This window comes from Engystomops pustulosus, chromosome 2 (genome assembly GCF_040894005.1).
Source record: "Engystomops pustulosus chromosome 2, aEngPut4.maternal, whole genome shotgun sequence".
Lineage (NCBI taxonomy): Eukaryota > Metazoa > Chordata > Amphibia > Anura > Leptodactylidae > Engystomops > Engystomops pustulosus.
Window position 1 is genome coordinate 204,891,819 of NC_092412.1, and position 72,089 is coordinate 204,963,907.

Consider the following 72,089-nt stretch of genomic DNA (forward strand, 5'->3'; position numbering starts at 1 on the left):
GCCGTAGAAGGGCCCATTGACTATTGGCTACAGAAGGGCACTGTGAATATTGGCTTCAGAAGTGTTCCGTGACTATTGGCTACAGAGGGCCCTGGGATAAATGGCTACTGAGGGGCCCTGTGACTATTGGCTACAGAAGGGTCTTATGACTATTGGCTACAAAGGGACAGTATGACTAATGGCTACAAATTAGCCATGTGACTATTTGCTACAGAAGGGCCATAGGGCTATTGGCTACAGAAGGTTCTGTTTTTGTATCTATGTTGTAAGATTGGTTCTGGAACTGTCTCTATGTAATATGTTATGCTGTCTTTTTTTTTTGCAGCACGTCTAGTTATATTACTGTTTAATGCACTGAACATTCTAAATCTATAGACCATTTGGGAGGCCACAATTTCCCTAGAGCCGAGGGCCAATGATAGTGCTAGACTTATGCATGCAATGCTATGTAGTAAGATAAGATTAGAAATTTATGTACTGGGAGGGGGTTGTGGCATGGGGTAGTAAACAATTTTCCTGTCAGAAGCCCTGAAATTTTTAGTGGCAGCCCTTCTTGCAGCCACTTTTACACTGGAAAAGAAGAAATGAGAAAGGTATTACTTACATTTTTTATAAAACTACCTTCCCCAACAAGCAGGGCCGGATTAAAGTTGGGGCTCATGGGGCTTGAGCCCCGGGAACCCCACCACTTTCACTTTTTAAGGGGCCCCCATCAGTTTCCGACAGTCAGCAACTCAGCTCAGCTGAGTCGCTGAATCTCCTTGTGTGCAATGCGCAGCGGCACCGGGGCCATCCGCAACAAACATAGGGGTCAAGGATGACAGCTGTGTCAGTGAGACACAGCTGCCTTCGCTGGGGGAGATTGCCAAGATCGCCATTTTCTACAGGAGACTTGCGGCTAAAGTTTACAGGGGGCTGGTGGCTGTATACTACAGGGGTCTGGCAGGCTATATACTACAGGGGCCCGGTAGGCTATATACTACAGGGGCCCGGTAGGCTATATACTACAGGGGCCCGGTAGGCTATATACTACAGGGGCCCGGTAGGCTATATACTACAGGGGCCCGGTAGGCTATATACTACAGGGGCCCGGTAGGCTATATACTACAGGGGCCCGGTAGGCTATATACTACAGGGGCCCGGTAGGCTATATACTACAGGGGCCCGGCAGGCTATATATCACAGGGGGCGGCAGGCTACATACTACAGTGGGCTGGCAGGCAACATACTACAGGGGACTGGCAGGCTATATGCCTCCAAAAACATTGTTGGAAGGGCCCCCACCAGTTTGCGCCCAGGGGCCCCCGCCACCCGTAATCTGGACCTGCCCACAAGTGCCTATAAATTCCTGGATCCCAGACTACAGATTGTAGATTTTTCTTGTATTTTCTTTTCATGATTGTCCAAGTTCTTTTAACAGCATTTGAGGACTTTCCTTACAAAAGACCAATGGCCATAATAGGCAGCAATAATCTTGAGACAACTCAATGATGTACATAGGTTGTGACATCATCAATTGTCAGTAGTGGATACAGTTCTACGTTTTTTTGTATTGTGATGCTATATTTATTTTATTTTATTTTCTGTACTATAAATGAGTTGACTACTGCATGGAATGCATTTGTAGAATTAGTGTCAGCCAGGGGCAGTGGCGTAACTAGGAGAAGCAGAGCCCCATAGCAGGCTTCTGCATGGGGCCCCCCTCGTCACTTAAGAAATATACATATTTGTATACTCACACATGCAAGTTACAATCACACATTTATACACACATATAGAGCACATATACATCACATATATGTTATACTGTACAATGTGCAGCATAATATGTATATAATGGTGCACTGACACTGTGGGCCCCATAGCGTCTGCTATGGCTGCAACCACTGTAGTTACACCCCTTGAAAATTGCAGAATAGTATTTATGAAATATAGATGAAAACATTCCCTGTGTGATATCACACGACCATGGACCATTTTTTTAACAGGAAGTTGGACAACCTCTTTGATATCCCTACACATCACAATTGTTGGGCAGGTTTCAGAAGATGTACATCAGTTTAACAAATATGGTCACACAGCCCCCTAAATCCACAAATATGTAATGTATAACTGTAGGATTGATGCATATGTGTAGGTGCTATTGTGTATTCTTTATTCTTTATAATTTTTTATTGCAAGTCTTTTTCATAGCAGTAAGTAAAATACAATAATTCAAATGGTAAGCACCTGCTTAGCATTTGGAGAGTACAAAGAGAAATTGTAATATTACCACATGTAGAAAGTAAACTCTGGTTAGCAGCTGATCATTTGATCCACTGGAGCAGTTTAGGAAATTTTCTGCAGCTAAGCCCAAACCTGACCACAAGGTTTAATAGAGCACTAAAAAGACATATGGCAATATACTGTAATTATATATAGAAAAAGGAAGGTTCAATTACACATGGATATTAGTCTATTAGGTTATGTATTTAGCCTTTTGATAACGGAATTTGCTTTTTTCACCATGAAAGGCAGTACACCCATATTATACTGAATATATTGGACTAAAGATGGTTGGCAACAAACATATTCTTTAAATGTAAAAAGACACAAAATTCTTGCTTGTTAGGTACAATACAGGCATTCCCCGGGTTACCTACAAGATAGGTTCTTTGTACTTAAGTTGAATTTGTATGTAAGTGGGAAGGTGTATGTTTAATAGTTGTAACTGCAGACCAATTTTTTTTGCCCCTATGACAATTGGCTTTTCAAAATGTTGTGCTGTCATAGGAACAAGGATTATCAATAAAGCTTTATTACAGACACCTTACAGCAGATCATTGCAGCTTGGGACTAAAGTAAAGCATCCAGAGGTCACAATGGGCAAAGAGATTTGTCTGTAACTAGGGGTCATCTGGTCGGCAGTCCCCGGGTTATGTACAAGATAGATTCTGTAGGTTTGTTCTTAAGTTAAATTTATATGGAAGTCAGGACTGTATATTTTGTAATTGTAGCCCCAGCCAAAATTTTTTGGCCTCTGTGACAATTGGATTTTAAAAATGTTGGATTTCCATCAGAACAAGGATTAAAAATAAAGTTTAATTGCAAGTACATTTGATAACTGTTACAAATGGTTTTTGTAGCCCAGTACAGTAGATTACTAACATCCAGATGTCCGTTTGTAACTGGGGGTCTTCAGTAAGTCGGGTGTTCTTAAGTAAGGGACCACCTATAGTTATATTGCCATTCCCACGTAGATGGGAGCTAATGATGGAGACCTAGTTTGGTACTCCAATTTGGACATGTATTAAAAATCTGAGCTTGACAAAACCCGGTAAAACCTGAATTTTGACCGGTCCTATCATAAATAATATTGAGATAGTTAAAATAGGCTATCCATAGGTATCTTTCTTCACTAAATATGCATTGGAAGTTGCTGCGGCTGACATATAATGTGTTGTGGTCTGTGAAATTTTTCAGACAGAATTTCACACATGCACACATAACATTATATAGGTCAAGTATTGTTTTATAACTCCTCTTTTCACTTTGGTGCAATGGAAATTTCAATGTATGACATATATACAATCATGTAGCATACCATATCCATATGTTACAAGACTCATTTTATCAAATTTAAAAAGGACCATTCACCACTTCCATCAACTCTAACTATTTTCATCCTTTAATAAGTGCTGCTCCACTGATTTTGACATAATGGGAATTTTCTCTGTAGTCTTTACCATTTCTGAACAATTTATGTCAACATTTTTGATACTCTGGTGTCAGATTCTTCAGCTCAGGTCAAACCTTGGAGAGAAGTTAAGAACCACATTAGAATATTGGGTTTTAAAACTGTAATAAATCAGAGGACATTACTAAATTGATACAATCAATATACTATTATGTTTTGTTGAGGAAAGAGGCCCTGTAAGAGGAGAGGCAATAAGCTTGTGAGTCAGAGGAGCAAAGATCACTGGATTCCAGAATTGTAATTTCTGATATTCCCTGTCATAAATAATGCTAGTTTCACAAACAGTCCTGTTACAGATTGGAATACTTCAACTCATGCCATAACCATATCTATCTATATCAGTGGAGATATATTTATACTTCTCTTAAACTCTGCAGCATGCACACTGGTAAAATGTCCCTGTAAAAAAATACAGGCACAAAAAAAGGCATTTACATTTACAGTATGCTCTGACAGAGAGGAGCAGACAAGATCAAACATGAGCATCTAAGAGCGAGAATGCAGAAGGAGACATTTCTAAGAGAGACATCTAAAAACATAACCCTTAGAGGACACGACTTCGATAATATTCAATTGTCCATTATTATTAGATGAGGGCTAACAGATTCTACATTAATTCTACAATTCTACATTAAAATCTTTACATTTCCTACAAGTATATACCACTGTATAGCATTACAGCATTAGTCGTGGGCCTGCAAGGCGGCTGAAGTTGTTGGAGCACAGGTTCTGTGCCCTGTAAACAAACAGGGACATGGCACCAAGGGAAAGTGGTGCGGGAAACCGGGAACATCGGAAAAGGTAAGTAGAAGTTTATTTTTTTGTACAGTGCCCCTGTTCCTTCCAGCCCACCTCAAAATTTTATTATACTTTCAGAAAACCTCTTTCCGCTCAATTGTGGATCTTGCACTGACCACCATACTAGTGTCATACCCACAAATCTAGTATCCTCTCCTAGGAATTGGTTATCTACACCTTTTTTATTCTGACATATTTCCCCCATCAGATTCCACATTATTACCTACAAGTGAGAATTATATAGACATATATTTAGATTTAGAAACAGACCATGGTGTCATCAAAACCAAGCACAAGCCAAATAACATATTCTGCACTTGTCACTTGTAATCACCTTTACGCCTGTTATACAAAACGCTATAATACATATGAATTTGAACATGCTGACAAGTAGTAACAAGGATGTGTGATTATGTAAATTTACATCCAAAAGGGGGAGAAGGTATAACAGACTGCCCATGTATGGCTTGGGGAATGGCATGTTCATCTTCAATCAATGCAGTGTGCAGAGGAGATAAGTGCCCTGGCTTTATTGCACATGGCCATCTTGACTTCACCTTTGTAAGATAGGGTACATGCAGGAATTAAATCTTATGTATAATATTAATTACAAAGACAATTTAAAAAGCAAGATACATTACAAAAATGTACCACGGACAACTAAATGCCGAAAAAAACCTTACTGACAGACCTCTTTTCAAGATTATTTGAAATGCATGCATATGGTTTATATAATGTATCACGCCATGCAATCTACCTTTACACTAAGAAGAAGAACTTGACAGATCTTGACAATTCTATATAAACCCATTTCCAAAGCACTTCTTTTGTGTATAAATTGCAAATACTTGAGAGAAGGTTACTATAATTATAAAATTGTCCAGAAAGCATGTGAATACACGGATCCATGCATAAGAATCTGTTATCGTGTATTTTACTGTATAATCATGTTAAAGATTGAAATTCTGTATTACCTAATTTGGGAAAAAGCTGCTTTGCTGTGTGCTGACAGATGACTGAGTTCATGAAGGCATTACAAGATCTAACCCATCCTGTGTCCTACTCTAGTCTGTTATACGGCCAACACCAGATACCAAGCTTCATGCTTCCCTGTTGTCTTTTTGACCCTGGACTTTGTATATAAAATGGCGGCTGATGGCTGGTTCATACAGCAGTATTTTTATTTATTAAATTATTTTATTTTTATTCTGTTCCCTTATAAAGAATGGCTGGACCATTATACAAGCGCTTATATATATCTTGTGTCACCCCTGTCATGCAAATTAACCCAACCTAAATAAAGACTTTGTTAAAAACTACCATATTTAATAGAGTATAAGCCGAGTTTTCAGCACAAAAATGTGCTGGAAAAACTAAATTCGAGTCTGTAAACTCTAATACTCAAGCCTATAAAAAAAATTTAACACTCACCTTCCCCCCAGGCTATTTACTTGGGGAGCAGAAAGCAAGCTATATACTGGGGGGCAGGAGTCAGGCTATATACTGAGGGCTGGCTGACTAGCTATAAATTTGGGGTAGGAGGAAGGCTACATACTGCGGGCTGTCTATACTGGGGGCAAGGGCCTGGCAGCTATATACTGGGGAGCAGGGGGTTAGGGGATTGACAGGCTATATTCTGGGGGGGGCAGGGGGTTGGCGAGCTACATACTGGGTGGATGCTGTGACCAATAATTTTCCCACCCTAGGTTTATACTCAAGTCAATAGGTTTCCCCACTTCTTTGTGTTAAAATTAGGTACTTTGGATTATACTTGGGTTGGCTTAAACTTGAGTATATACATGTTATATATGTTTAAAAAGCATTGCTGTCATCCCTCAGTTTGTAGCTTGAATGCAACTTACCTAATGTGAATTCATAATACAAAGTCAATCATGCATAATAAATTCTACTTGCATTGCCCTACCTCCTGATTCCTGATTTAAATGCTATGATATTCTTATTTTCAGCCTCTATGAAGGATGCAGAGGAGTAGTAGAAGCAGGAGTCCATGAAGGATGGAGAGGAGTAGCAGTCCATGGAGGCTGCTATGATTTCATGTGATCAGATACATACATGGTGGATAGTTTGCTAATGTGAGGATTCTAAAGGACCTGTTATGATGTCACCCTGTCCACATGACATGCTGAGAAGAGACATTGGATATGGTGAGGAGTAAATGGGAAGGAGCAGCTAAGCAGGACAAGAAATCTCCCATGCTAGGGAATATTAATAAAGTTGATTTATGAGGATGTAAGTGAATCAATTTTTAGCTAAAAGAAGGATGTCAGTTAATTAATAGGACTCTATAGAAACCTTCCACTTGCTGTATATGAGAAAATGTGGTGACAGGTTTTCTTCACGGTGTAGAGGAGCACAGTTGAATAAACAGGAATAGTCATTTAATGGCTTCTCCAGCTGTTTCATGGGACAGCAACCTTAAAGAAAATGTACCATATGATTCATAGCTTATAAAGCAACATCATTGACTGACTTCACTTTGCACCCTGATAGAGGTGCAAGATGTGTGTTATTGCCTGTACAGCCGAAACTTTGAGGGGTTCTGGTTATGGCCCATGGAAAACTTACAGCTCAGTAATTCCTTTAAGGGTTTGCAGCTGTAATTTTCTAAATAGCCACCACAATATTTACAGTCCAGTCATTCTGGGAAGTGATCTGGAATAACTCAATATAGGACCTTTTTTGACAGCCTGGTACTGGCTTGGTTCCTGATATATTTAATACATACTTTATACTAAGTACCAAGCATGTTAAAGCTGTACTAGCAAGACTTCACAGCTCTGATAATGCTATGACAAGTAGCTACATAAAACCTGTAATGGAAAAACCTGAACCAATTCCAACTGAAACAAAATGGATCAAGCTGGAACCATGCAGCTGCAAAGTGCTTATTATGCATAGATTTTCTTGAGATAGCCAATCCTACATGAGGATACAAATGGGATGCGGACCAAGACAGAGGCAGCAGATGACCATGATTACAGATCTTGGTATCTACAGTTTTAGTTTTTCAGCCATCAAGCATGGAAGCATCTTCAGTTAGTATACCGAGTAGATAAAAACCTCATATATAAACTCTGACTCTGACATATTGGAACCACAACTCAATATTCTCACCATTAACCCCTTAACACTCTGCGCCGTAGCTCTACGGCGCAGAGGTACAGGGAGTGTATGAAGAGGGCTCACGGGCTGAGTCCTCTTCATACAAGGGTGGGGTTGTTGCATATTGCAGCAAACCCCCACCGCTAATAACCGCGGTTGGTGCTTGCACCGATCGCAGCTATTAACCCTTTCATTGCCGCCGGCAAAGTCGTCGGCGGCATTTAAAAGACAGCGTCGCCATCTTTATTACGATCGCTGCGCCCCCATACGTCATCGGGGGCCGGCGATCGGTTGCCATGGTAGCCTCGGGTCTTCGTTTGACCCGAAGCTATCTGGCTTCTGCAGATTCGTTACATGAATGAGCTGCAAAAATGCCATATATTGCAATACAGAAGTATTGCAGTATATGGTAGGAACGATCTGACCATCTAGGGTTAATGTACCCTAGATGGTCTAAGAATTAGTGAAAAAAGAAAAAAAAAAAGTTTAAAAAATAAAAAAATGTATAAAATATTAAAAATCACCCCCCCTTTCGCTAGAACTGATATAAAACATAATAAACAGTAAAAATCACAGACACATAAGGTATCGCCGCGTCCTAAAAGGCCCGATCTATCAAAATATAAAACCATGCCACGTTCAAAGGCACTCAAATCACCTTTCTTCCCCATACTGATGCTCGGTTAAGTGTTAACGAGCAGTTGGACAGGTGTACCTAATAAAGTGGCCGGTGAGTGTATATACACACACACATATTCATATATACAGACACATATACATACATACACACATACGCATCTACATACATATACACATACATATACACACACACATATATATATATATATATATATATATATACACATTTATATACATATATATTTACCTTTCTTTTATGGTCTTGGTGCCTTGGTAAGTCTTACCATGTCCTGCGGCGGCAGCGGGGCGGCTTCAGGCCGGGAGCGAGGGTTAGGGGTGGGAAGAGTCGGGACCATGGGAAGGGGGCGGAGCCGGGAGACAGCAGCAAGGGTTTGGGGGGGGGGGAGTTGAGAGCAGGACCGTGGAAGCGGGGTCGGAGCCAGGTGCTTAGGTTGAGGGGAGTCGGGGCGGAGGGTCGGTCAGAGCTGAGAGCAGCGGGGAGAACGGTGGGGAGAGTGGCGGAGTGTGGGGGGCGGGAGCAGAGATATGTGGGGAGCGGAGGCATGCAGGGGCAGGAGTGTCGGCCAGCAGCCAGAAGCACAGAGCTGGACAGAGCACTGGAGGCACGGTGTCGGCGGCAGCAGGGGGCGGGCGCACAGTGCCAGCGGGGAGCATGGTCCCGGATGGAGGGCTGCAATGCGGTCCCATCCGTCGGCAGTGGTTGCCAGGTGCTGCCAGCGGCGGGGAACTCGTGCCGGCCAGTGGGGAGTGGGAGCACAGTGCCGCCCCCTCGGCACCGCTTGAGGCGGGATGCTCAACTAGCCTCATGGCAGGTGTGAGCCTGCTAACAGTGCACATCTTCCATAGTACACAGCTGAACCGTCAGCTCAGATAAGAAAGTTGATTAGAGGTGACAGTAGAAGGAAAGAACTGGAATGGTTCATCTTCCTGCTGTCTACTCTGTACACTCTGTATGTTTGTGTATATATGCTTTATGTCTGTATATAATACTGTATGTGTGTGTAATGTTTATGTGATGTGTATATGTTTAATGGGGGAAATTTATTAAAACGTGGCAAAAAATTGTAAAGGGCTTTTGAAAAGGCCTTTTTCCTGCCACTCACAAATAGTGGTTTAAACATAGAACCAGGATAAGCCAAATATATGATCCATGATTTTATTTTTAAATGATCTCAAAATAGTTACTAGGTCACTCCACTCCCCTCTGGTGTATGTGCTTTTGTGATGATTTTACTCTACTTGCCATTATTTTTTGATTATTGAAAAAAAAAAAAACCAGAGAGATTTATTAAAGGGCCAACGCCACTTTTATAAATCTGCAAAGCAGCAGAGATCCAAAGGCAGTCATAGAAGAGCTGCCTAATGATAAATCTCCCTCTATATATGTGTGCATATGTGATGTGTATTTGATGTTTATATATTGTGGTTGTGGGCAAGCAGTATATGTACTATGTGGGTATAAGTTGCATACATACTGTATGTATAAGTGTATGTATCTCTGTGCATGTTTGTATAATGTGTGTTTTCTAATTGTACAAATATTTATATTTTTTAAGGGCGTAGGGGGGTCCCATTCAAAAGTCTGCTATGGGGTTCAGGCTCTCCTAATTATGCGCCTGATGTTCACATGCAGTATATAGCTGTATCCATTTCCTCACTGTGCAGTTCTATTACAGTATAAGAGTAGTGGGTTATAAAGGTGTAGGCTCAGAAGATTGTGCCACCACTACTAAGTCCTCTCGGATTTAAAAAATTGTATATGCAGTAATAAGACCAGCAGCCAGGACCATTGCAGGCTGAAGAAGTTCCGCAGCAGATGAAGATTACAATGACGAGTTGAAAACCTCTGCTCCATAATGTGATATGTCTGACGATAAGATGTCACTTTATATATGACATATGATAACATGTCTAATAGATTTTTTTGAAAACTCAGTGGCCAGTTTCACGGCATTAGTTAAATAAGAACGAAATGTGTAAATCTTATTTGTATAAGACATGTAGCAAACAACTCGCAAATCAGATTACTTCTTGTAAGTAACATGGATCTGTTGTAATGCATATGTTAGGATTTGCTGTTTGCTTATACCTACTGCTATGGGCTCAGTGTGTTTGCACTAGGATTGTCTCTTTGCTTTGGGGAATTTCTCTGTCAGCCAGTCTTCCCCTACATCATCTGAGAAGTTTAGGCAACCTCCTGATAGCATCCCCAGGCTTCCCCTGACTCTGCACCAGGTCCTGTCTGGACATAGAGCCGCCCACCAGACTGCACAGGCTGCACACCCCTCCTTGAACACTCTCCACAAAAGAAGGAGGGAGCAGGCAATGAGTCCTTAGTCTAAGGTTCATGCTTCCAGCCTTGCCTGTTCCCTATCTTGGATCACTGCTCAATATTTCTAAATGGATGATGCTCTGTGATTCCAAAATGAAATTCTGCTTCAGACTTCCCTCTCCTTAAAGTGCCAGACTTGACTAATATTTGGAATATTCTGCATCAGTTTCTGTAACTATTCAATGGATTTGTGTATGAATTTATACTTATCATATGTGTGTGCTCCCTCCAACTGGATACAGTAATAACATTAGACAAAGCACAAAGGATTAAACACACTAAATCACAAGGAGAGAAAAGTAGTGCAGAAGTTTCCTCCTAACCTTCCAGTTACTGGTTCTATTATCAGGAGGATGGACTGTGACAGACTAGTGTGACAGTACTGCAATATTGCCACCAGACAGGTATGTGGACCCCCAATATTAATAATATTACTTAATTTACTTACATTATGTTTTATTTTAGCAGTGATATGACGCCGCTAATAAACTAATGTTATATGAGTAATATTGTTTATTGAAATGTTTCTTTTACTTTTACCTAAGTACTAGTTTTATAATCATTTTATTAAATATTATTATTATTATTACTATTGTTAGAATTATGAATAAATTAGAAACAGAAATGAAAATGCAGTAAGATATGAAGATAGTTCCAGCACCTAATAACTATGGTGGTGGTCAATATTTGTGCACAGAATATAAATTTGTTATGGAAGATGAATCTGTATAATCTGTATAATCTGGTATAGTGTAGGTATTGAGCTATAGTTGAGATGATAATTATTAAGAAGTGATTAAGAATGGCCACAGTGCAGCCTAGGTGTAGCTGTACCTGCAAATGTGCATGAACTCTAGTAGAGATTTTGAAAATTGCGCCAAATTGCTCGATACATGTCTAACCTCAGAGATTAATGGCAGGTAATACATAGTGTTGCATGCGTTCTCCATAAATGAATGGAATAAGATGGATTTACACCAAACTTGGGGTTAGTGTATACATTGAGTACATTTGCAGATATACAGACATATCTAAGGCTTTTATTAGACGCGTGTATACAAAGAATCTATTCAGTTTGTCTGAATATGTCAGTCTACCTTTGCCTCCATGTAGATATACAGCAGGGCATGTGTTTCACATAATCCAGCCGGTCTAGACTTAGGAACAATGGATCAATGTGATAGTTACTTGGTGCTACAGTAGGTGCTTGGCATCCATAGTGACTGCTATGACATTCGTACATACAGTATATTTGTGCCTCAGAAGTGAAGCCTAACATCGATGAAGTCTTTACATGCCTGACACACCTCCTGGGGGAACACGGTTACTAGAGAAGCTCTAAAAGGAAAAAAAGGTGCATAAATTATAGTAAATCTACTACACGCCATAACTATAGCAACTCGGATACATCATAGCACTGGAACGGGAAAATGACTGTGTGACAATGTATCATCTTAACTACTGTATTATTATCTTATTCTGTATGAGAAAGAATGCCAGACATGTATATTAGGAGAGAAAAAGCAGATACACAGATTTATGAATGGAAACTTCCATAGACTAAAACAAATCTCTCTTTCCATTTCATTCCTTTTTCCTATGAGAGGCAGCCTCGTTCACAAAGGTCAGTGAAAGGGTTAACTGTATTCATTAGAGCTCAGTGAAGTAGCAGAGTTTGCTAATGGGAATCATGTGTCAGTGAGGGAGATGGCAGGCAGGGGGCAGGTGTGTCCCTACTTCAGCCAGAAAGAGGGATAGGATAATAAAATGGGATAGTAGGAGGAAAAACTTCCTCTGCTGCTCATGTAGCTGGTTAAGTCATCAGCATATCAATGTGTTGCTGTATTTTACTGAGTTGGAAGACTTCAGGAAACTCTTGCCAAGTAATTCCGCCTCCTGCTGTATTAAATCAAACGCCTCCTGAATGTGTCAGGACAGGGGTGACAGTACCTATAGGCAAGGTGACCAGACCTCCCATTCTTGAAGCTGCCTGTGCAAGGTCTCCCTGTGTGGCTGCAATCGCAGTTTTACAACAAGTTTAAGAATGATATCACATTTCTAAATCCGTATTTCTTTATAAAAAGTAATGTTAGGTTAAATTGAAGTTAAGTGATATTCCAAAAATTACCTCCCCCACCCCTTATGAGTCATGAGATATGTATAAAATTAAAATTTTTCTAAAAAAGCGAGCAGATGCCTCAGCACTGTCAAGGTGCTGTCACCCGTTATGCTTTGATTCCGGAACCAAAGCGCACAGTGTCGTGCCACGGCCGATCGTATATGCGTTTGTATGCAAACGGATGCGATCAGCAATCAGCACCCTGTGTGTTATATCATCTAAATGCAAGATACCGGGTGCTGATTACCATCCGCATGCGTACGCATATAAAACGCATATGTAATAAGCCATGGCAAGCCACCATGCACTTTGATTCCATCTGTAAATGGAATCAAAGTGCTAACACCCTTAGTTTTAGGTCTGTTGTTAAGCAGTCCGCTAAAAACGCATCAGTTTTTGACAGGTCTTTCCAATTATCTTAATTTAAACTGGTCAAAACGTATGCGTTTTTTAAAAAAACCCATTCAATGATTTCTGTCAATGTTGCTCTCAATTGTTTATTTGACAGCACAAGGAATAAACACATTTGATAGACTTGATATGTCAAAAACACAGAAATAGTGCTGATTTTTCCATTCTTGCCATATTGAGACCAGAAAGGAATCTTTACCTTCATTGGGCTAGCTGACATAAGCCTTTTAGGATTTATTTTTTGTCATCTTCTGGATCAACAATGTTTTATGGGTTGGACTTGATAGATCAGCCTTTTTTCCATTATTTTTCCTTATTTACAACAAAATATACCTTATCTCTTCGTAGTCCCCACTCCTATATTGTCTCACAATCACGGATGTAAAACACTACATCATGATTGATATTTAAGAAGATCGAGGAAAGCTTACACATTCAAGCTGAAAAAATGTTTGAATTCAAATTTGATCTATGTGAAAGACTGCTAAAAAATAGAGGCAGGTGAAAATGGACATTGGAACACACTTGGAAAAAAAGCCTCTTCGATGCAGTAAAAGAGCATATTTTTTCATGATAAAACACAGGAAGTGTTGAGTGGACCCAAACCTCAAAGATGGGGTCAATTCTGAACTTTACAGGTTTGAATCCCTGAACCAGGACCTGTACTTAAGAAGCTCAGGTTCAGGTCTGGGTTCTGCTAAACTAACTCCCCTTCACGCAATAAAACCTATGATTGGCGGAACAAAGAGCCCCCAGTCTATAACACCCATGATGATCCCCCTTAAAATGCCGGCACCATGCACACTGCTAGGATTTAAAGTCAATATTGATTGAGGGTGATACTGGTGGGGCTTTGGGTACAAAACCTGGACCCAAACTTTTCTCGGATACACTCATTGCTAAACACAGGCAATTTTGCCACCACCAATTTTACCAGTGCAATCTAATAAAATGAACCATAGAAGTTATACACTCACCGGCCACTTTATTAGGTACACCTGTCCAACTGCTCGTTAACACTTAATTTCTAATCAGCCGATCACATGGCGGCAACTCAGTGCATTTAGGCATGTAGACATGGTCAAGACAATCTCCTGCAGTTCAAACCGAGCATCAGTATGGGGAAGAAAGGTGATTTGAGTGCCTTTGAACGTGGCATGGTTGTTGGTGCCAGAAGGGCTGGTCTGAGTATTTCAGAAACTGCTGATCTACTGGGATTTTCACGCACAACCATCTCTAGGGTTTACAGAGAATGGTCCAAAAAAGAAAAAACATCCAGTGAGCAGCAGTTCTGTGGGCAGAAATGCCTTGTTGATTCCAGAGGTCAGAGGACAATGGGCAGACTGGTTCGAGCTGATAGAAAGGCAACAGTGACTCAAATCGCCACCCATTACAACCAAGGTAGGCAGAAGAGCATCTCTGAACGCACAGTACGTCGAACTTTGAGGCAGATGGGCTACAGCAGCAGAAGACCACACCGGGTGCTACTCCTTTCAGCTGGTCTGATGAGTCTCGATTTCTGCTGTGACATTCGGATGGTAGGGTCAGAATTTGGCGTCAACAACATGAAAGCATGGATCCATCCTGCCTTGTATCAACGGTTCAGGCTGGTGGTGGTGGTGTCATGGTGTGGGGAATATTTTCTTGGCACTCTTTGGGCCCCTTGGTAAGAATTGAGCATTGTTGCAACGCCACAGCCTATCTGAGTATTGTTGCTGACCATGTCCATCCCTTTATGACCACAATGTACCCAACATCTGATGGCTACTTTCAGCAGGATAATGCGCCATGTCATAAAGCTGGAATCATCTCAGACTGGTTTCTTGAACATGACAATGAGTTTACTGTACTCAAATGGCCTCCACAGTCACCAGATCTCAGTCCAATAGAGCATCTTTGGGATGAGGTGGAACGGGAGATTCGCATCATGGATGTGCAGCCGACAAATCTGCAGCAACTGTGTGATGCCATCATGTCAATATGGACCAAAATCTCTGAGGAATGCTTCCAGCACCTTGTTGAATCTATGCCACGAAGAATTGAGGCAGTTCTGAAGGCAAAAGGGGGTCCAACCCGTTACTAGCATGGTGTACCTAATAAAGTGGCCGGTGAGTGTATATGTAGATAATATATGAAAAATAGGTAGTGAGATATAGGGAGTCCCTCCAGAAGTGAAAGTTATTTTGCACTCCATTTAAGGACTTGTCTCATGGAGAGAGACCCTTTCTATATCCACTATAGAAATCATAGGAAAGGATGACCCCCTCTCTATGATCTAGAGTGAAGAACCTCTATAAAAATTGTCCCCACTCCATCCATACTTTGCAGTGACGGTCATTTATTTGAGGGATAATCATTTATCTTTGCCTATTCCTTATGAGTCAACCCACTGCCTACTCATGGTGAAAAAGAAGGACTCTTTAGGTTCAGGTTAGATGACACCTGTAATTGCTTTCCAATGTCCATCCAATGAGGTCCTTCCTGTGGTATGTTTATATTTCAACCACTTTTCTGACACCTGGGAACTCTTTTTCTTGATACAGAAAGGAATATGAAATGTTATACAATGTATTTAGTGAAGTGAAGAAATGTGGACAGATTGACAACTAGCGAAACATTTCATATGATCGTCTGTAGGGATTCATGCAACCCCCCACCACCCAAAGTGCGGAGCATAAGAATTCCTTTCACTTGCCTTAAAAAAGGCTGAAATCATTGAATTTTATCCTAAGTTTGGCTTGGTGTGAGCTGTCCTTGACTGGTCTTCAGTGAAATAAAGATGTTATTGACTGGATGGAGCAATGATCCCTGACATAAGCTCCATTACTGCTGAACCTTCCCATAATGAATGAAGAAAACAGCATGGGGGGTCATCCTGATGAGTCAGACAGTGGCAGGCACTAATTCTTCATGAAACGCCATTGCCAAACTTGGAAAAATAATAATATACTAATCAGTTCCACACCAACCCAAATCTGTTCTGTATTACTCCAATAAATAGAGATGAGAAGGTCCCTGGTAGCCCGAAAGATGTACAAATGTCACTGGTGCTTTAAAAGTGTACATTTTTTTAATGTAAAAAGGTATCAAAAAGTTGCACTGAGTTTTTTTTTTTTAATTTTCACTGTTGAAAAGTCTTACAGGACTATTTCCGCCTTTTCATTCATCTATAGTAAACACAGAACTAGTACAGTAGAATGTCGTGCAAAGCCAGATTTCTGAATTGCGAAAAGTAAAAAGTCTCATAACTACTCTATTCCCTTGCGCTGTATGTGCTGGGACTTATGCATTTTGGGCTTTTTTTTAAAAAAAAAATCCCATACAGCAATAAGAGCAAATGAACATTTATTAAAGGGCCAAAGCCACTTTAATGAATCTCATGGAGAGCAGAGCTCCAAAGACATAGAACTGTAGCAAGAAGTTTGCCTAATTATAAATTAGGCAAACCCCCGTTGGGGTTATTTATCATTTGTTTTCCTCTGCTTTTTTATTGTCACTTTACCCTTGATTGTTCTATACTTTGGATTGAATTTTTACTTATTGTTACTGGGTATTTTCTGATCACTGGACACATTAAGGGGGGTTTATGTACTCTGTGGGGGCCCTATTCCATCTAAGGCCACTTGTTTTTCCCCTTGCTTTGATTCTCCTATCCTATATGGCAGTGGTGGCGAACCTATGGCACGGGTGCCAGAGGTGGCACTCAGAGCCCTTTCTGTGGGCACCCAGGCCTTCAGCCCAACACAGATTTTGCCAGCTAGGACTCAAGGCTTTCTCCTGTTATACAATACAGCCCAGGACGTGCCATGCTCAGCACTATTTTAAAGTGACGTCCTTGGCTGCCAGGACTACAGGAGGAGCGGGAAGGTGTGGATAGAGATGGATTGTCATTGGAGCTCCTGCTCTGGGCCCCCTGATTCTTCCTCTTCAGGGGACCCAAGAGGGAAGCTACAATCCAAATTTCTTCATCATCTATCAATTGTATTGGTGAACTCAGGACGTCAATACGATTAAAACCTGTCATACAGCAGGGATCAATAAGTTACTGCTTAACTTGTCATGCTGGCACTTTGCAACATATAAGTGGGTTTTGGTTGTAGCTTGGGCACTCTGTCTCCAAAAGGTTTGCCATCACTGCTATATGGTATACATTTGTATAACATATTTTTGTGCATTGGCATTATAATAAAGTATATTTTTAGTGACATTTTTAGCTCTTTTGTTCTATATTTTGATCTCCAAAAATAAACCTAGAACAGCTGCAAGGAGCTGGTCTAATGATAAGTAACTTTTACTATGTATAGTAAATTGGATTTGGTGGCATAAAAAATTTGCCACAATACACATTGCATGATATTTTTTAATGAAACTTCAGACTGTTGCTTAGTCAGACCAAATGTTTTTGTCCCATCTTTATTTTTATAAACTAGACTAAACAAACATTCAAAAACACAAGAACCCCAAACCCAACAGAGATCATATCCAAAACAGATCAATACAGGCAGTCCCAGGGTAACATACAAGATAGGGTCCGGAGGTTTGTTCTTAAGTTGAATTTGTATGTAAGTCGAAACTGTATATTTTATAATTGAAGTTCTAGACAAATTTTTTCTTTTGTCCCAGTGACAATTGGAGTTCCAAAATTTTTGCTGTAATTTGGCCAAGTATTGTCAATAAAGCTTTATTATAGACACTTTACAGCTGATCATTGCAGTCTGGGACTATATTAAAGCATCCAGAGAGCTTTACCAGAGGTCACAGTGGGCAGAGGGGTCCGTCTGTAACTAGGGGTCGTCTGTAGGTCGGGTGTCCTTAAGTAGGGGACCACCTGTATGTCCATTGTCCATTGTCCACAGCGATCCTCAATATACACATATCAATAAAGATCAGGTGCATGGGAGGGTAACAGAGTATTCCACAGGCTCCCAAAAATTCTGGGCACCCCAGAATTAAAATGGACTCCACGATGCAATGAAGGCCAGCCTAGGCTTCCTATGTAAAATCATATGAGACCAAGCCAGTAGCTAAGCCAGAGTCTATCCATGGAAACCTAATTTTTTTCTTTCAATTTCTTCGAGGCCCCACGTTTGTGAAAGATCTCTTTCTCCAACAGGATTAACCAATGGCGTTATCAATAAATTCTGACCTGGTCGCACAGACCTGGTCCAGCCAGTGTTGGGCTATAAGTTAACTGTTTTGTCTGCCTCTGTGGTTGGTAGGTCCTCCACATATCCCAACACAAATCCCATCTTAGCTCAATGTTGCACATACTGTATTTTAACACCAACACAACACTTCCAGAATGTTTACGACCTTACCAATACATATTAAAGAAGATCTCTTAAGCTGACTGTATGTGACTTATTTTAGACATACACCTATTACTTTTTGTAATGCAATCTTTCATTTACATTAGGGCTATTTGACACTATCCTTGCAATATATTGATATATGCTTCCCAGCTAACAGCAGTTCGGTAGTGTAACTTGTACAGTATCAGCACTGCTGTTTAGTAGGGAAGAAGGGACTCCATGCATCGTATATCAATATGATGCAAGGAAAGTACTCTGCACATTGTTCTGATCAAGGATAGTGTGAAACATCTCTTACAAAGTCTAGATCTTCAATTTAAAAAAAATCACCTACTTTCTCTTCCTTCCTATAGATCCTAGCTTGGATTTCACTGTTATTCTCCCCATCTCTATTTCCCTTACTATATGTCAGGAAGACTGATCTGTGAGCTTCTAACTTCTCATTGTGTTACAGGAACCTGTCTAATTTTAGGCTGCCCACAGAGGTGAACCTAGAATCCTATGGACTACATGGCTCTCAATGTGACTTGCAAAATTTGAAATGAGAGTTGTGATTGGTTACTATGGGCAGAAAATACAGTTTCAAATATCTCCCCCATGGTAAACTTGCGTAAAATATTAACATCAATAACTGGGGTCCAACTATGACAATGGCAACCACTGGATACATTCTCTATGTTCTAACATTAGGGTCTATTTACACATTACTGGCATATTGGATATTTTCCATTTGAAGAAACTGTACAAAACACCTCAAATTGACCCAATTATGTAAAAAGACCCATAATCCGCAAAGATGCGGTGTGAAATGACAGAGGTTAGCGGAAATAATATTGTCAGCCTCAGCATAGTGTATGGGATTTAAACAATTCCCATTCACAACATGTGTTAAAATACACAGTATGCAAATTATGCAAATCCATATTTGGGTACCAGATCCATACAGCTTGTCATACACATGTACATAAACAATCTCCATGTCTGCTGTCTCTCAGATGCTGAGTTTACCACTTATACGTTCATTAGGAAGTCAAATATGCAGCAGCAAGTTTTTTATAAAAGTGCTAAAAGCTGTGACATAGCGACACTGGCTGAAGCCATCACAGTTGGTTTAACCTGTCATTGACCACACACCATGAATAGACAGCAAACGGCCTTTGGGCTTCATTTCAGTCCTGTCACCGCGTTCTTGACAGTGCACAACATTACAGCTGCACAAATAATCGTAGCTGAAGAAGGGGATGTCTGGATGTGACAGCTGAAGACCTATAGAGGGCGCTGGAGCAGTTTAGCTATTGGATCTGTTTACTATCTATTCTCAGAATGACTCAGCTTAGGTGCAGTATACAAGGGACGACAAGGATAGGTGGCATGTGTCAAAACCATCATTTTACACACTCATCTCGATACCCTGGAAAAGCTTGTGCCAAGGTGTAGACATTATCATAAATTTGGTGCATGGCCTTAGCAGGAATCTGCTCCAGAAGGAGGATAAAGTTGACTTTAATGATGATCTCATCAGCTTTCTGATAGATCTGTCTGCCCAACGCAATTTGAGGGAGAAAAAATCTTCTGTTTGCAAACAGAGAAAAAGGTGACCCCCCTCCCCTCTCCATAGAGATATACGGTCATGCACACTGGGAAAGATAGTGCGCCTATTGCTGTCTATGGGGGATGTATGTATGGCCGCAACCTAGCAGCCATACATACGTCCCTCATACGTCCATGTGAATGAACCCCCTGTATAAATCTAACTTATCATTTTCCTTTTTAAATATCTACTTATTCAGGGTTAAATAGTCCAGTGGGTGGTCCTAGTGTGTATGTGAAGTCATTGCAGGGAAGGTTGTTATTCATACAGTAAGACTATCCATTAAGTTTTCAATTCAACAAAACATTGAGTTAAGTTAAAACTGTATATCCATAAAATGTTGATGCTTACTCTGCCTTTTAGAGCTTATAGATAAAAAACATTTGTACACATTCACATGTTGATAAACAATTTAGTTGTCAACACTAACTTCCTAGTTAAAGAATAGTGATGCGTGGACCCAGGAGGGTTGGGGTTGTGCGGTCTTGCCAAATTTGAGACAAATGTTCAGTTTGGCTACCAGAACCAGAACACACTGCAAAAACCATTAACCATATAAATGTCGCCACCAAAGCATGCAGAGGTGAGCCAAATGCCGAACCCCAACTTCTTGTTGAAGTCCAGGTTTGGGGACCCCCAATGTTTGGCATGAACCCAAATATTGTGGTTCAGGTCTATTCATACCTTTCACAGAGTAGTCACTCGGTTCTGACAGTTGAGCACAGGACCAAGGATTCAGATGTACAATAAGAAGCTACCATAACTAAATATTCACCACAGCTTATATTCTAAAGTTTCAAAACTGTAAAGAAACAACTAGTACTGGCTAGCTGTAATAAACCTGCTAGGAGTTCCTGCTGGGAAAGCTGTTCTTACAGCAATAAAGGTGACACTCAAGACAAAAGCTGAAAACTGACTTTTTGTACAATGAGCATTTAATAGAAAATATGGTGAAAAAAACAGAAAAATATGAGGTTGTGAGCAACCATATACTGTATATTGGTGATCTTTCAGAATTTCATTATCTGGATATTATCTGAAATAATTTAGTAGTTGGCCTGGCAACTGATTCAGTCACATACATATGCTTTCATATCCTGAATTATTTCACCAAGCTTCTAAAGGCTAAAAGGATCTTGATTCCCAGAACTGAGAATATTACCCATGCCAGGATTTGTCATATTAGATAATCACAAATTGCCCGGAGTATTGTAGGCCTGTAAGCTGTGAGAATCCTCATATTTATAGCTGTGGATCATTTACAGGGAAATAATCTTAAGAGAGTAAACCCTAAATACCAAAGTTTAAAGACATTATTTACAAGCAAATGCCTGAAGCCTGACATCCCCCAAATCATACCATCAGTTATTGCCCAGATGTAGGATGACATTAGAAAATGTTGGGTTCCTTTCTCATTTTCTAAAAGCAGTGGATCTTAGGGTTGGTTGTTTCCCAACCATAGCTTTTATTTAAACAGTAAATTAGAAGGATTTTCTACATTTCTAACAAGGGATATTTCAGGATGCTGATATTTAAAGCTGAGGCACTTTTTGTCGCCTCAGCTGGTAGAGCTCTGTTTTACTAGACACCCATGATCTAGATAAAAGGGGCTCTGGAAAAGTACTTATGTATCTGACCATTTGGGATGAGGATAAAAATGTCCTGTTTTTGTTATTCTACTTTACTGGGATTTGGTGCTGATTTTAACACTGCTGGAATTTGGCATGTGAACATAATATCACTTCACTTTTCTGTACTGCATGTAAACACTGTTGTTATTTTATCTGTTAGTACCACAAGTCCAGAGCCAAATTGCAATAGTTGTAACAGGACCTCAAACCTTTAGGCTGGAGACACACATGGGGCACATTTACTTTTTACATTTACCCCGTCCCCGGAGCTCACAGTGAATTGTCCGTTGATGATGCATTCTGCCGCGATTCACTAAGATTGTGCGCCCTATATCATGAATGTGCCGTTTCCCTGCTCATGTCTGATGGAGTTCACCACCTTTTTACTGGTGCATGTAAGTGCTTGTGCTTGTGACACAATCTGAAAGTTAAATCCCGCGCTCAGTCCGAATCAGTCAGATCGTCAGACATCAAGCCCCCTAAATTGTGTCGCAAGGAAGCCAGCACAGCTGCGCCAAAAAAAGGGTCGCTTGTTACACAATCGCAATGCACCTGCTACTTAAATACCTGTGCAAGCCCTTTACCTGTAGAAGATAGGGCACAGTCTGAAAAAAAGTGCGTAGCAAAGCAGCCCAAAGCCTAAGTAAACGTTTTTAGTGCCATTTCAGTGCATTTTCTGTAGAGCTTAAACCAGTAGTGGATTCAGATGGTGAAGCATAAGTACCATATAGTATCTATATATTTTTTATCCAATGCTGGCTAAAAATCTGTATTTTGAAAAACAATAAAAAATCCCTTTGTATCTCTAGTTATATCATTCTGCTCTCCTATTATAGGACCTTCTAGAATTCTTCAGGACCCAGGTCTACCTTTCCTTTGTTATTCCTCATTTTGCCTTCATGTACTTCACGAGAAAACACTAGATGGAAACTAAGGCCCGTTCGGTGCAATGTTCGGGCAGTGCGTTCCCGGCAGCATGCGTTGCGAGTGTGATGCGAGTTCATTGCATCACACTCGCAAGTGTGGAACGGTCCTAAGTTTTTTTTCTGCAGCTTTTGGCCTTGATTAACCTGCAGATGGGAAAGTGGGTGTAAAAGATATTGCAGTAATTCACATGCTCCAGACACTAAATCCCCACCATTATCACATTATACTGTGGGTTTCTTAGGCAGCATCATATGGATATGACTTTCCTAAATCCCATCCACTATACTGCCACTGTTGTCACTTCAGGTTATCATCCGTGTTTCCTCCTTGGCTGATCAGACATAGCCATAGACATAGCCTTTGACAAAGGAATATGGTTCTGAGACTGACAGGGGAATATAATAGTATATACTGTAAGATATATTGACTCCGCATAACAGTTTCTTAATTTTTGATTCCAAGTACCCCTGTTGAGTAATCCTTGTATTTAGTCAATGGAAAAGCAATTCTTAAGAATTGTATAGTACAACTCTTTGGGGCATATGTATCTAACTTTTTTTTGTTTCCTGCAACTTTGCACATCCCATGTGCACTTTTGCGATTTGCGAAAAATAGAAGCAAATTTTTCCAAAAAGTACAAATTAGCTTAGAGATGTGACTTTTGGGGACATTTTGCAACTTTTGTTTTAAAACGTTGCAAATTAGATACATTTGACCAGCTGAAAAGCTAAAAAAAAAACATAAAAAAGGCAAGTATTTTGATAAATGTGCCCCATGCTGTTTCCTTGTTTCTGAGCTGGATCAATTGTCATTGAGGTGTGTCCCTAAATAGTCTTACATTGCCAACTCAGCATTTGGTCAGACTGTGTGGGTACTAGCTTAAATGATTATTTTCCCTTTTAAGACGTTATGTTGTTGTTGTCTGTTGAGCACATTGATTCTATAAAAGCATAACATTTCTTTTTAAATCTATAATAAGTAGAATGGAAACATCTTTCCTCTGTGACAGGTATGTAGTAACTCTACAACAGATGCTGTCAGAAGAATGTGTACCAACTGGACTAAACAGTCCTCCTGGAAACAGTAGCTCGCTGTTGGCCATCTGGCAGACAGTTTACGAGAAACCAAAACATTCTTCCCTGTTAACTATATGATCCTGGTTATTAAAGAGCCGGTTGTGTTACTCTTTCCTATTGGCTAAAGTCGTTGTGGGAAAGGGTACTCTATATCAGAATCTTCAAAGCTGGGATATGAATTTGGCAGTGTGGAGCCATGAAGAAGTGCAAACTCTGAGGCAGCCACATAGCTCTAATGATATTATGTAACATGGTGACACTATATACACTTTCATGTGACTCTAGCAGAGGTGCAAACATACGTATTTATTTTCTTTGGAACTCAACCAGTTAATTCCATACATCTGGAAAACAGTTGATGAACTTCACTGGAGCGAACTGTGCGTTATACAATACAGGGAACTTATCCACATGCTTTACTTTTATTGAATTTTTATTTCTTTTAATTCACAAATATTATTTACTGTACTCATGTAGTTTTTAGATTTTGCTACATTAGAGACAATTATATTGAAATGAAATCGTATAGTCTTTCAGTAACAACAAAACTTATAATTTACCGAATTTTGTATCATATAGAAACCAATGTAAAATGTAATGTAGTAGCAAATAATATACTGAAGGTATAGCAAGGTACTGAAAATGAATACATGACTGTATTGTAGCCCATTGGCAGTGGCATAACTAGAAGAGGCAGGGCCCCATAGCAGACTTCTGAATGGGGCCCCTTTCTCACTTATACATACTATACTCATAACACAAACATTTATATACCTATATACATAAACATACAGTTCTTCACTCATACACACACATTTATACACTCTTACATACACCCACAAAGATAGAGCTTATACACATCACACATACAAACACACATACAGTGCCATATACCAACATACAGCATATATACACACATACAGTATATATACACCATACACCGTCTACACAAACAGCATATACACATCACATATACAGCATAGATAAATCATATATATATATATATATATATGCTGTGCATCCTCCATTCCTTAGTGTCAGACTGAGGAAGTGACGTGGCCCCCTGTCACTGTGGGCACCATAAAAAGACACTAAAAAGACAATATAGTTGTATGTATAATACTATAGGTGTGGACTCCAGAGGGATATCATGGATATCATGTGGATATACCAAAAGTTTTATGGAAGGGAACAGCCCACCCATTTAAGCCCACTTACATGTTATTCATGTTATTCTATTTTCTGGAAGATTCAGCATAATGCTGAAAAAGATCAAATGAGGAGATGTGTCACACTAGGATGTGTCTTGTAGGCCGTGTTTATTGCCACATGCCACATGCTGGTGACATCAGCTGTTGAATATAGTTTACAATGATGTTCTAGTCTTGCATGACATTGACAATATTGGACAGCATAACCATGGAATCCTTTAAGATTCCTTACATGACATTTAAATACAACCTTCAAAGCTACTTCTATACATTACGATTTTCCCTGGACATATATGGACATCATTGTGATCCTGTTACCATCCTGGATACAGGTTAATTTCTGGACCTAATTGGACAAGGTAGTGTTGTACAGTGGCCATTTAGAGTTTATCCTCTCTGCTCTGCCTTTACTGAGACTTCTTACTATGATGTGCATTTCCGTTATATAACTCCATCAGCATCAAAGCAACAGCATCAAAGCAATGGTTAATTCTTTTTTTGTCTAGACTTGTTTTGTTAGTCAACCGTTTAGAATAAACTAAATTAGGTCTATTTGTACATTCCATTACTATTTGTTCTGATCCAGATTCATGGCGTCATCTCTGTTCCAAAAAGTATGACACCCTCTGTGTATACAGGATGTAAGTGCACGTCCCATTACCAAAAAGGTTTAAAAGGATATTTTCTTAAGGGTTCCAAAATCAGCTCCTTCTTGGAGTCCCTTCTTATTAGGAGCCCATAATTACATCAGATCGTGAGCGACCGAGAGGATCATTTTATGCTTGGTTGAGTTCCTCATCATTTTTGGTTTCTTTGGATTACCTTTTTATACTTTTTGTAGTATTTCCTTCTTCCTATCTGTAACCTTCTTTCCATCTTTACTATTGTCTACACAAGATCACATTTAGTGTTTCTGTTGGCCTGCACTGTCCATGTTCTACTTCTACTAAGCTGCCACCACCAATCTGAGGCTATCTAAAGGACAGCAGCTATGGAGATACACAGCAGCAAAAACTACATTTCCATGGCAGTCAAATGGTGGAAATCAGTAAACTCTTTGGAGTGCAGTCCAGCCACCAGCTGTTTAACTGATCTACCTGCTGTTCTAGCAGTTTTATATCTGTAATATATCAATCTAAATTTGAAAAAGGGTTCATGTAATATTGATACAGGTCTTATCTAGAGAAATATTTTATATAAAGCTCTTGTGCAATTAGAACTAGTCTTAAATACCATACATTACTATTCACAACCCTCCATTACAGCGTTGTGTATTTGGTGGATGCAGAAATGTAAATATATGTGGAGAAATAAACTACAAATGTGAGCTAAATGCTTTGTGTTATAGGTTCACGCTATTGCACAAGCCCTATTCTGATGGTCGGATCCACATAAGTGTTTCCAAGGGAGCTGTACCAACACCTATAGAATTCAATGGTATAACAGAAGGTGAAAACTATCTAAAACTTAACATTTAATTCAAAATATATAAAAACCACTATTGTCACAAATAGCGATGCACCAAACCTCATGGTCACTGTGAAATGTCAAACAAATCATATACGGTCCATCCAGATGACCACCATAGCTTCTAATCAATCATACACGCAAGCAGGGCTGTACATAGTATATGTGCCAGGGTATGCGGTTACAAATATAAACACCAAAGGTCAATGGACCATAGCAGTTGCAGGTATAGCAGCTATCATGTAGTCAGTGCACATAAAAAGGAAGGACAAAATATCGGTGTGTACTTACAGCAATAGTAGCAATAATAACAATATGCGAAAGGTGAGGAAAGGAATGTTCTTACCAATCCTGGGTTGAAAAGATCATGCCATCGATTCCTGTAAGACATAGATCAGCCTGGGTATCCTACGTATCCCTCGCATACTGAAGTATCACCTAAATATCGTCCAATAACTCCCGTCCTAACAAGGACGGTCCACAGCTGTCCCTGACATCTTGCCCTTGCTATAGAAGACAGGTGTTCTCAGATGGTCTTGAAGTCAAAAAATGATAATCCCGACGTGTTTCTTCCGCAGTTACTCGGATTCATCAGGGGATAAATGTGTCGCAGGTATAAGTGACTATTGAAAGGTCATAGCAATGGAGCCCAGGCAATGATTCCAGAAGGTCTCCAAATCGCCCAGCTTAGTGAAGCATCAGGCGGTTGGCGTGTGCAGCATTTTACTGCGCCTGCTCAGCTGTTTTTAAATCAGCCGGCTAGAGCACGCCGTGCGACCGCTCACTTCCGGTACATGCCGATCACGTGACTAGTCACGCGATCAGTCACATGACCCCGGGGAGGCGGCGCCAAGTGCCGTAACATCAGGTTAGGAATAAGAATCTAGTCCATCAACCCGATCAACATTGCATAGTCACGGCAGTGTGAAATACTGTATCACTAAATCAGTGGTGAGCAAAGAAAACTTATTGAAATGTATATACATCTAATAGTTTAGAGAAAAGGCTCACTAAGCGGTACGTATGAACACATTGTACTAAACGGTACTTAAAATGATATTTCCGGCAGTGTTGAAAGTCCTAATCTGAGGACAAGATTTAATCAAGCATTCGAATATAAATTATTCAAATAATTAATTATAAAAACAATCGTAGATGAAAAATGACTTGAGGAGAAAAGACAACAAGGTATTACTCAGAAGGGATCACAAACAAGACAAAGAAAAATTTTTTACAACTGTACAAAGGTGAATTCTTATATTTTTATATATATGTAAACAGAGGAGGAAATCAACCATCAATAAAGGATACGAAGCTTAGGGTTTCATTAAGCCCACTGGGGGCCACCGTGGCTAGTCTATAAATCCAACGGGTCTCTATTTGTAAAATTTTTTTGTTCCAATCTCCCCCTCTAGCATTTCGGGGTACTTGGATGAAGCCATGAAATTTAAATGCATCACTAGAACCCTGGTGGCATTCATGGACATGTCTGGCTAAGGGAGTATCTCTTGAATGTTTAATGTCAGCCAAGTGCTCACCTACTCGTCTGCGGAATTCTCGAAAGGTTTTCCCAATGTACTCAATTCCACATATACATACAGCCCGATAGATCACTCCCTTGGTTCTGCAGTTAATGAAGGAATTAATTTGGATTTCCTCTCCAGTCACATTCGCCACAAATTTCTTTATTACAAGAATATGGGGGCAGGCTATGCAGCCACTGCATTTGTAGGAACCATTAGGTTTACTAGTGTCCAACCAGGTGTTTCTGGAACTTGTGGCAAAGTGACTGTGCACTAAACGGTCTCTCAGGGATCTCCCTTTACGGTACGTGATGGAGGGAAGTGGAGTCAAGACATCAGCTATGTCCGTATCCATCAGCAGGGTCGACCAATGTTTAGATAAGATTTGCCTTACATTATCAGAACCCTTATTAAACGTGGTGATGAATCTCACCACGTTATCACCACCATGTTCATTAGTCCTTGGGAGTAAAAGATTTCTCCTGTCTTCTTTTAGTGCATTGTGAAATGCACTTCTCAGAATTTTATCAGGATACCCTTTCTCCAAGAATCTTTCTCTGAGATCATCTGCCTGCTTTAGAAATGTGCGTTTATCAGAGCAATTCCTCCGTAGTCGAAGGTATTGACCCCGCGGTATTCCTCTTTTTAAGGGAGTTGGATGGCTACTCTCCCATCTTAATAGTGAATTAGTGGCGGTAGCCTTTCTGAAAACCTCTGTCTGTACTAGACCATCGGGTCCTTTCGTAAGGAGTATATCCAGGAAGGCTAGTTTTTCGCCACTGATCTCATAGGTAAATTTGAGGCCAATATCATTACAGTTCAGATGTTCCACAAAGTCAGAAAATGCTGATTTAGAGCCATTCCATACAATCATTATGTCGTCAATAAAGCGTAGCCATAATTCCAGATGCCCCTGGTAGGGGTCAGTTTCTGGTGTAAAGACCATGGTGTCCTCCCACCAGCCCAGGAGCAAGTTGGCGTAGGTTGGCGCACACGGCCAACCCATTGCCGTGCCCCTGAGCTGGTGGTAGTACTTGCCATTGAACAAGAAGTAGTTGTGTGTAAGACAAAACTGCAAGGATTTGATAATAAAGTCATTATGCTGCCTATACTGTATCCCTCTTGTACTCAAAAAGTGTGACACTGCTTCGAGACCTCTGTTGTGAGGAATCGAGGAATATAGAGCTTCAACATCAATAGAGGCGAGAAAACAACCCTCATCCAGCACAACACCCTCCAATTTTCTTAAAAGATCCATAGAATCCCTTAAGTATGATGGTAGGGATTCAACATACGGTCTCAGGACTTTGTCTAGGTACACTCCCAGATTTTGGGTGATATTATTGGTACCAGACACAATTGGTCTCCCCTTTAATGGCTCCAACCCCTTATGGACCTTAGGGAGCCCATAGAATGTGGCAATCATGGGAGCTGTTGGTTCTAAAAATTTCAATTCATTTGTGTCGATTACCCCCTGGTTGAAGGCTTCCCGAAGTATAATTCCCAATTCACCCCGGTATTGGGACGTAGGGTTTGTGTCAAGAATTTCATATGATCGCCTATCACTTAGAAGGTCCAAACACATTTTTTTGTAGATATCAGAGTCCATGACAACCACATTCCCCCCTTTGTCTGAGGGTTTAATGGTTAAACTGGTATCCTTTTCCAGTTCCCTTAAGGCCTCAGTTTCAGACCGTGAGCAGTTAAATGGCACAAAATCAGTTTGCATCATGTTGATTTCATTAATGACATCCCTCAGGAAAACGTCAATCGGAGAGATCTCAGAAAAAGGGGGGGACCTTATGCTATTGGGTCGTAGGTCAGTGAATGGACCTTTGCCCTCTATTGAGGGACAAGAATCCTCAAGACCATACAGCAGTCTAACATCCTGTAATAGATCACTTGGGATCCCCAATTCTCTACACATTTTTTTATCACTTTTAATGAAGTGTTTCCTCCACTTGAGCTTCCTGATAAATAAATGTAGATCTTTTATAATCTCGAAAGTGTCTGGTTTGTTTGTAGGAACAAAATTAAGTCCCTTAGACAGTATCTGTACCTCTGCTGTAGATAGCGTTTTACTCGAGAGATTAATTATTTGGGACCCATGGTCTGAGATGGGGGGGGCGGCCTGCTTCTTGCCCTCGTCTGGTAAGGCTGATCTAAAAAATCTGTCTTAGCTCCTCTGCTTCTTGGATTCCCTCTGCCTCGTCCTCTACCTCTTCTATTTTTTGATTGTCTATTAGAAGAGTCCACATCCGAATTGTCAGTTTCAGATGAGGAGGCCTCAGTGTCTGTATGCCTCTTATGAAAAACCCATGAGTAGACCTTATTGTCCCTAAAGTCTTGGAGGTCACGAAGGAATTGGGTATGTTTCCTCTCTTTTAAATGATATTGGTATTTTTCAATTGTTAGTTGTAGTTGGTTCTCCTTGGTTTTGAAATCCGGTTCGGATTCAAATTTCTTAGTAATTTTGATCTGCTCGTTCAGTTTGGGCGATTTGGAGACCTTCTGGAATCATTGCCTGGGCTCCATTGCTATGACCTTTCAATAGTCACTTATACCTGCGACACATTTATCCCCTGATGAATCCGAGTAACTGCGGAAGAAACGCGTCGGGATTATCATTTTTTGACTTCAAGACCATCTGAGAACACCTGTCTTCTATAGCAAGGGCAAGATGTCAGGGACAGCTGTGGACCGTCCTTGTTAGGACGGGAGTTATTGGACGATATTTAGGTGATACTTCAGTATGCGAGGGATACGTAGGATACCCAGGCTGATCTATGTCTTACAGGAATCGATGGCATGATCTTTTCAACCCAGGATTGGTAAGAACATTCCTTTCCTCACCTTTCGCATATTGTTATTATTGCTACTATTGCTGTAAGTACACACCGATATTTTGTCCTTCCTTTTTATGTGCACTGACTACATGATAGCTGCTATACCTGCAACTGCTATGGTCCATTGACCTTTGGTGTTTATATTTGTAACCGCATACCCTGGCACATATACTATGTACAGCCCTGCTTGCGTGTATGATTGATTAGAAGCTATGGTGGTCATCTGGATGGACCGTATATGATTTGTTTGACATTTCACAGTGACCATGAGGTTTGGTGCATCGCTATTTGTGACAATAGTGGTTTTTATATATTTTGAATTAAATGTTAAGTTTTAGATAGTTTTCACCTTCTGTTATACCAGTGTTATAGGTTCACTCAATAGGAATGTGAAAGGAGTCATTTCTAGATTTAGTACAAGTTGAGGGAATATAATGTGCCTTTAGTATATGTTGTTATATTTTAATCATGTAATGATTTCATTCTATCAGTTGCATGAGAAGCATACTTTCTGGAGTAACAAGTGTTTTACTACAGAATATGGGTATGCTAATAGTCGCTGAGGAGTTCCCTATAAAAACAGAAGGCCGCAGGAGGTGTTTTTACTAAGCTAGTGAAGCTCTTCATGATTATATCTCTGTGAATTTCATGGTTTTAAAAGTTCATGATGTACAGTTTGTATATTCAGTGCTCATTAAAAATCTAATGTAACGTTACAGTATGGACACACTAGACCATTTCCTACTCATCGAGCTCATTAGCATAGTTTTAAAGGTAAATTTTGGAAGGAAGGAGGCCATGGATAACAATTATAAGATGATTAACACAGTCACAGTGCCTGGCTGAGTAAGTGCCCCTGGTATATGATGCTTGATTTGGGTGGTTGATTTCTTTTTAGGGACAAGTCCATTTGGCAAGGGGAATGTTTACAATTGTTTTAATAAATATTTTGGAGTCATAAAGGATAACATTCATTTCAATTGCATTTCTTTCATAACTAAGTATCTAATACAAAGTTAATTTTACAACTTTGCAATTACAAGGAATGGAGAGGTCTGTAATTTTTCTGTGAGAGACAGAATCTACAAAAATATCCAGAAAATCACATTGTAATAACATTAGCATTAGCACTCCCACATTAGAGCTCAGCACAATGGAAGTTCAGCTCTGCATCAGAGCAGAGCCAGCATCCAGAATCGTGGTGTGTCAGTGGTAATTTAGTGAGATTTCACCTGTTTGATTGGCGCCCCTGCAGCATTTTTAGGGTGGTGCCAATCTTTGCTATGGCAACCCAGAGGTCTGAACTAAGACCCCGAGGCTGTCCGTAGTAAATGCCTGTATAGGACCATAAAGGCATTTACTACAGACAACCTCGGGATCTTAGGTCATATGGGACCTTATAGGCAGTGTGTTAGCCATTGCATACTATTGCAGGGTATTATAATGTACAAATTTATAATGACATATGGGAAATGTTATTCAGCACCTAATTCCAGTGGTAAAATTATGTCCCTGCTAACGGGCTAATTTCGAATTTTGAAAATGGCAATTTAAAAAAACAAATTCATTATTTTTCATTTTTCATTTTTTTAAATAAATAAACACAAAACTTAGTGAAGTTTGATAAGTAAAAGTATTCAAAAATTATAATCATATAAAGAAACGCATACTAGAATACAAAAAATGGAGCTGAGCCTTAAGCTATAAACTGGCTACATCCTGAAGGGGTTAAAGGAAATCCAGCATACTCATTTTCCTCCAGCTCAGCCACACCTCCAGCTTCCTTACTGACAGAGGATGTGCTTTTTCTTGGCCAATTCAAGTCAGTTACATTACCTCATCCCCCTGTCCATAAGGAATAAGACAGATGTGTAAATTGCTGAAAAGAGTTCCTAAACGGAGAGAGGAATGAGGAACCTGATTTCTCTTCAGTGAGTCACATACAGCACACAGCCCTTATTCTTGAGGGAGTGGGGACCGAGGGTGCTTAGCCAAGTTAAAGCAGCTGAAGAGATAACATGCTCCTTTGTCAATCAGGAAGCTGGAAGCATACCTGAACTGGAAGATCATGAATATGCATAGATGGTGAGTATACTTTATGAATGGACTTTACAGACATTGGGGGGAACAATATAGGGATAGTTGTACTGCAATATAACAGTAGTTTTCAACCCAAGTTATTTATTATTTTCCCCTTTCCTATGGTCTGTTTTTACCTCTGTACTATCTATGTTACTTTACATTGCATGAAATCTTGATTAGCAGGCACTATTGTAAGTAGCGGGCTCTTGTTGTCTTGTCATAGACTATGACTTCTGAGTGGTGGCAAGGCCCCTTTTCAGAATAGATATATCTGAGACATGACTCTTAACTTAAGTAAAATTGATGGGCCCTGTGCGGCCCAGAAGTTATTACTTGATTTACACTACTAGTTATGTCTTCGTTCCCTCCAAACTGTAAATGTCTCTTTATTAAATGATAAAAAGTAAGTTGGAAAAAAAAACTGTAGTTTTCAAAGATATGTTTAGTTAGTGTGGGTTAGTTTAATTGAAGGGTTCAATTTAATTAGCATTTAATTGCATTAAATACATTTTTTATACAATAGAAGAACAAGTTTCAACACTAGATTGTAAGCCCATTCGGTCCTCCTCTTACTGCTTTTCTGGTCATGTATATGAATCTCTTTTTGATTGATCATCACTAGGAAATGAATGGTGCTCCTAAAGAAAAGCACTCTTAAAGTATTTTTACCTCCAAAATGTCACGGTTGGGACGGTGTTCTTAGGGTTGTACTCACTTCTTAATTCCAAAATTATCTGACCACCTCCTGATCATTCAGATAGTCATTGGTGAACTTTAAATGGTCCTGCACTTGTGCTGGAATGAACAGGGGGTCCTTGCGTGTTGTTCAGGATTTTAATCCATGACACTGTAGTGTGCTGCTAGCAGCAATGTTAGCGACTGGGGTTCCAGCTTACTTCAGGTCATTACCACTGACACACCACTACTCCTGTGTAGTTCTGGTTTGATTCCTCACCTTCCTCAGATATATACTTACTCCATGAGGTCAGATCTTGCATGGAACCCCAGACCAAGGAAGATTGACAGTCATCCTCCATTTCTTCCATTTTCTAATTATTGCGCTAACAGTTGCCCTTTCACCAGGCTCCTTGCATATTGTCCTATAGCCCATCTTAGCCTTATGTAGGTCTACTATTTTGTCCCTGGTATCCTGCTGACAGCTCCTCCTGCTGACAGCCATGGTGGAGAGGATTGATGGATGGAGTTTGTGGACGGGAGTCTTTTATACAGGTAAGGCATTCAACCAGATGGAATTAATACAGATAGTGCAGAGTAGGAGGAGCTTCCTAAAGAAAACCTAACAGGTCTGAGAGAGCCTGAATTCTTGCTGGTTGCTATGTGATCATCTATTTCACGTAATAAAATGGCAATTCATTATTAAAAACTCATACAATGTGATTTTCTGTATTTTTTGGATTCTGTCTCTCACAGTTGAAGTGTAACTATGATAAAAATTACAGGCCTCCCCATTTTTTTAGGAGGTAAAACTTGAAAAATTGGCAGTATATCAATTAAATATTTCCCCCACTACCGGTATATATCACGGAATTGTGCTCCAGAATTATTATTTCATTATAAATACAAGTATTTACTAAAATGAACTTGTCAGAAGTGGTGAGACGTTCTTTTTACAGCCTTTATTTAAGACTTGTGATACAGGTACATGGAGATTTATGTACATTCCTGCATTTTGGGATTTAGTCTCTTGGTTGAAATAGAACTCAGTATATATAATTCAAAGCAGACATGAGGTGTTATAATTAACTGTATTTGATATGCATGGATAGCTGGAAAAATGACTATTTTAATGCTCCCATTTATGAAAGTTTCAGTATTTTAATATCAGACCAATTGGTACAGACACTTTGGCTCCAAGCTTGACTCTTTTTTTGGCTTCCATGAATAGAGAAAAGTAGAACTATCAGAGGAATAATGTAAAAATGGCCAAATTCCAAAATAATTATTTGATGAAGTTAAAGTATGACCCTGAGCTTTACATTCCTACCGCCTAAACTCTAACATCCACAACATTGCAATTTAAATAAAAAGATTAGTGTAAAAGATTAGGACATAAGTGCTGGTCAAATCCTTCCTATAGAACGTAGGAACTAAATATACATTATCTCAGCTATTATGGGAATTCATAAAATTAAAATAAAGAATGTTCTTTGTACCCATAAAACAGTAAAAGAAAATAAGAGAAAAAAAAAGTATGAGAAAGATGCAATCCAACTGCATCGGCTTGAGATGATTTGGAACAATTTTTTTATTGTTTTTTATTATTTTTTTTATTTATTGTATTACCCTTTTCTTTATGTCCAAAAATTCTATAGCAGCATAATAATAGTTATGATCGAATCACTTAAAACTAATTTCTAAACAAACCATTACAGATCCTGTTAAAAGGCTAAAATATGAATAAAATGTTTACAAAACGCATTTCAGGTTGGAAACAGACATCTCATCAGTCCCAGCATGAGACAAAGGGGCAGACTTATTTACCAGGTCCTGTCGCGATGCCGCGGTGCGTTGTCCGACACGGATTTGGGTCTGCCGCGATTAACTAAGATCGAGTTCCTTCATCCGTCGCTTCTGCGCCGAGGTCCGCCGGAGTTCACTTTTCTCCAAAGTGCAGGATTGAGCAGTCTATACATTCCTCAGATGACCCATTACATTTTAACATGAAAATAAAACAATTGAAATAAAAATGTTCAATTAGGGTAAGAAGACTAATAGTGATAGATTACAGTGCTTAGGACCCACCAGTAAAATCTTTTAATCAGGGGCCACAAATGTACAATTGCATGCAAATATTACCTGATATCCACTTCAAAATTCCTCAAACATAGCTGACTCATAGCTTGCTTTGTAGCCCTTGCCTTGGACTGTTATGGTCCTAGGAGGCCTGTCAGTAACCTGATGACTGGACTTTCCTTTTAGCTCTGTGAGGCAGGAATACAAGAAAAACAAACAGGTCTACCTGTGCGAAAGCGGCCTTAACCACAACATAAAAGATTTGAGGGCATCTCTCTTTTCCTCACATTGATGGATATGGTTTATATCACTTGACCACATTATAGCCATGTTCTATTTGTGTGTGACTTTCTTGATGTTGTATTCTACCAGGGTGATGATGAAACCTATGTAGCCCCCAAAGCTAGTAAATTATCCAATAAAACATATAAATTACTTAGTAGTCTCAATTTTAATCTAGTGGTTCCATATTTATTTAATACAACCATGAAAAACTAAATTGGAACATTGTGTTAGCTGATAAATCAAATTCTCAAAGTACAATAGACACTTAGTAAGTGGAGCTAGGAGTTAGGATTAACTTGTAGTACCCAAAGTCTCTCCTGTCAAGTCTTGATAACCATCAATATTATATTGTGTTCTGCCAAGGAAACTTTTCACAATTGTTTCCTGGCAACAGCTTGTTATGGATAATAACACTGGAAGGAATAAAGATCACATATTAAAAGAAATAATAGCCTTATTAAGTAGTAGTTAGAAGACAATGGTTTACAGTAAATGGCTACATTTTATCTGTGTATTTATGGAGAATAAAAGCCTCACCTCTAATATGACAGCAGGGTCGTGTTCTCCTCATCCAGCATTCAATGACATGAAGGGATATATAACTGTCATTCAGAGAAATATGCTCACAAAAGTTTGATGTTCACTGTTGATGATTTGCCTGATCCATCAATATTCTGTACTACAGATACTACTTTACTACTTTATAACTGAGCTAACCAGGAAAACTGTCTCTTCCTGGTCTACAGAAGGCTCAGTAAGGCTTTTCCAGGACGCCATCCAAATCCTACCTGAAGTTGGGTCAAAGTATAGTTTTGAGCAGACCCAAACCGCAAAGATTTGTGTTTGTACCGAACTTTGTGGGTTCGGCCCCTCTGGCTCAATGCCAGAGGGGCATCAATATGCCAGGACCATTCGAGGGCAATGACCCTTTAAATGCAGCTGGCAGAGATGGCAGCAGCATTTAAGTAGATGCAACAATGCGTGGTATTAAACAGCGGGTGATGCTGGGCACCGCCATTTTGGAGAGGATCTTCTCTTCCCAATAAGAGCGACGACACTCCTCAAATTGACGATGCGCAGCATGGCTGCAGTTGACAGTGGCCATCACCATTTACACAGTAAATTTTGCTATTCAATCCAGAACAGGATTATAAATTTCTAAAAAATTCTTTAAATTTTAACAGGATTTCTCATCACTATCTAAGAACTGAAACCCAGCCAGTGGGTTTCTGCCTTGCCCAGGATTGACTTGACACTTTCCCATAGTAAGAGGCGTCATTTATACCCTATATGCCGAATTTCTAAAGCACAATGCATGATAAAGGCCATGTAATGCTTTTTCCCCTTATGCCACCTCCATTAAAAGTGGGTATGATGAGGCGGATCCTGGCATGGAGTTCATCCTTTTAGTATATATGTTGTAGCATGTGCGGGCGGGTGAATATCATTACTAGTGCACTATGCACCCAGTCATGTTAAATTGCCTAGTGAGTGGACCTATGAGTAAGAGCCCCTGGTTAATCAAGCTTGATTTTGTTGTTTTTTACTTTAAAGGAAATCTACCAAGACAAAAAAGATAAACATGTAAAGCAGTAGTACTAAGGGAATATGGTGTTTTATATAGCGTCAAAACAAAATCAATAACAAGGCCTACATTTGTCAATTATCATACTGATATCTTAATATCATCAATACTAGACCTAGCTCAGCTGAACCTGTCTTCCAGTAACCACTGTATCCGTTTTGTACTGACTAATGATTTAGGCCCCTTTTACAAAAGTGTTTTTACATGCATGTTTATGATGTGTGGGATTTACATTGGACTCTGACCAGAAGTCAATGGGGCTAATTAAAGGGTCGCTGAGTGCACTTTTGTCGGACTGTTCGCTTTTTTCAGGGATTGTACGGCTTGGACAGATATTTAACACGTGTCTGTGCTGGGATTTTGTTGCACGCAATTGTTCTTTGCTGCAGCTACGCTGGCTTCTGTGTAACACAAATTGGGGGGGAGTGACAACATGAACCGACTGATTCGGACTGAGCGCGGGATTTAACTTTCAAATTGTGTCGCGAGCCCAAGCACTAACATGCACCACTTAAAAGATGGTGAACACATGTAGGATATCGGGCGCACCATCGCGGCACAGTGCATTATCATCAGACAATGCACTTTCGGTGAATTCCAGCGGACAGGGAAGTAAATGTGCCCCAATGTTTTTTTTTTTACAGACACACATATAGGGGCACATATACAATGCTCCTTTCTCCAGTTTTCTGTCGGACTTTGCACATTCTTTTACGTGCAAACTGCTTGCACATGTATTTAAGAAGTGTCTGCGCCACATATGTGTTGTATGAGACCCCTTTGTGTCACGGCTGCACTATTCTTTATGCGACACAAATTTGTCCCCAAAATGGGGGGTTCTGGTGCTCAGTCGGACTGTGGAAAGTCAGACAGAAATGTGTTGCACCCCCCATATTAAAGGTGCTAACTGGTGTTAACCGTGTAAATGTGCACCACAGCTTTTCACACTCACATATGCATGTTTTTTTTTAATGTGAGTGAAACTCAAAACATTTTTTACTTGTGCATAAAAAATGTCCATTAAAATTCGATACAATACAAACTGTACTCTGAGATACATGCAAGTGCAATTTGTTTTTCTTGATGCATTGCCATAGAAAAGATCACAGTCATCAGTCTTTTTGCACGTTTCATGCATGTTAAAAATTCTGTAGAAATGATTAAAAAAAACCACTGAACTCTGACATTGTAACTGATTGAAATCTGATGAAAAATGACAGTTTTTCACTGAACTACCTCTGCAATGCTCATGTGTAAGGGGCCTTAGGGATTTAACATCCATGTTATAACAATTGACATGACCTTAAGCAATAATTTAAGCATACTGTGGTCACTATTGCCTTATTGTCAGCCATTCTGTGATATGTCCAAATTTATTAAAGCACCTTTTACTATCTTATTTACACTATTTTACTTTAGCAAAATGACTCTATCAGCCTTCTGTCATAATAATATGTCTTAATATCTTAATGGAAATAATTGCTATGACTCATGAAAGGTATTGTTCTATAGCATACACAGATTACTGTTGTTGTATGTGTTTCTGCCTGTGGGCAGTAGTGTTCTGCACTTAATACTATGTGTTAGAATTATCTGTATAATTTCTTATGGGTATAGATTTAGAGATCATACAAATATAATAAGGTAGCTATAGCATGACAAGTGTAATTTTTGTTGTCAGTATCTGAATGGTAGGACAGTTAATGTAGTAGTTAGTACTTTTGTTCAAATTTTATTCCATCAACCAATAATGTAAAGACTGAGCATTTTTGGTTGTATAGAATGCAGGAGGATAAATCTGACGCATATTTATATAGTCTAGCTATGCTATGCTGCAGCTGCCTTACTTTGTACTGGAATTTCTTGTCTTGCATTTGTCACTACATTGGTGTTCTAAAGCCACGCTCCTTTTTAGCAAGACCTATTGGTTTTATACTAAGGGCAAACCCAATAAAAAAATGTATAAAACATAATAAATGTGGTGGTATACAGCATCTTAAAGAAAATCTGACATTTTAAAAAAGTAAGAAAATATCTACAAATACTTACCTATGTTCCTTTTCATCTTCATCCTGGCACTTGTATTCTCTAAGCTTGACAAGCCGGGATCACCTAGAAAAGAGAGTTATAAATCGCAGCACAAGATGTCCGGTGCTAATTATGCACGCCCTCGCACTTCCCAATCACATGCTAGGAGAGATGCGAGAGACATCCAGCGTGATAGATGCATGATGTCATGGAGGGGGCGTGCATAATTAGCAGCTTGCAGAGCTGGACAGCTTGACCCTGTGCTCCATCCTGCTTTTTATAACTCTCTTTTCTAGGTGATCCCGCATGTTAATCTTAGAGAAGACAAGCGCGAGGATCAAGATGAAGAGGAATGTAGGTGAGTATTTGTAGATTTTTTACTTTGTTTTAACATTGTAGATCTCTTTTTACCAGTTTTTTTCTTTCATTTTGTTAAGTCAGCATTTGAAGTTTTGTGTTAACAGGAAGTAATTCAATTTTTGTTGTTTTGTATCTACAGGAGCAAAAATGAAGACAGTAATCAGAAGGTACCACGGGATACATTTGTGGTTGATTCCATTAATTATCTTATTCCTGAGGTTTCCACACAGTGCCTTTTCCTGTCCTAAGCCATGTGCGTGCTATGTAAACTCTGAAGTCCACTGCACTTTCCGATCTCTAGCAACAGTACCAACAAGAATTCCAAAACACGTGGAAAGAATAAATTTAGGGTTTGTGCAAACACTTATTTTATTCTTGTGTAAATTTTACATGACACTTTGTATGAAAATCAATACTTTCTTCCCCAAGAAAATATTGCATTCAGTGGTTGCCTAAAATTTAATTAAATTCTTGTTTATACCTGGCTGTTTTAGTGTTAGAGAATGAAGCGTTGTGTACTTATTTCTAGTGTTGAGTGGACCAGAATGGCAAAGTTCCCCCGAACCCTCTCGCTCATTCGATAACGCCCTGCAAATAATGCTCTTTGGATGCTGCTGGCAAAGTTACAAGTGGCATTTAAATAATTTGGTGCGTAAGATGGAGCATGAGCATGCGACACTACACATGCTGGGAAGAATCGTTGCTTCCCAATTATGTCAATGGGGGTTATGATCTTCTCTAAAATGGCTGTGTGCAGCGCTACCGGCATGCTGGTGCACTTGCACTTCATTGATTTTAAAGCTCCTTGCCACTTTCCCATCAACATTTAAAGCGTTAATGCCCACAATTTTAAAGATTTTTTACTGTTCCGCTTATCACTACTTATTTCTGAATCCAGTTTTTGATTTTAAGACTTCCAGCTGAGCATGAATACCAAGGATGACATAGTCTTCTTGCTGATAGGAATTGAGATGGTGTCAGATATGATTATTTACTCATCGTCATCTGCTTATATGCATTTCACACCCTTTATATAATCAACTTGAAGGGCAACAAAGCAGTTTTAGTGGCAGACTAAAAGAAATCAGGTGTAGGACTGATATAAAAAATCATTTGTGCCGAGTGCTATCCATCTGTCCAACACGAATAAGGGGGCTTAGATAGCATTAATTAGCAAATAATTTCTGGGTTTTTAGATTAGTCTATTATGAGTTTGTTTTTATTATGTATATTTTAGTATTTTTATTATAATTTATAAACTGGATTGTTATCTGTTATTTGTTGTATGTTGTATGTTATCTGTTATTTGTTGTATGTCCATGGTATTTGTAATGTATTTAAATTGTGTTTTACAGCCTTTTGTGACAACTCTCTTTTCCTCCGTTGGGGGATAATAAATTGCTAATTATTATTATTATTAATAATTATTATTAAGCACCTGCACAAATACAGGTAGCAAAATTTATTCTATCTGATATTGTGCAGAAGTGAACATAGAAAAGAGGAAGTAGTTACATGGGTTAATCACATGATATTAAAATGGGGATCAATTAGAGACCTCGTTTATGGCATTTACTAGTTACTAGAATGTGGCTTCCCCTTTTACAACTCTTGCCTATTAAAAGCTATATTTACTTGTTAGCTGAATTTAAAATAAAATCATCCATTGATTTGCATAAACGGGTTCCCTGGCCCTTCTGCAGGATAGGTCATCAAATCATCTGTCCCTGCACCTTTTTTGGAGCTGAAACCTATACACTGGAAGCACCAAAAACAATAGGATCTGAACTCCCATTTCTAGAATAGTAGTAAGAATAGTATAAAATAAATATCAATCTGAGTTTGTGTGCCTGGAATATAATTTTTGGATTGTCTGATGGAAGGATCCGTTCCAGAGCACCTATCAATTGTAAGGGAGTGTGCAACCCCCTTTAACTACTCCTGCACCCCTGTGTCCATGGTAGATGGTTACTCACTGGAAGTAAACAATGAAGATTCTCACGGAATGGCATCTATGGATACACAAAATATTTCCTTATAAATAAAACATAAAATAAGATAAATTAAATTATTTTTAATGATTTCACTCTTCTTTTTATATACAAATCTGAATATTATTATTCTCCAACTGAAGTTTTTTATTTTTTTTTTTTGTTCTCAGGTTTAACAGCATCCAGTCCATCCCTGAACATGCGTTTTCTGGATTATCCAAACTAGAGATGCTTTTGATTCATAGCAATGATGTGCAAAATGTTCCTAATGGGGCTTTCAAAGACTTGAGTGCACTACAGGTAATAAATTGTCATTTTAGCCCTAATGCTACTATTATGGATTGAGTGGCACTATGATGCCAACCTGCGAGTCAAATTTGAGATACTAAACCAGCATGTCTTTATGGATATAGCCTACTAAATATGTCTATATGAAGTCTTAGCTACAGATGAGTATCTGCTTTTTTCCGGTGCACAAGTGCATTTCTTCAGTGAAATCAGAGCAGATTGACCAATCTTTACTGCACTTGCCCCATAAGTTGGTACATGTTTTGTTTATTGCCTGAGCTTCAGGGAAGAAATTTGTATTTTCCAGGCATATTTAAAGGGGTTAAGGGGTTGTTCGGGAATGAAAAAAAATATTTACACATATAGGGGGCATTCAATTAACAAAGAGCTTATATGATCTTCATATAGGCGGTATGGGGGGCCCTATATAAAGATCTGCCATCAGTCTTTGAGTATAGCCTGTATACTCACCTTCCGCATCTTCTTCCCAGCCCCGCGGCTCCGTTTTCTCCTTTTGGCCCTGGCACACACACTATGAAGCGGTGGTGTCGCGGCCATGTGACATCATAGTGTAAAGGACGCGTGGCGCATACACTATGACGTCACGTAGCTATGACACTGCCACATCTTGGTGTATGTGCCTGGGCCAGAAGAGAAGAAGAGCTGTGGAGCTGGGAAGAAGATGCCAAAGGTGAGCCAAGATTTTTTTATTTTTCAAGAGGGCCCTGGTGAGTACATTTCAATAATAGGGGGCAAACTCTGCTGTGGACATTCTGTAAATGGGGGACCCTGCCGTAGACATGTAAAGGGGGAAACTGATGTAGACATTTTATTAAAGGGGGCATCTGATGTGCACATTTCATTAAATGGGTCTCTGCTATGGTGCTATGGACATTACAATAAACGGGGCATCTGCTGTGGACATTTCTGTAAAGGGTTCTCTGTTGTGGACATTTCATTGAAAAGGGACATTAGCAGTGGATATTTCATTAAAGGTGGCATCTGCTGGGGACATTTAATTAAAGGGGACATATGCTATGGGCATTTCTTTAAAGAGGGCTTTACTTTGGACATTACATTAAAGGGGGCATCTTCTGTGGACATTTCCTTGAAGGGGAGCTCTTCCGGTGGATATTTCATTATGGATATTTCATTAAAGGTGGCATCTGCTGTGGACATTTCATTAAAGGGGACATTTGCTATGGGCATTTCTATAAAGAGGGCTTTACCGTGGACATTAGAAGGGGAGCTCTTCCGGTGGACATTTCTGTAAAGGAGCGAGCGGTCTGGATATTTCTGTAAAGGGGGCTCTGTTGTGGACATTTCTTTAAAGGGAGCGCAAGCGCTATTGTGGATATTTCTGTGTAGGGGTGATCTGCTGTGGATATTTCATTAATGAAGGTGGTGCGGGTGCTGCTGGACATGTTATTAGAGTAGCAGCTGCATTTCCTACCCTGACGTTTATATTCCAATCAAAAACTTTCTTTTATTGAGCCTCGGGTTATACATGAGTATTTACTGTATGAGGGGGAGTTCAGTGCACAGGGGCAGCATCCACATCTCCTACAATGTCTGGGAGCTTAGGCAGTTAGTGATTGGCTTTCCTAAATAAGCTGGTTATAAGAATAGGTGTGAAGTTCATCATTAAATTACTTTTATAAACAGTGCAAGATTAAAGATATAGAGGATATAGAGAATATAGAGTAGTCCTAACAATCTGGGCACATGTTGATTTGTATGCTGGGGGGGCCCTAGTCATGTGAACAGCCCGGGTCCCATGAGACACTTCATCATCCACTGTATCCACCTCCTCCTGTACTACAGTTTTTCTTGCGTGCCGCCCATCAGTGCCAGCCTATGTTTGTTTATAGAGGCCGCTCACTAAAAAGTTTGTAATATGACGCTGCGGGATAACAGGAGAGCCAGAGGAGGGGAGTATTAGCTCTTTTTTTTTAATGCCCACCCCCTTCTCTACCATGTATCATTTTTTTTATTCCTATACAACCCCTTAGTATCATTGCTTGTAGTAATTTGCATTAAATCTTACTTGTTTTTAAAACTGGAAAACACTATGGTGATTGAGCAATGTTTGTTTGCTGCATTCAGGTTTAGAGAATGAAAGTCACAATAGGTTTGTTGTAAATAGAATCAAATTCTTGGTGAATATTGTGATTTCATTTCACTGATTTTTTTTTTTCTTTAAAGGTCTTCAAAATGAGCTACAATAAGCTGAAAGTGATAACCAGCCACACATTTCATGGACTATATAGCTTAACAAGACTACATGTTGATCATAATAAAGTAGAATTTATACATCCCAATGCGTTCAATGGTTTAACTGCCCTAAGATTACTTCACTTAGAAGGGAACTCACTTCAACAGCTCCACGTCAACACCTTCTGCACTTTTAATTTTTTGGGCTACTTCCGACAGTCTACATTAAAGCATCTTTACTTATCAGACAACATGATTCAGATGCTCCCTGCTGGCATGATCCAAACAATGCCATTACTAGAGAACTTATATCTTCATGGCAACCCCTGGGCTTGTGACTGTCAATTAAAATGGTTACTGGAATGGGATGAACAGTCTAATGGTAAGTGAATGTATTCTGAAATAGCAATCTTAATTATATTTATTGATATTAAATGAGTTTTGTGAGTTTGATTGGGGTCACACCAATGGGATTGGTAAAAATTGTGTTCAGTATTTCCATAAATCTCATAGAATTTATAGAAGCAATAGGACCTCCAGTTACCAGACACCCAAGACCAAATGATATGCGCTAAGAGCTGACTGTTAAAACCGTGTTAATGTTAATTTGTTGCATTCAGTATGATTGATAGCAGCCAGAGGTCTTTCAAAAATTAATAATATAATTGTCAGCTAATCCTGTTAATGTTGTTATGGTATAATAACTATTTAATGTGTATAGGGTATAATGGTCCACATTTACTAGGAACAGAGCAAACTGCACTATATGCAGTGTCCTGTGTAGGACGCAGTGTGTGCCAGATTCATGATTTGTGTCTCATATTTTTCATAAATCTGGCACCCCCTGCACTGTTCCAACAGAGTGCACAAGATATCAATACAATAACAATAATTGAATAGAGGTCCTGTACATCAATGAGAGGAGATGAAAGAAAAAAGTAAAAATTATATTATCTATGATGAATTTTATATTTTAGAATTCTGGACAAATTCTGATAAATCCTTGAGCTCCTTATAAATAAAATAAGAATTTTCTTAAATAATCACCTTTATTATGAAAGTCAATACTTACCTACTTACCGTTAATAAATTGAAGATCCGAAATAGGAACCTTATATATTGGATTATGATCTTCACCATCACAGCCAACAATAGGGCTTGTAACAAAAGAAAGTCAAAGTCCCCACGCCTGCGTATCCATAATATAGAGGTGGAACTAACACTCTAAGTCCCCACGCATGCGCATTCGAATGGGAGATCGAGGAATGAAATTCAAAGTCCCAGCGCATGCGCATCCGAATGGAAGAACGAGGAACGAAAGTCAAAGTCCTTGCGCATGCGCAGTTGAGCAAACATGCATCTGAGATCGGGGAACGAAAATTCCAAGTCCTAGCGCATGCGCAGTTGAGCGAATATGCATCCGAGATCGAGGAACTTTTATGCGCAGTCGCACGATATTGGACTTTATGCGCAGTCGCACGATATCGAACTTTATGCGCAGACGTAGTTACTTGAGGAGGCGTGTGACCTAATGGATCACACCCACAGCCTCCCATCATGGATTGGCTGATAATGAGAGGGTGTGGATTGTGACGACACAAACGGAGGTATTAAAAACCAGAGCTCAACTTGACAAGGCACACTCTAGCCCCGGCACCCCTGAGGACGCCACTAGAGTGGCGAAACATGTCGGGGGGGCGTTAGTGTGGAAAAGTTTTTAATAGCAGATAAAGTGTGTGTGTGGTCTTAAATACATGAATGGGAATGTGGAAGATCTCAATAAGTCAGTCTGACTAACAAATGTGAGCGGGTCCTGAGCAATGCTGTAGTGGAGAGAGCAATCTGGCAGTGAATATTAACTACCGGTTATATGCTGAGTGACCCCACAAGATAGAGTGCGGTTGAATATATACAAGCACTTAGGAGATATACTCCAAGTTTTACTGTGTGCATGAGATGGTGGAATACTAATGAAATCTTATATGTGTCTGAGCGCACACTTGAGAGACTGAATCTAATTGATATTATTATCCATCATAGAATATTGAGTGTTGAGAGCAAATACCGCAGAGTCCATTGTGCGCATGAGATGATACACAAGATGATGGAATAACTTTGTATGCGCTTCAGCTCACACTTGAGTGATTAAATCACTGATACTTATCCATCCACAGAATAGGTGAGATTTGCAACAATATAACCTCCACCACTAGTAAACCGAATTGGACATTCTCCTTATATGAGCAGCGTCATAGTGACATCTATTGGTGCCTTCTGAGATCCTATAAGCTCTCTAGGGCTATCTTCCGTATCTCCCCCCGAAAACCACACATCAAAGTCTCCACGACGATCTGCATAATTTTAATATTAATTAGGATTTGTATAAATTCACGGAAATATGATAAACAAGATTATATCTTAAATAAACGATTAATAAAAGTTAATTTTTAATGACAAATGAGTCTTAGTGAGGCCTAATGGCCTTTTTTGTAAATAGTGATTGATATATGGACTCAGTCAAGTGTCCACACTCCTCTGTTGTCCACGTGCACCACAAAGCACTGTGTGCACCACAATTGCCTCACATGTGCCAGAACTGTGTCTCTTTATTAGACACTTCTTAAATAGATGTGCAAGCACTAAAAATAATATGCAAAGTCTGACAGAAAACTGGCACAGGGCCCTTAGTAAATTTTACCCATCCATTTTGCGCCGCATATAACGCGATTAGATTATGTCGCAATCGTGTCGGCTTTCACGCGACAAAAATCGGGGGGCGGGATTCAGATAAACCATGGGATTTAACTTTAAAATTTTGTCGCATATAATGCACTTACATACACCGGGAAGAAGTAAGTAAACTCCGGCAGTGAATCACGGCAGCTGTGCGTTCTTGTCGGGGATCGCACCTCTGGGATTGCGCAGGGACAGGTAAGTAAATGTGCCCCAATGTGTATATGGAAAATGGGATTATGCCGTTGTAAAAACCCACTAGAAGGCCTTGAAACACACACACGCAAACTTAACATAGAACACATACTGGAAAACGTAATGGGTGTTTATGAAACCAAAACATGCAAAACCTATCCTTATGATAGGCTATAAATATCTAAATGAGGAGAACTGAGACTGAAAAGCTGCTGCACTAATAATCTTTGTTGATAGGTCCAACAGAATATTGTAGATACAGTGGCAGCTGTTTGGGGTACTGATGCTCACTTGAATTAGATAGTGAGGCTTCTCACAGTGAGATTCCTACCCAACTTGGAAAACAATTACACACAAGAGTTATGCTGGGATCACCCACTATACTGTATGTGTATGGAGGTTTAGTGATTCTCTCCCTATACATAATGGTTTGGGGAAGAATAATTTGTCTGCTTCTCACAGGCAATAATCCAACAGAGTTGTCGCTCTTTATTGATAACATGCACATGACCATGACCATGACCATGACCTATTGAAGCTGTATGACCAACATTAAAGTACACTAATCTACTTTGATTAAAAAACATTAATTTGAAAATTGAAATTGACTTGACAACATTTCCCATCCATTCTCTTCTGGATGTTATTGCACCAGGACAGCAAGCATTGTGTACGGGTTGAAGTAGGTCTTAGTGTTTAAGTTTCTAACTGCATCTGTAGTATCTATAATAATGTAGAGCAGGTGGTCTTCAATTCAAAGAAAGTATCTTACCTAATAATTATGTCTTGAAGTATCATGAGGACGATTGTTGCTTTGATGTCAATGCATACCCTGATACAGTGAACATTGCTTTTATTTTCTCAATGTAAGACATACCGTAAGAATTCTGTTTTATATTAAACATATCTTTTATTTGATATACCCGTAGGTGTGCTAAAATGCAAGAAAGACAGATCATACGAAAATGGACAGCTGTGCGCAATGTGTTCTAGCCCAAGACATCTACAAAACCGGGAAATTCAGAGCTTGAAAGATATGTCCTGTTCAAGGCCTACTATTTCCTCACCACTAAGGATAAACAGCAGTGATATTAACTCTGAAGATGATGACACTGACCTACAATTGTTAGATTTAAATAAAGATTTTCTTGGAAAAGTGATTTTAAATATGACTGATGAGCATGGGAACAAGGTTAATTTGGATTGTCAGATGAAGAAAACAGAAGATTATAGCAAAATTCAATGGAATCAACTTCACCAAGAAGAAATTGATGTTAATGCAACATTTGCTTTGAATTTTGAATGTCCCATGACTCGGGATAACTATGAAAAATTGTGGAAACTAATAGCCTACTACAGTGAGGTTCCTGTGAAGCTGGAAAGAGAACTTCTATTTACAGATAGCTCTAAAGCGACATACAGATATAAGCAGAATCTGGATCATGATTACTATTACTATACAGGAGTTCGAGCTGTCATATCTGCAGAACCTGAATGGATAATGCAAACAGTCATTAAGATGCAGCTAAATAGAAGAATGAGCACAGCGAAGAAAGTTACCCTGTCCTTCTCCACCCAACTCTCACAATCAATTCATACCAAAGATATTCAATATCCAAAGACAAGTTGGGTCATGATAAATAGAAATGAAAACACCAAAACATCTTTTAGTGTCATTAAAGGAAGTGTTTGCCAAATGACCTGCCAAGTAAAGTCTTCAGAAACACCGACTATAGAATGGAGTTTTCCAGATGGTACCACTTTAAAAGCCCCATATATTAATCAAGATAGCAGATATTCTATATCACCAAGTGGGCAGTTAACAATTAAAAAAACTGATTTCCAAGATACTGGAGTCTATCACTGTATTGCACAAGTAAAGCATGAAGTTGACACCTTGGCTATGAGAGTGGTGGTACAACCTTCATCAAATGAGATATCTGAAAGCAACATCAAGGTGGTCACTAAAACCGTTGAAGAATCTGTCACTTTACCATGCAGTGCTGATGCAAATCCCAATGCTGAGGTGAACTGGATTTTACCAAACAATAATATTATCAATTCAGGCACAAATAAAACAGGTGCATACTTACTGAATGATGGGTCATTACTAATTCCGACGACTAAGCTTACAGATAGTGGCCTTTATAGATGCATAGCTCTCAATCAGTATGGAGAAGATCACTATAGTGTACAAGTAGCCATACTAAAAAAGTTCTCAGAGCAATTAAATAAAGTGACAATAATTAAAAAACGCCCCATGGTAAAGGTTTCTTCAAAGCCCAAATATGATATAGTAGATGATGATAGGGGTTCTGGAGAGAGAGATGTGTATGAGGAAAAAGATAAATACAATGTTAAATTAAAATCTGGAAAAGATAGAAGCTCTAAAGTGCAAGGCAAAAATACCAGAAAAGACAGGAAAAAAAGTAATTCATTGAAAAATACAGACAAAAGTGAAGACAGCAATATAGCAGAAGGACGGAGAAAATTTGAATCTAGAAGAAGAATAATAGGGGGTAAAAATAAGATTGATCCCAAGAAATGGGCCACTATTTTGGCTAAAGTTAGAGGGAAAAATACTCTAAAAACAACTGATGTTCCACTTTTAACAACCCCAAGAATTGAAACTACTCCAACATATACACATGAGGACACAACTCCATCCATGATATCCGAACCACTGTTCACAATAACAGAAGTAGCAAGTAATGTAGAGGAAGCATCAGCAGATGACGAAGTAGTATTACATATAACATCTTCACCAAAAGTAACCATAACACAGTATCAAGAACTTACAACACAGGTCGACCTTAATGCCTTGGCAGTAACTAGAGAAGAATCAGATGATTACAGTGAAGTTCCATTCTTAGAGGACATTCAAGAGGAAGCAATTACAGAATCACCTCCTTCACAAACCACTTTCAGTGCAACAAACCCTGTAAAGTCAACTATTGACACTGTAAATATAGAAGATTCCATTTATTCTGCAGGTGAAGAAGATTTTAAAGCTTTTACCGAAGATGTTACAGATGTTGAAAATGTTGATCCAACAAATAGCTTTGAAACCAAAAGATATGAAACAGAGTATATCCCAGAACAACATAAAAACCTTGTAGATGAAGACCCCACTTCAAAGTCAGTTAAAACCATGCCTACTATTGAAACAGAGCATGTGGAAGATGGTGGAAAGATAACAACTTCTAGCTTTGATACAAAACATGTAATGGTTGAAATGTCACCTACAACAGCAGAAATGAATGAAAATGATGAGGATGTTTATTTACAAGAGACAACTGAAATGTCTCCTCGTTCTCCAACTGAAATTCCTGAACATGATCAGAGAGTCTATGAAGCCATAGATCGTATTATACCGGACATTCATTCTACAACAGTACCTACTGTTGTAGCTAGTATTAATCCAGATGCTATGTTATTTTTCCCAGATGCTTTTAATACATACTCTGAGAATAATAAGCAAACATCTGAAGTATCTACTACTAGAAGTGAGAATCTCAATAATTTAAATGGTGATAATGATCTGGAAACATTGACAGAATCAGAGAAAAACTTATGGGTTCCCACAGGTTCCCATACTTTTATAACAACCCCTGGAACAACTATTGGAACAATGGCAATTACTACTCATAAACCAACTACAACAACTCCCTATTCAACACATGCATACAATCAGTATCCAAGGAGAAGAAACAATGGCAGACGAAAGTTCCGACCAAACAGATTCCGTCACCGCCAGAACCAAAATAACTCTTTAGTACCCTCTACACACAGTTATTTCAATTTGACAACTCAAAGAAAACCAATATCTGAAGAAGAAAGGGTCACAAAAGTTTGGTCACACCAAGATAATATTGTGGATCAGTCTAAGGTAACAACTAACCCAACACATATTCAGTCAGTTTATCTTCCATCTTCAGAAAGGGATGTAAAGACTGTATATACTACTCTCCCTCCTGAAGTGTTATATACCACACAAATACCTGCAACAATTGCTGAAGTACCTCTTGCTCCCCCAGTTACATCAACAGAGACATTGGACACAGTAGGCATAAATAATGGTAAAAAATTATATCCATCTTTCGATGATTCAATAGTTGTTCAAGACAACAACATTGAAACAATCGGTGGTCCGAATATAGAGATCTCTACGACAGAATTAACAAAAACCAACCCATATCAGTACTGGCGACTGGCAACAGACAAAACTGATGTTTCAAAAGATACTGAAACAGACTTGTCTGGACACGTCTTTGTAACTGAATCATCTCCATTGTTTCAAACAGAAGAACCTTCAACATTAACCACCCAAAGTTCTAGGACTCCCACTACTCCAAAATCTGTAACTTATACCCAAAAGGATACATTTAAACCATCCACAACAGTACAACAAACTGAAAAAATGACTACTACCAAACATAAAACTCAAAGAACTGTGCATACTTACCACTCAAATACAGTGACCCTTAGCCACCCATATAGGCAGAATGTTACACCAAGTCCTGGAAAGTATGTGAAAATGTATTCAGTTGCTAAAAATAATTTTGTTCCCACCACCCAATTCTACACGACATCCCCCAGCACAAAGCATTTACCAGCACAGCCTTCGGTTCCGAGGACCAAATATCAAGAATCTTTATATCCAATTGCACCAACACAAGATACTAAATTATGGCAAAAAAGTACTCTTCCATCAAGGGTAAATGAGTTAGATTCATATTCTTCCAACCAAAATAAAGTTTTCTTGCAGCCCAAACAGGAACAAGTTAAAGACACTTATAGTTCGAAATCAAACAATAGCCTCCCATATAATCCAAAATATCGTCATCAACCTCGAATAGTGAACAACTATCATCACGGAATAGTTCCACCATACTACTACAATCCTGTCAGAGGAAATATAAGGCCTCACATTGGAACCCACGGGCCTCTACGCTACTTTGTTACCAATCAGCCTATTGTAATAACCAATAAACCAGAAATAACAGCTTATACTGCACATACCATGCAAAATATCCCAGAGAAGAAAGTATATACTCCACATATGTCAACAACGACTCCTACAACAACTACTACTACTACAGTTATTCCATTATACAGACCAAGACCAGTGACACCAAATAAGTTTAATCAGGGACAACGAATAACACCCCATTACAGACCATATGGAAATAACTTCATAACGGATAATAAAGGTACCTCAATACGTATCCCTTATAACATAAATCCTTATTACATTAACCCAAGAATCCCATATCGCTACAATAGAACAAGGATGTTTCAGTTTACTGTTACATCTAAACCTATTCATCCAACTATTTTAGCTCCTGTCACAGCACATAATAAAGTCTGGACAACAGCAACAAATGTGGTAAAAACCACCACATCTCCTGTTCAAACAGTAACCCAAACAGTTACAACAACCACATCTACCACAACCCCTGCCTACTTTGTGCAAAGTCATACATCTCATCCAAGTTCTACCATCAAACCATTGTGGCATTACTTTAATGTCAATCAAAGACCTCGTCTTACAACAAATAAAATAGAATCAACAAGGGAGCCATCATTTTTTAACAAATTCCAAGAAAGCAAACCAAAAATTGTGACCACTGGTTACCAGTTCATATCTGTACCATTTGAGATGGATGCAGTTTTTCCATGTGAAACTACTGGGGAACCCAAACCTTCAATTACTTGGACAAAAATTGCTACAGGTAAGACATCTAAATGACTTGTATATCCAGGCTACTTAAAATCTCTTATAAGGGTAATGCAGGATTTTGATTTGTCAAGGCATGGTATTAGAAGTTTAGGTCAAATGGTAGAGAAAGCAAAGTTAAAATCATTGTCACAGCCATCCTCAGACTGAACATACTTTTTATTTTTACAATATTATACATTAAATTGCGGTTAGTAAATTGATCACTACGAAGAAGCCACCGCATCCAACAAAGTGAAAAAGTTGGTCTTTTATTCACCTGAGCATAACATCTGCAACATTTAGATTCCCCATGAATCTTTGTGAACATAAAACACACACCATGTGTGCACATATACACACCTAACTTTTAGTGACATAATTTCCTGTCCCAGGAAATAAGTTACATAGTGAAATCTACATATGTATATAATACAAAGTGCAACTTTACATTAAGCAAAGAAACTACGCAAAGAAAGGCTTGGCACATAATCAGGCACAGCTGTGTTGCGAATACAGTATTCAATGTGCATGAGCTTTTGTTATCAAGACTATGATGACCCCAGTATCTATGTCGTATCATATGTCCGTAATATTAAATTCCATTGTTCCAATCTCTGTCATCATTTTAGCAAAAATAAGCGGGAAAACTTATTGAATTGAGTATAAGCCTAGGTTGGAAAATGCATTGGTCATAGCCTCCCCAAGTGATGTAATTCCCACCAGCCTTCCCAGTAATTAAATGCCCTACAGCCTCCATACGTAATGTAATGCCCTGCAGCAGCCCCCTAGTAGTGAAATGCCCTATGCAGCTGCCAAAATAATGAAATTCCACAGGCGCCCAACTAATGAAATGCTCTGCAGCCCCACAAATCAAGAAATGCTCTGCAGCCCCCCTAATAAAATTCCCTGCAGCCCCACAGTATATACAAAAATAAACTTATATACTCACCTTCTGATGCTTCTTGATGCTCCCCGCGGCTCTTCTTTTCACTGGTAACAGAGCGGGCAGGGATGCATCCATGCACTCTGCCCACCAGCGTAGTGTGCTGAAAAACTCATCTTGTACATGAGTATATGCGGTACTTAAAATGTTCTTAGAACTGTACCAGTCACCAAAAGAATTGCCACAATAAAGTCCTAAAAGTTATGTTAATGCATATTCCAAACATAAAAGAAATATTTCATTTGTACAGTTTTTTTTAATCTCCTAAGTCACCCAAGCATATAGAGCTCCAGTACTTCATTCTTCTTCATTCCGTGTTCAAAGTTGTTAAAGACTGCTATTGCTTTTCCACCATAAACTTTTAATCCACTTTTCACAGGATAGGGGTTGGGTGTCCGTTTACTGGGGTCTGACAGCTGGAACCAATGATCCTGAGATTTGGATTCCCTAGTGTTCACATGGATGGAGAAAGAGTGTACATACATGAACAGCATTCCATTTACTTTGATGGGATTTCTAGGATGACTGTATCCTGGTGGACCACAGAAGTTCTTATGAATGTGCATGTTCCTATTCTCATGATCACTGGTAGTTCAATGGTCAGATCTCCGGAGATCTGACACCCATTCACAAGTTAGGGGTTAGGCCAGCACAGTGGCTTAGTGGTTAGCACTACAGACCTGCAGTGCTGGGGACCTGGGTTCAGGTCCAAAGATTTTACATGTTCTCTCCGTGTTTGCGTGGGTTTCCTCCGGTTTCCTCCCACACTCCAAAACATACTGGTAGGTTGATTAGATTGCGACAGGGACCAATTTTGCCATCTCTGTGTAGCACTGCGTACTTTGTGTGCACTATATAAATAAAGGATAAGGGTTTACAGTGGTAAAAACCCTTTGAATGGTTTATTTTAGGTAGATGGCCTTTCTACCAAAGAGATTAAAATCTATAGTTAATATATTAGAGAAATATAAGGGCAGCCTAACATCATTCTCTGTTGCCATTAGGGGAAATGTATCCTTTCAAGACATCATTTTAAAAAAATCATTAGAATTTTATTATTGGTATTAATATTAAGTTTTTGTATAAATATTTCATTTTTGACTTATAGGTGCAATAATGTCTTCAAAGAACAAAATACAACGTTTTGAAGTCTTGGATAACGGAACATTGCATATACAGAATCTTCAGCTTCAGGACCGTGGACAGTATATGTGTACTGCACAGAATAAACATGGTATTGATAAGATGACTGTTACTTTGGCAGTAGTGGCTCAGCAACCAAAAATTATACTACCTCGATACAAGGATACTTTAGTATATCTCGGAGACACTATTACAATGGACTGTAATGCTAGTGGCATCCCACCTCCCCATATTTCTTGGATATTTCCAGACAGGAGAATAATGCATATGATCTCTACTACAGAATCTCGTGTAATGCTGTTTGCTAATGGAAGTTTATCCATCAAGGATGTGACTTTTCCTGACCGTGGGACTTATAAGTGTGCTGCCAGCAATGTGGCAGGAGCAGACAGTTTAACTGTGAAACTTCAGGTATCTCCTTTGCCTCCAATAATTCAACAAGAAAAAATTGAGAATATTTCATTGCCGCAGAGCCATAGCATTTATATTCATTGTTCTGCAAAAGGTGCTCCTCCACCTACAATCCGTTGGGTGCTCTTAGATGGTACACAAGTCCGCCCTTCACAATATGCAAATGGAAATATGTTTGTATTTCCCAATGGGACTCTCTATATAAGGAACAGCTCACCAAAGGACATTGGAAAGTATGAGTGTATCGCAGCAAACATTGTAGGTGCTGCCAGGAGAATAGTACATCTGCATGTCCAAAGGTTTTCATCAAATGCAAAGATCACTGCAAGTTCTCCTCAGAAAACAGATGTGTCCTATGGTGGAACTCTACGGTTGGACTGTAGTGCAGCTGGTGATCCATGGCCAAGAATAATGTGGAGGCTTCCGTCAAAACGCCTTGTGGATTCCTATTTCAGGTATTTTTTTACTTGCTTATTATTTAACAAAAATGTTTTTCGTGTATGCAGGCCCCTTCTAAACAACAGTATTTTGCAGTATCTAAAAGTAAAATTAAAGTAATTTGAGTAAACCTCTCCAAAACAAATTGTTTTATCTTGCTAACAATATTTGCTATAACATTATAATCCCTATCAGGGAAAAGAATGACAAACAATAGAATGGTACAAATTGTGTTTGGGCCCTTTTGGATACCCAATGATTGCTATTTCTCAATAGTGATCAATGAAAGTAAGACCAATGAGTTTCTGTGGGTTAACCGCTGTAAACCAGAAGAAGAGTAACTATGTAGCACAAGTTTCTGTTAAAGTTATTACTGCTAACTGTAATATGAAAGTGTCTTCCCACCCCCAATCTCCAGGACCACAAGTAATTACTTGGTTTATGAAATGTGTACATTTCCCCCGTTTATACTTAACACTAGGTAAACAATGGTCATGATACAATGGAAGAAAGTGGCTTGGTCTAATGAATCAATTTCCATATGAATGGCCTCATGCAAATGCACTGGTGGTATTAAAATGAATGATGTCACTTTAACCAGGACCTTCACCCACTTAAACTCTTTGACCTTTAATCATGGCTGCTCCACAGATTCCAGTGCCTTTTTTAGCCACATGTTTCCCAAATAAAAGGTTTGTTTAGTTTTGGCACCCAATATCCTAATTTGGCTGTAGTGTCAGAGGGGAAGTCCCAGACTATCTGGTCTGACCACAGGACAGCTTTGTAGGTCTATGAGCCTTGAAATCAATGGCATAATAGGTCAGAGAAATTTTTGTTTGCATTGGGTTACATATTTTAGCATGAAGTTATTGAGGTATGAATGTTGAGGTTTGACAAAGCGCTAGTAGCGCGAAACAGCCTGTTACCTTTTGGACCTCGGCGTCCTCACATGTCTGCTTGCCTGTACGCTAAATAAAGATTGTGGATCGTATCAGCGAGTGCCGTCCTATCCTTGGATCTGAACTATGAATGTTCTGGTTGATTGGGGTTTATGGCAAAAACATGTTAAATTAATGAACATTTATAACTGGGATATAACAGCACTTACTGAATGACAGAATGACTGTTGCTCTATAAAGTCAAGGGACTGTAGATCCTGTATAGTGTTACTGCATATAAGTTTACTATAATCTATACAACTTAATAGTGATTACACCAATGTGCTTACGAAAAGTGATCCTTAAAGGGAAGTGCATCAAGAGAAATTACCCAAATATAAAAAATGGGCCACTATGTTCTGATGGTTCTCCACATTGACACGTAAGCTTCCAGCACTAGTTTAAGTAAAAATGTTAAATTGCTTACAAGTACTAATAATGTTTTTCTTTTTATGTCAATTAGCTTTGACCCAAGGATCAAGACATTTTCAAATGGAACTCTGATTATCTATTCAATTACTGAAAAAGATTCCGGGGATTATTTGTGTATGGCAAGAAACAAGCTTGGAGATGATTATCTGGTGCTAAAAGTAAATGTGATGATGAAACCTGCTAAAATTCAGCATAAAAATGATATGGACCATAAAGTTATATATGGCGGAGATCTAAAGGTTGACTGTGTTGCAACTGGTGTTCCCAATCCTGAAATCTCATGGAGTCTACCAGATGGAAGCATGGTCAATAATGTCATGCAGTCAGATGACAGTGGGACACGCTCAAGAAGATATGTTGTATTCAATAATGGAACCTTGTACTTCAATGAGGTAGGAATGAAAGAGGAAGGTGATTATACCTGCTATGCCGTCAACCAAATTGGACAGGATGAGATGCGAGTAAGTGTCAAAATTGTGGCAGAAAGGGCAGTAATCAAGAATAAAACCTATTCTGTAATTAATGTTCCCTATGGAGATGTTGTCACTGTTTCATGTGAAGCCAAAGGTGAGCCCATTCCCAAAATAACATGGCTCTCCCCAGCAAATCGACCCATACCTTCTTCATCTGAAAAATATCAAATCTTCCAAGATGGAACTCTCCTTATCCAGAAGGCTCAAAGATCTGATAGTGGAAACTACACATGTCTTGCACATAACAAAGGGGGAGAGGATAAAAAAGTTGTTCATGTTCACGTTAATGTTCTGCCACCCAAAATCAATGGTTATTCGAATGCTATAACGACAATAGAAGAGTCTGCAATGAAAGATTCCCGATTATTGATAGACTGCAAAGCTGAAGGAATTCCAACACCTCGTGTTATGTGGGCTTTTCCTGAAGGAGTAATTCTTCCTGCTCCTTACTATGGTAACAGAATCACAGTTCATCGCAATGGAACCCTTGATATTAAAGTTCTACGGAAAACAGATTCAGTACAGTTAGTATGCATCGGAAGGAATGAAGGTGGGGAGGCCAAGTTAATCGTACATCTCACAGTGACTGAGCCCGCAGTGAAACCATATTTCAACAATGACAATGAAAATGTTGTGGTGGCAGAGGGTCAGTCTATTAAACTCAACTGCTCACCCATAGGTATTCCCCCACCTAACATTATATGGATTCTTCCAAATGGAACACAGATTAATAGCGGCAATCATCTCTATAGAATATTCCATAGACAGGATGGTATTTTACACATTGGCTCAACAGCAGCTGTAGATGCAGGAAACTATCGTTGCAGAGCTGTAAATGTTGCCGGATCTGCCGATAGAACAGTCTCCTTAGAAATTGGTCGTAAACCTCATATAAGTAACAATTACAATAACTTAGTAAGCATTATCAATGGAGAAACTTTGCAACTTCATTGTGTTACACAAGGAGAAACAAAGCCTCATATATCTTGGACATTACCTAATGGAGTAGTTATTGATGGTCCACAAGAGAAGGGTCGCATTTCTCTGTTACAAAATGGAACCATTGTTGTAAGAGAAGCTAGTGTATATGACAGAGGAAGTTATCAGTGCAAAGCAAAGACACAATATGGCTCATCGACAATGAGTGTTCCGGTGATAGTCATTGCTTACCCTCCCCGTATAACTACAAGCCCTGCACCTGTTATTTATGCTCGACCAGGAAGCTCAGTTCAGTTAAACTGCATGTCTATTGGGATACCAAAAGCTGAAATAACCTGGGAGCTTCCGGATAAATCGCACTTGACGGCAGGAGCACAGTCTCGCTTATATGGAAACAAATTTCTTCATCCTCAAGGGACATTAGTTATTCAGCATTCTTCAAAGAGAGATACAGGTTATTATAAATGCACAGCTAAAAACATATTAGGCAGCGATACGAAAACAACCTATATACATGTATATTAAGACAAGATCAACTATCTATGTAAAAGCCAGTGACTGCCACACAAGTGCAAAGTATACTGTATCACTTATTACAGACATCTTCAGATTCCATAATCATATTATTTGTAGAAATGGCGTACCAGTCCTTGTGCACAGCACAAACCAACGTCCAACGAGACCAAAGGCTTTGATGTACAACATATCAGACTTTACGGCTTTTGAAACTCAATCTGAACCGTTCACATTTCTGAATGATACAGTATCACATTGACTTGATCTGCACCTTACTACCAAAGAAGTATTAACACTGTACACATACTACAGTTATATGTGTTGTGCTCTTTGTTTGAAGATGTTTTATTTCCCTTTACCTCTATATTGATCCAATACCACTATCTTTAAAGTAAAATTATAGTAAGAAATACAAGTTGCTTCTATCAAGAGATAATCGTATTTGCAGTAACTATCATATGTTTTCCTATAGGAGCAATTTGTCTTTTTGTTATAGTTTTTCTTTAGCAACTGTTATGTGCGTAAAAACATACTGGATAACTAATGTCCCCCGTGCTAAAAGTCCCCCATCTCAGTTCCCATATGGGCTTTGAGAAATATGAACTTATGAATATGCAACAGAAATCTATGACAGCGGTTATTGCTTTTGCATATGTTTTATATTAGTAATCTAACCATGAGACAAAATTACTGCAATATCTGTCTCATTTCTATAAATTATTTGGTCTTTAAAAGACTTTGCCGAATAACTGTTTCTGTTTATATTATTATGATCATTGTACTGTACATTTTATAATAAATATTATTTTCCAAACAATCATTGCAGCTGTAGCTTTTTATTGGCATTATATATATATATATATATATATATATATATATATATATATATATATGAATGATTTCATGGGGTCAAGTAAAAAAGGAAATTTTTTGCTATGGAAATATACTACAATCTTTAGGCAGTATGTTATAGAGCAGGAGGAGCTGCACAGACCACCTGGAGGCAACATGGAGTTATGGAGCAAGAGGAAATGAGCAGATTGCACAAAGCATCCTATCTGCAGACAGAATGTTGTAGAGAAGAGGAGCTGAACCGATTGCACATAGTTTTCCATCTTTAGGAAGCATGTTATAGAGCAGGAGAAGCTGAGCAGACTGTATATGGTGTCTGATCTGAAGGCAGTTTGCTAGAGAACAGGATTTGTTGAGTAGATTTCCTCTCTAGGGGTAGCATGTTATAGAGCAAGGAAAGCTGTGAAGATTGTACATAATGGCGCACATTTATCAGTACTAGTGCAGTCTGTACTATGTGCACTTTACCTGTGAAGTGTGCAGGGTGTCCCAAATTAATCAGAACTGTCGCATGGTCTTCATTAAACTAGTGCCCCCTGCACTGCTGAGGAAGTTCACTTTGTTCATGTTGCAGAACTGTGGCACAGACAGAATTGTGCCGCTTGTCAGTAATAAATCGGGAGCAAACTCCAAAAAATTACGAACACATCCCTTTACTTGCACATTTTTTTGTCTAGTCTTGTTGGGCACAGTGCAGCCGCGACACAAAAGACACTTTAAAAATACATGTACAAGCAGTTTGCACGTTTTTTTCGGTGCAAAGAAAACGCTCCTCTCGGGCCGCCGGTTGACTTTAGATGTCAGCGGGCGCAGATCCAGAGACTGCAGTGATGTCTTTAGGCGTTGCTGCAGTTTTCTACTGCTCCCGGATAGACACCCGGAGACCCTAGGGAGATGTGGTTTGTTACCGCTTCTCCCTTCTCCTCACAGTATTACGCTGAAGGAGCGTGATGCAGGGAGGAGCAGAGCCAGTGCTGCCGCCGGCTCCATAGGCTCGGCAGTGACGTGAACGACGGGTCTAAAGAGTTAATCAGAGCTGCTGGGTCTAATTAGACCCAGTACAGCTCTGATCAGCACCACCAGTAATAGGCGGTGGTTTTCCTATTTAACTGAGGGTGATGCCACACATGGAGGCTCATTTACTAAAGGTCCGTGGAGCGCATTTTCGTCGAGTTTCCAGACGATTTATGTTTTGAGACGCCTTGCGCCGGGGATCGTGATCGCAAGTGATCAGATTTCGGAGCAGCGGTGCCGGCTTGCACGCGACAAATTGGGGGAGGGCCGTCGAACAACCCGACAGATTCGGACTACGTGCGGGATTTACCATTTAGAATTGTGTCGCAGGACAAGTACTTACAAGCATCGGGAAGAAGAAGGTGAACTCCGGCAGACCTCGGCGGGGAAGTGACGGATGCAGTAACTCGGGTGCACGAGCTTCGTGAATCACGCCGGACTTCATCTTTGTCGGACTGTCCTCATTAGGGATCGCGACAGGACCAGGTAAGTAAATTTGCCTCATGGTGTTTTTGGTCCTTTTTTAAGCATGCATCTTCAGTCCATTTAAAAACGGATGCGTTTAGAAAAAAAAAGTATAAATGGCTCCCAGGGGTCTTTTATGACCTCATGGGGAACATATAAAGTAAAAGCAAGCATACATAAAAATTGCCCTGTTTGCCCATGACTATACATGTTACCTATCAAAACGTTCGAAACTAAATAGGGAATTCATTAATAATGTTCATTTTGAGTTAATTTGAAAATTTATAAAAATATGTACTATAAATTACAAAAAAAAGACTTTTTCCATGTTTAATCCCAAATAAGAATATAAATGAAAAAAAAAAAGGTAAAACTTTTATTACATTTTAACTAGCTTTATGTGTCCTGAAAAAAACACCAAGAAAAATGTTAAGGTAGCCCACAAAAAAAGACACTAGAGCCCTTTCAGGCCGCGTCACTAAGGAGTAAATAAATGTGGGCGAATATCTATAATCAGGCCCTTCTTACAGTTACTTAATACAGTATGAATAATCCTGGATTGGTAGGTAAATTGAAAATATAGACAAATAAAATTGTAGAAACTTAAAATACAGGTGGTGGATTAATAGCCAATTAATAGAAAAACACCCAAGCCATTCCAGATCTAATGGATCATCAAACGTCATGTATAGGTTGATAACTCCTGATAGGTGGCAAGAAGAACATATGGAAGAGGTGTTGGGTTGACACCTCCACTAATTATGACACCCCCTTGAATGATGAGAGAGAGGGCTGTGTGTTGTTTCAGTTGTCAATGGTACACGTAACTGCAGACAGCAAAGTGTTTTCCAGGGAGTTATTACTTCTTAATAAGTTACTCTTCCAGTCAGTAATGCATGCAGAATAATGGAGCTCTGCCATGTTGTAGTTATATGCCAGTAGGGAATGTGTCGTTAATGTATATATCAGTTTTTCCTAATCTATTATTATGGACTGATTGTATTTTTATTTCATTTTCTGTCCCTCAACATGTCCATCAACATAGAGCTTCCATATTCCACAGAGCGCTGCTAACAGCATTTATTGATGTTCTTTATAGAAACCTCATGGCCATAGCCAGCAACAGTCTGGAGCCGTCTCACAGAGGTTTATAAAGAGGTTTGTAGACATTGGTACACATTTACTAAGGGCTTTGTGACGCACCATAGTTGGACATTTCATGTTCTTCATGGCTAAAATGGCTTAAACAGGTATTTAAGAAGTGTTTGCAATGCGATTGTGTTGTACATGACCCTTTTGTGGTGCGGCTGCGCTGGCTTCCATGTAACACAAATTAGGGGGTGTGCCATAGGACAGTTCGATTGATTCGGACCGAGCACCGTATTTAACTTTGAAATTGTGTCTAACACCCTATGTTAAAGATGCACCGCATTCAAAAGAACACCTTTTGAATGGCTGGACAGATTAAAAAAGAACAGGTTGATGAGGGAACACAAACAAATAAGATATATCATTCAGCATTCGGTCCTGTTTGATGCTAATGTGTGTAGATATCATTAGTGCGTTCCACTTGCAAGGGCATGCACACATGTAAATATACATACCGACATGACATTCTACTTCACTTTAAGTAGAAGAATTTCAGTGGTATTCACATTCATACATGGTAGTAGCTTTCCATTAGCTACATAAATATACTGTATTAAGAGGTTTAAAGGGGTTATCTGGGAATAGAATTTTTTAATATGTGGCTGGGGGTGCTTTAAAAATAAAAACAAACTTATACCCACCTCTCTCTTCGCTCCACCTGTGTGTAAGAGAATGTGGTGCAGGGGCTTCATAAATATAGAGCCTCATATTTTTCATTATGTTTATGTTAGGCCCCTTTCACACTAGCGTTTTTCACGCGAGAGTTCTGTGCGTGCTTTTGACGCACAGAACTTGCATTGTACTCTCTCCCATTGTTTCCAATGGGCCTCTCCTCATTTGCGTTGTCTTTCACGCGCATGCTTGCGTTTGTTTTGACGCGCGTCAAAATCGCAGCATGCTCTACTTTTGCGTTTCACGCGCGTTTTTCCCGCCCTATTCAAGTCTATGGAAACGCATCAAAAATGCATTGCACTCACAAGCATTGCAAGTGCAATGCGAGTGCAAGGCGTTTTAAATGGATGGGTTGCTAGGTGACATGAATAATTCCCCTGCTCGAGATTGAGCATTTAATTAAAAAAACACAGTGAAGAACAGTGAAGAATAGAATAAAAACAGTGAACACAGTGAACACAGGATCATTTAAGTGAAAAATACAATGAAGAACACAGTGAAGAATAGATTGCAGATGTTCGGCACATCTGCTTACTTGTCGGGAGATACGCGTGGAACGGTGCGAACAAAATAGCATGTGAAGAACAATATATATGTGTGTAAAGAACACATTGCAGATGTTTCCATACATCTGCTAACTTATCAGAAGACATTCTTTTTCAATTAAATAACACATTTTATTTCCGAACCATGGTCCCTTTGAAAAATGCTCCCATTGACTTAAAAAACGCGCGTGAAAAACGCACCGAAAACGCCAAAAAAACGCAAACAACATGCGCGTGAAAAAAGCAAAAACGCTAATGACTCCAAGGAAAAATGGAACAAAAACGCAGCCAAAGACGTCAGTTTTTCACACATTGCACTCTGACGTGAAATGCAACGCTAGTGTGGAAGGGGCCTTAGAGAATAGATGTAAGCACATAATGCATGTTCTCCTGTCTCCTTGCTGGACTTTTGCTTGAGCCTACAGCCACATTTTCTCTGAATTACTATAGGAAAGGTATGATGTTATAATTTACAGTCAGACTATAAACAGTAGAGGTAAATAAAACAATAATTTAGTGTTTTTCCTTTTCCACTTTATAATTTGAGCTCTCCGGTATCACTGCCAATATAGAACATATTTCCATGAACATTGTATGGCTTGATATAATGAATTGCGTGATTGTGGATCAAGCAGTGCGCCTAGAGATAAAATGAAAGCTACATATTTTCTTCATTTATGTTACCTCTTTCTTTGAAAGTCTCATTTATTGTAACTTACTCTTTGAAAACTTTGATGGATAATCTGTTGCTCATAATATTTTATATATAATTTATCAAAGAGCTTTTCTATACTTTGATTTTAAAAGGAACTCTAGAAAAGGTAGATGTGGACTGAAATTTTCTATTCTTTGTAGAAAGCAAAAAGTAATTTATGACAAGGCAAAAAATTAAAATACTCACTATAGTTTATACTGTAAAGATCATGTATACACAGGCTTTTTTTTGGCACCCCTTATCAACGTGTGACCGATGTGTATGTCACACGTCGGCTGCGGGTGTATAGTGAGGGTTTTACGGGCTGAGCCCTCTCCATACAAAGTGGGCATTTGCTGGTACTGATCGCAGGCGTTAACCCTGTAACTGCCATTGGAAAAGCTGCCAGAGGTATTTAAACCTCGGCGGCAGGTGGGCGCCGCCATATTGGATTTGGTTTCCGCCCTGTGAAGTCATTTGAAGGCAGCGGATACCATGACAGCCTCAGGTCATACAAAGACCTGAGGCTGCCTGATTTTAGCCTATGTATTACAATGTGCGATTTGCTCATTGTAATAAATGATGTGTAAAATCCCTTCATACTGCCATACTGTAGTATTGCACTATATGGTAGGATCAAGCAGGCAACCTAGGGTTAAAGTACCCTAGGGGGTTTGAAAAATAGTGAAAAAAATTTAACAAAAAAAAAAAAAAAATTGTAATCACCCCCCTTTCCGAATATAAATATAAATAAATAGTAAAAATGGGTATATGCATATATTTGGGACATTATTGATTTTTTTCTGCAATAAACGGTATGGTTTACAAAAGAAGCCATGACTCAGACAAATGTCGTCACTAAATACTCAACAGTTAGACAGAAGAGTCTGAAGACACAACAGGTTTATAATAATTAGACAATATTGGTGATTTTTTTTTTTAACAAACTGTAGTTGCTTTATCTTCCAAAAACAGAATACTCCTAAAATGGATGTGAATTCTGTTTGGAGAATTTCAAGTCTATGTCTTGATGTTTGTTATACCCTGAAGTGTAACTTGATGCCTCCCTAATAAATGTATCCTGCAGTGTTAAACTTTGCACCCCGCTGCTGACTAATCTGTGATGTGTGAGGGTGATGCCACTGATAGACTGGCAATGTACTCCAATATGAAACACCTGGGATTCTGGGATTCTAGGGGAAACAGATGCTTCCTTAAGCTGCTGCATTCCAAATCTCAAATTCCTTTAACCATATAAAACTCCATGAGAAATAAACAATCTGTAATTTATTTAGGTTTTTACAGAGGATTAATAGGTTGTAATATGCATTCACACATTCCAGTAAATCCCCTACCACACAATTCTCCACATTGTCTTATCCAAGGTTGTTGTATTGCTACTGTATATCAATTACTCAAAGCACACTTTTCCTGAAATTCTTAATATTTAATTTCATGGCAACTAACTTCTTATGGAAACCTGTGGTGTATTTTTTTGCTTCATAAACTGTCCTCAGTGTATGCAGTATCCTGTTAGACCTTTCCTGTGGAGCATCTCAAAAAGCTTTATGTTGAAGGAAATTAAACCTTTCTTTGGTAAATTCAAAGGGGCAGAAAGCAGCTTAATTTGGTCATACAGTCCTCACTCAGAAGCTGGTCTCCCACAAGCGATTTTGGTCCAAGAAAAACGCTGGAGCAATTTCCCGGACCAAACCACTGGACTAAACTGGCACCGGAAATCCCACCAGTGCATTGAGTTTTATTCTCCAACTGACCTTGCTCATAGGTAAATGACCTTACCAAGTTCCAAACACAGTTCTAGGGATGGAACATCAAGCATCATAGGTTTATATGATGCAAGGAGTCCCTGCTTCCCATTAAAACAATAGTGCTATACTGACAACATGATCACAGTTTAGTACTGCTGTTACACAGGGAATCAGGGACTCCGTATGAGAAATGTTCAGTCTGTAAACTATGTGAACTATGGACCAAGCATAGCCATGTGTTTTAGTAATTTGGATGACATCAGGTTTACATCAGTCCAGAATGTCAATAACATCTAACAGGGTGTGACTTAATACAAAGACCACATGAGAAGAAAAATTTGCATATATAATGTATTTATAAGTAAGGTTTTAAAGGCTCGTATTTTGCTTTTCAGTAACAGGAAGCGTAGTGATGGGCACTATAGCAAATGCCATAATTGGATGATGCACATGCTGGAGTTAAGAGATGAAAAATTACCTGATAGGTCCCATTTAAAACACATTGGAGCACATTCACTAAGGATCCGTATGCCACATTTTCACCGGGTTTCGCAATTTTTTTCCGTTTTGCCCTGAATTGCCACAGGTTTTTGGCGCACATGATTGGATTGTGTTGCATCGGTGTCGGCTTGCATGCGACACAAATCGGGGGGCGTGGACATCGGATAACCCAACTGATTCGGACAAACCGCAGAATTTAAAAAGCAAATTGTGTCGCAAGATCAGCACTTACATGCACCGGGAAGAAGAAGGTGAACTCCTGCGGACCTGAGCGGGGGAAGAGAAAGATGCAGGAAATTTGACGCACGATCTTAGTGAATCGCGGCAGACCCGAATCCTCGTCGGACAACGCACAGTGGGGATCTCGATGGGTAAGTAAATGTGCCCCATTTTGTAGTGTTTTTCATTTCCCCACATACATTTATCAATCAGCCAGTTTACAACTGAATTATGTATAAAACTCCTTTCAAGAGATTCTTCAGGAGTTTCAGACGGGTTTGTAACTGGTGCAATAAAAGGGATATAAATTGCACTAGTTGGACATGACTTTGATATACGGAGTGTGACCTGCAACAAAATGGCACCAAAAATGCAACAAAGTCTAAAGAATTATACTTGCATGAGGTAAGTATGCTAAAAGTAGGTGCAAAGTACAATTGGGAAGTCCTAAACTATGCCAGATTATTTATCAGATACTACTAACTTTCACTTTGACATCTTAAAGGGAATCTGTGACCAGCTACCCAAACTACCCAAACTAACTGCTATGTTACGTAGGGCTATGCTCACATGTCTAGCATACCTTTGTTTTTACTTTAAATTTACATATTAAGAAATATGTAAATTAGGCTAATGTGTTTATTGGGAGGGTATTAGCACAGCACCCCAGGACTCATGCCACACATTTTCCTGGACCCAGGAGTGATGTAGGGGGCATTTTCGTTGCTTGGAGGTGTTCTGCTAATGCCCTTCGGAGCATTTCGGTTCAATTTGAATGTTTCTGAAATCAGCTTTTGGCATTGAGGGAGCATGTGGAAAATAAATAGAATGGGATGAAGGACATGTGTAGTCATTAGCCCTACGTAGCAAAGAAGTTAGTTCTGGTAAGTAAATCATTGTGACAAATTCCCTTTAATACACTTTTGATGAATCTACCCCCAAAGCTACAAATTTCCTGTCGGAAATTAGAAGCTTGTTCCATATCATCATATTTATTAATACTGGCAAAGATTTCAAGGAAATCTGCCATCAAATTTGAGCATAATAAACCAGGGGTATTTACTCATAGAATCAGGCACCATGACTGTTGTAATCTTCTTTTATTTGTTATTCATGGCCTTCTTCTTCTGAGGTGCATTACCAGAGTCCCTCTGTGCTGTATCTGCACAGGTTGTTACACAGTGCTAGAGCATGTCCCTCCTCCCCTGCACCCTCAGCACTTCCACCTCTCTCTGCTTGCTGTAATCTCACACAGTGGGAGGGGGAAAGTGCTTCTGCACAGTGTAATAACTTGAGAAGCTTCAACATTGAGGGTCTCTGTGGTTCTTTAACCTCATTGGCATAATTTTAAAAGTTGATTTTAGAAGGAATGTGGCCATATAAAACAAATATAAGAAGATTACCACAGTCGTAGTGCCTGGATCTATAGTATGTGTAAGTGTCTCTGGTTTCTCATGCTTGATTTTGATGATAGATTTCCTTTAAACACATTCACAGCAAAACTGTAACAATGATAAATATAGCCCATTATTAGACCACATAGTCTAGGTATTTACTACCTATTTAATTTCTAAAATGAAAATGCTTTCATATTTTGGTAAATTTTTGAGTCAATCTTAACCCCTAGAATAAGGGCCGGGAGCAACACTGGGCATAGCTGGGTAGATCGCAGGACCCTGAGCTTCTGGGGGGCCTACATAAGGGTTTCCATAAGGAATCCATGGGGGAGAGGAGGCTATATCTAATGAATTCATTGGAGGGAGAGGGGGGCTGTATATAAAATAACCATGAGGGGGCTGTTTTGTGTGATAAAGATTTTAGGGAACAGAAAACTGTTAGGGCTTACTAAGGCTCTGCCGCCCAGGGGCCTGCTGAAACCTGGAGCCGACCCTGCCAGGAATAATATCTAATTACTGTGGCTCTACCACCAATCAGTCTTCCACTTGCTAAACTTTCTCTTCTAGAATCTATACTGCAACAGCCAGACACATCTTTCAAGGCAGAAGTTACAGATGGTCTCCAGTCTATACAGCCACTAAGCTAGTTGCTCATTAACTCTGGAATACAATTCACAGTGATTAATTTCTTACACAAAGCTCTCCACTTTACTGTACCTACCTGCCAGTCTAACAAAAAACATGTGTAGATAGCAGCCCAACAGGTGCGTGTTCAGCTCCTGCCACAGTGTGATGGTCCACAGTCCTCTGGTATCAGCATTGATCTTTTAAGCCGTAACTGCATGTTGTTCCGGAGATGTGAATAAAGAGGAAGAAATCTATTTAAACCAAACCTGGTGGCTTCATGTAAGTGCCGAGATTTCTTTGTACCCTTTACCGGCCAGGCTAGTACTGGTCCACAGGTGAATCCACCCATGTGCCCCTGAGCTTGATGGGGCCCAGGGGCCTTACCAAGGGACATATATTGACTCACGGAGCTAAGAGGGCCTAAGTTAAAAGCAAAAGCCCGTCAGCAGGGCATTGCCAGGGCTCCTAGAATCATACCAGGCAAAGGCACTGACTAGAAAGTAAGCTGTGGGTTAGTTTAAGAAATTTGTGAATAGATATCAGGTAATATTTGCATGTAGATATACTGTGGTGGGCCCTCCGTCTTTCTACTGCACTTCTCATGTTCTTCAGTCTCTCAGCAAGGTAAATAGCATATTCTACTCATGTCTCCTGTACTTCTCTCAAGCTGCATCAATTGTCTTGATTGCAAAGTTTCAAATGTGACCTAAAAACCAATCTATTTATGTTTTTTCACATTCTTTTTACTCTGCATCTCTACATACCCGTTATACCATATCTGTTATACCATGCCTGATGAAGATACCTGATGAAGTAAACTTGCAATTGTTATCACCTTAGCCAATAAAACCTATAATCAACTGAGGACTCTCATCTTTTTTTTTAATCTTTACATATATATCCTGGCTGGTGACTGGCTTGATATGAACAGAAATGATAACACATGAACTCTTTCGGTCAGTGTCACATGGCGGTATTGTGATCAGTTTTGTGTATTCATATTTGTAAGTCAAAACAAGAAACTAACTTGAGTATCCACTCCTGGTTTTGGCTTCCAAATATTGATGCCTAACACTGTGAAAGCAGCCTCAGTGAAATTTGTATATTTTATTCATTTTGTGTATATTACATAGATATCCATGAATTGTATAATGGATTTTATGCATGTTTTTGGAAATATACCTTTGACTTCATTTTACAGATCAAGACCCTGTAATCTCAACATCTTTGTGACTTGTCTTAATAGGCTTTGAAATAAAATGTGCTGACGTTGAGTAGAAAATAGAAGTGTACAGATGTTTATATAAGAGAAGAGCGGCCTGATTTTGCCACTTAAAGAAAGGAAATAAGGCAAAACATCCACTTAGTGTTGTTAGTAAAAGAATGAATTAAAATTATTACAAGGAAAGCCACCCAGAATGATGACAGGGTTCCTTAAGAGCTACAAGTATGTTACTATAGTATCAGATTTAAGACAAATATACAGAATTTAAAAGGTAATTTCAAGGAAAAAACTAAAGCCTATATGAACAAAGAAAAAATGGTTGATTGATACTAAAATTGGAAAACAAGTCAATACACGAGTAGATTTTGTGTTTCCTAAAAAAGATTTGCTGCATCCATTATACCCATTACTACACATAAAACAACTTTGTCAAACCTGCTGAGGTAATAAATGTTCTTTGTATATTTAATTAAGTGTTAAGTGCACTGTAAGGGGGTTCTTAAGTATTTATAGGGTCTCTTGACATTTATATGATTGCAGCCTTTGGGGATCATTGTTACCAGTATTAACTTTGGAACCTTGAAAGTTCATTTTTCCTATAACACTTTCCAGGGAAACATTAAAGAAGCCCCACAACAAAATGTCACGCTGTGAGCCATAATATCCTTGAAGTAAATTGTATTGTACTGGACTGGTGGCAGTAATTGTGATATATCCACAATCTTGTGTGTCGGTTAAAGCAATGTACAGGCGTTGTATTACCCCTCCATGGCAACAATCCATTAGTATAATCTATTTGTAATTGTTGCCCATGGAATTCATTAGCTTTTTTAGATATACAGGGGGTTCCCTACTTAAGATCACCCGACTTACAGACGACCCATAGTAACAGACGGACCCCTCTGCCCACTGTGATTTCTGGTGAAGCTATCTGGATTAGAGATGAGCGAGTACTAAAATGCTTGGGTACTCGTTATTCGAGACAAACTTTTCCCGAAGCTCAAGTGCTCGTCTCGAATAACGAGCCCCATTGAAGTCAATGGGAGACTCGAGCATTTTTCAAGGGGACCAAGGCTCTGCACAGGGAAGCTTGGCCAAACACCTGGGAACCTCAGAAAAGGATGGAAACACCACGGAAATGGACAGGAAACAGCAGGGGCAGCATGCATGGATGCCTCTGAGGCTGCTTAATCGTACCATTATGCCAAAATTATGGGCAACAGCATGGCCTTGACAGAGTGACCGAATGAGGCTAGATAGCATCTAAAACATGCAATAATTGACCCTGACATTATAGGGGACGGCATGCAGAGGCAGCAGCGGCAGGCTAGAGAGTGTCATGGCGACATACCCTAAATGGACTCAGGCTTCACCAAAGGAGGTGAGCAAGAAGCGCTGAAATGATTTCCTATGTGAACAAAAGGTTGACGGTATATTTAGTCGATAACACAGCATGGTGGCGACATAGTGACCAAGTTCCATAATGTATCTGGTGAAACACCCGAAAAATGAGCCTGACACAGCTCTTTTGATAAGGGGACGACATGTGGAGGCAGCCATGGAGACGACTTCCATGATTAAGAGCGACAGTATGGGGCATTCATATTGCGCTGCTATGATTGCAACTTCAGGTCTCCAGCATGGCGGCGACAGATGGGCCGAGTTCCACTATGTATCTGGTGAAACACCTGAAACGCCTGACACAGCTCGTTTGATAAGGGGATGAT

The 72,089-nt window shown here is 39.4% G+C and overlaps 1 protein-coding gene across 1 annotated transcript; it reads left to right on the forward strand.

The window, feature by feature from the left end:
* Window positions 1-10,669: 10,669 nt before the first annotated feature.
* MXRA5 (matrix remodeling associated 5) lies at window positions 10,670-60,013 on the forward strand. The gene is made up of 7 exons (XM_072137864.1): window positions 10,670-11,053; window positions 39,997-40,207; window positions 42,019-42,148; window positions 44,342-44,732; window positions 48,208-53,013; window positions 55,052-55,952; window positions 57,337-60,013. The coding sequence occupies exons 2-7, from the start codon at window positions 40,005-40,007 to the stop codon at window positions 59,240-59,242; spliced, it is 8,337 nt and encodes a 2,778-aa protein (XP_071993965.1). The 5' UTR covers window positions 10,670-11,053; window positions 39,997-40,004; the 3' UTR covers window positions 59,243-60,013.
* Window positions 60,014-72,089: the final 12,076 nt, after the last annotated feature.

Bases quoted from the DNA above. Each gene is read 5' to 3' on its own strand.
- MXRA5 (XM_072137864.1), top strand. From the start codon at position 40,005: ATGAAGACAGTAATCAGAAGGTACCACGGGATACATTTGTGGTTGATT. The intron at 42,149-44,341 runs GTAATAAATTGT...TTTTCTTTAAAG, and splicing joins AAGACTTGAGTGCACTACAG to GTCTTCAAAATGAGCTACAA. The intron at 55,953-57,336 runs GTATTTTTTTAC...TATGTCAATTAG, and splicing joins CTTGTGGATTCCTATTTCAG to CTTTGACCCAAGGATCAAGA.